Source organism: Mercenaria mercenaria, chromosome 6, assembly GCF_021730395.1.
Source record: "Mercenaria mercenaria strain notata chromosome 6, MADL_Memer_1, whole genome shotgun sequence".
In the NCBI taxonomy this organism is placed as follows: Eukaryota; Metazoa; Mollusca; class Bivalvia; order Venerida; family Veneridae; genus Mercenaria; species Mercenaria mercenaria.
In genome coordinates this window covers 27,509,557-27,581,645 of record NC_069366.1, presented here as the reverse complement: position 1 = coordinate 27,581,645, position 72,089 = coordinate 27,509,557, and the positions used below count along the sequence as shown (strand labels likewise).

Genomic DNA, 72,089 nt, shown 5'->3' with positions numbered 1-72,089 from the left:
TTTTATAAATAACCGATTGCAATCGAATATTTCCAAGGTGGTCGACTTTATCATCTGTCCGGGTTTATCATCAGTACCAGTATAGCTTTTTTTTTTTTCACACCCACGAAGTCAAGCATACATGTAATGATTAGATATTATTAAAAATAATTATAATGAGGTAGGTGTGTAGAGTGGATTGTCGTTACAAAGACAATAATAAGAGGAAAACGTAAACCTGTCGTAAGATAACTTGTTTTAGTCGTTTTCTCACGGTGCACAATCACGTGGTCTATGCTGTAGGTATCGCGCCAAGCATTTTTTGTCAACAAAGCGTCGATTCAAGAAGAAAAATCGTGGTAAGTATTTTGTTACGAATTTTTGTAAAATGTCTTTAGTATGTTGCAAGTCATTGCATATCTTTCAGAACTTGCCGCAATAGCATACTTTTTTATCTTTGGGTTTACCTGAAAATAACACTTTTAACGTGAAAAATAATCTATCAGCGGCTGTTTTGAGACAAAAAGTAACAAACAAAAACGGCCATCTGGAGAATTCCGCAAGAGAAAGCTGGTTTTAATGTGGTTCTGGAATCAGCTTGGAGCAATAGCAAGAGCGATTTTGAGATTTTGGTCAGTTTGTCCCGTTTTCCAGCCAAACTAAAGCAGACACAGACAGATGCTGTGTGATCGGAGGTACGCATTTATAAACGGACTTGCAACATACTAAAGACATTTACAAAAATTCGTAACAAAATACTTACGACGAATTTTCTTCTTGAATCGACGCTTTGTTGACAAAAATTGTTTGGCGCGATACCTATGGCGTGACATCATAGACCACGTGATTGTGCACCGTGTTTTTTGTTGGCATTATACCAGTTGCAGCAGTGTTTTCGTTATGTACTGTATCAGCTGACGTAATATAGCAAGTGTTCCTTGATTTTATATCAGTATCACTAACTGGAAAATTCCCTAGATGAATGAGATGTGGACGTATTGTCTCTAGTCAGTCATCACGGAGAACATATGTCTCGCCTGAGGAGATTCAAACATGCGATCTCATGACTGGTAGTTTTATACTCTATATTTTCCGCCAAAAGGTTTAGCTTTAAACAAGTTTTGATTTGATTTTTAAATAGGATTCAGTTTTATAAACTTGCTTGAGATCACAAGTTTTCAAATCAGACTAGATAGCGAATAAAGCTAGCACAATGCCCTTTTCTATAGGTATCTCTTTTCTGCAACATATTCATAAATTGGAACATTATGTGAAATATGTTGAAAAAAAAATCTATGGCGTTGCTACGTTAAGTGAGTAGCATATGACTTGAAAATAATGCTTTACCTTAAACTACGGTATTTATGGCGGTTTTATTATCACCATCTGGGTTCAGTTTCACTATTTATTTCTTACAGTCTCACGATCTTATTAAATTTCGCCGAGAAGATTAATAGAAGAGTGCCATAGGTCCGTAGAAGTAAAGCGAAAGGTAGGCGGAAACTAGTCTCAACACGACGATTGTGATACAAAAGACATTTATAAATAAATCGAAGAAAAACAGACTAAGATTCCACTTTATTTATCAGAGTTTGATTCAGCTGCCGGCGAAGCAGCTTAGGTCATCAAAATAATATATGTGTCATAAAGTTATTAATACAATATCCCTAAGATGAAATTTATATTTTGGAGTACAAAGAGGATTAAGTGTGGCATAAAAGTATTTTTCGCGTAACTGCAGTACTTAGATAAGGAAAGACGGACAATGAATAAAACATTGAGAAATTACTTCAGAGCACCAAAGAAGAGCCTTTCTAGAGGCCGACATATGAGTTCCAGATACACGAACGAGGTTTTGTTAAATAATGAGGTAAATAGAGTAAATGTGTTTGTTTTGACTGAATATGAAATATATTTATCTCACCGAGAACTGAGACAATTTTTACGCACCGGTGAAAATGTGACTTTCTTTTTCAATTCGAGGTGAAATATATTCCATAGTTACGAAAATCAAACAAATAATATTATATTTTATTTACAAACACGAGATAATATTCTTTCACTGGTTGTAGGTGCAGATGGGAATTTCTGGCCTCGAGGGTAACTATTTAGGCGGTAACGAGGCTCCGCCGAGTTACCGCGTAAACAGTTACCCTAGAGCCGGATATTCCTATCTGCACCTACAACCAGTGATAGAATCTTTTTCTTGCATGCCATATTCAAGATATAATAATTATTATAAAATCAATCGAACGTCTTCCTTTTAGAACTATTTCTTATAGCAGCTTTTTTAAACAAAGCGCGGGAAAACAAACGTCCGTAAACAGGAAAGACGTCATGACGTTTTAAAGACTAATAACAATGTTTACTTCCGGTTTTGTTTTATCAGTTGCAGCGTAACGTTATCAATTTTTGATAAAATAACGTTTTTTGAATCGAGAAATATAATATCAGGAACAAAGAGGAACTGTCAAGCTATTGGATTTTATTCCGTTTAATTTTTATTTTTACTACATAAATCTTCTACATGTATGTAGTTAGTGATACGTCATTTACAGCTCGAGATTTTTCCAGCACCGGTAAAAATACCGGAAATCCCCGCCTGGTTTGCAAAAAATAAAGTTCCATTTCATTTACTATTTGCAGCATAACGTTATGAACTTCTGTAACATGTAAGTTACGTTATTTGAATCGAGAAATTTCCTGTAACGAGTAAATTTCGATCGATTTACGAGTTTAATTAGAAATTGATACAGTAGATATAGCAAACTATATATGGAACATATTCCGCTGATAATTTCCAGTATTTCACAAAAGTCGTGAAATAAAGATTTCTAGATACTTTAAATATTCATATTTTGTTTTTATATTCACAAATTCAGTGTATTTTAATAACTCTTTTCCAATCACGACACAATTTGAGAACAGTTTTTTGCATGTAAATCTATTTTAAATCTAAAACATGTAACCCAAGTTCCTAACTCATCTTTATCGCCTTCTAAAACTTACGAATATCTTAATTAAATTTTACAGAGGCAACTTTTGTAAATGTGAACCGTTTTTTGGTTATTGAGGAATGATTTTTACTCTTTTAAATGTGTACAGATATAATTAATATGCTGACATAAAGTGTTTACATGTAAATTGTATTAAGCCCTAAGCAATATCTTTCGTGCGTCGTTTTACTTTTATCCTCTCCTGAAGGGGAGTTATCTATAGTATAATCAATGTCTTCACATTGTTATCGCTTAACTTTTAACGTTTGAGAGATGAGATGCGCTGTAACTGATGACCGAGTGGTTAAATATGCAAGCATCTTAACGATGAACAGTGGTAAATCAGACAATATATAACAACAGGTATTGCTTATTTTAATTTTAATATGCCCTTAAAGTTCCATAAGGCTTTTAATGTTACGTTAAAACAGATAAAGCAGCTGTTCATTTAGATGTTGTGCATAATCACGTGGTTAGAATGGCATCTCTTTCAATATTGCACTTGAACTTACACAGTTAGGACCATATAGAGAGATAATTATTAATAATGGATTCGATAATATTTTCTACGAAATTAATTGATATTCAAACCTTTGGCAAATATATGAGAAAACAAATATTGAAAATAGGATTTAATAAGAAATGGACAAGTTTGATGGTCAGAACCAAAAATATAGCAGCCACATTTTGAACAAAGCCATTATGAGCCTTTAACCATGATTTGATAATCCTGAACTTCATTTATCACAGTAGTAGTGAACCGGGTGTCAAAACGCTATGCAGAGTCATAAATTGGTGTCATTGTACTACTGACAAAGAAACAAGCCATAGTAGAACAGTCATTATTATATACCTTGCTATGAACAGTAAGAAAACCTCTTTGAAATCGGCAATATCGGCCGCCGTTTTGTGACCGATTATAAGAATCATCCGTTTTAACAGATTTCTTTATTGTTGCAGATTAATTTTCAAGTGAGATTTCATTTAAACACATTACGAAGTTCTAAGGAGAAATGTTGGATTTGCAAAAGGATATGGTTATTTTAGTAAAGCCGCACTACCTATTGGGAGGGATATACTTTGACACTTTCATTTCCATTAGTTTGTGCTTTGTTGCATTTTGGGAAGATATAAAGATATATCCAGCTGGCTTACGGAAGGTCGGTGGTTCTACCCAGGTGCCCGCTTGTGATGACATAATGCACGGAGGGGCACCTGGGGTCTTCCTCCACCATTAAAGCTGGAAAGTCGCCATATGGCCTATCATGTGTCGGTGCGACGTTTAATCCAAAAGAAAAAAATAAATAAATAGAATAGGCATAGCTGTCCAACAATTAATCTAAACATACAAGGCACATGTTTGCATGAAAACATTCTCTTTAATATGATTTGCAATAGATATGTGATATTATTAATAAGACTAGCTGTAGTGTCTTCCAACAATATTCTTGTTTAGCACGTAGGTCAAACAACATGAAATACTGTTTCCTGTATGTTTTATATAAAACGGACAATGTTCACAGAGCTGTCACATATGGCTTGACCCATTTCAGCATTCAAATCCTTACCTTACTTTGAAGAATATACTCAAAACTGACATAAAATGAGTAGCATTTACATTCTAAAAGTACGTTTTACTGTCGCATTTGTCCATTATAGAAATACATCAAGATTAAAATCATGTGACTTGGTACTGTAACAATAGGTACAGCATTCTCTTCCATTTTTTCCCCAAGCAAACTGTCAAAATAACATCAATAATGAAATTTCCTTTCCGATCATCATTTGTTTCTGTTCAGAACTGATAAAATGTTGTTTCCGAAATTTTGGATGCAGATTGCAAAATTACTAAAATGAAAACACATGCATTCGGGGCTTCATGTTAAATATGTACGTTAACGGCAGAATTTACACATGCATGAATACAGGAGGAAAATTTATTCAGTAAAACTTTAGTGCGCAGCTTTATTTGTCATTCAGTGCATTTCACTTTAATTCTTTCATTCCATTATATTCCTTTTTATTCCATTTTACCACAATGGATTATCAAAGTAAATAAAATTTCTTCATAAAGTCGTATTTTGCGACTTGAGGTATCAAAATAAATAAACTGATGTGATTTCATAACGCGATGTTCTGTAATTTTGACATTCTATAAACGACAGATTTTTTTCGGCGTAGCTATCTAAGCCAACTTTTGACCTACTTAAAGAACCAACAAGTTGTAAATTTATAATTCTTAAACTAGTAAAAACAGCGGGACTGGACAGAAATGAATACATGCTCTCTTTTTAATTGGCTGAAATTTAATAAAAGGTTTCGTTACATTTCAATACAGTGCAGATACATTAGATACTGTCTTCAATGACGTTTATCGGAGAAGCAAAAAAGATAACTGGAGACAGGAGGTATCTATACATGTAATATTGGAGCTTTACCTGAATGACGATTAGTTGTTTAGAACACGTAACTTTTTATGCATATTATACTTGATTGTCGTGGTGAGCTCGGCTATCTTCGTAAACTTTGTAATGTACTTGCGGATTGATTTCCACTGCTTGATTGAACTGATCATTATATTAAGGCGGACCATAGTTTTTGGGAATTACTAGCTTTCCGCAAAATAAATGTTACAGGGAAAGATGCTGACGTATCATGTTAATAAATAAAAAAAAATAATCATAAGACATGATGCACGTGGCAACTATATATATTTCTTTATAAATAAGATAAAGCTACTGCCTCGTATTTTAAAGATTCGTTTAATTATACTTATACCCCTTAGTTTATGTTTTAAACATAAATATGTTATAAAGAATTTATATGATGCAACATTTTGAATAAATTTTCGGAGCCTCTGAAACAGCCATATTAAAGCACTTTTCGATAGTTGCTTATTTCCAATTAACAGCTTTTTGCAAGTTTATTGCTTATCAACACATTTTTATTAGGGGATTAGGGACGATCAGGTCTTTTTATTACACAGATAATAATCTTCTCGGTGATTGCGTAAGAGCATTTTGAAAATTGTAACGTTTAATGAACGAGACTTAAATACACAATAAATATATTTATATAAGGTATAGCACGCGCTAAAAGATATGAAAAATCTGTAATCCCTTGTTCATTTAGTAAAAATATTCGTGATAGTTATTATGAATAACCTTTACACTACTTTAGTGTCATGTTATCCTAAATCTTTTCTAAAAGACCTTTTTCTATGATGAGCTTGTTTTGTTCTTAGGTTTTCCACTTTTTATTTTAAAAATCTGACATTTATTAAATATGTCAGTCAGTCCCTTTGAGAAACATTGAGAAGTCATAATTCGCACATACTTTACTACACAATGACTGGCTCGGGAGCAAATAGGTCACACTTCCAATTAAACAGGCTCTGGTGTCATAAAAAGATACCTTTTACATTGTCAAGTATGTTTGTTAGTTTGTTATTCTGTTCATTTTTCATTAGTGTGTGACAATATGTTTTTCAAATGTGCATTACATAGCAAAATTGTTTTTGACAAGTTAAATATGATTAAATGCAATCAATTGATTTATTTCTTAAATTTTCACTCCGCAATCAATTTTCACTCCATTGAATGCAATAAAAACACGCATTTCACATCTATTTATAATAACTGAAAATGAAATTGTCAAGTTTGTAAGCACTTTTAAAAATTACATTTTTTCCCTGCTTATTATTTTTAAGATAATAGTAGTTTCATGTACATGTTTGTTATGCTTGCCTAACATACATGATTTTGTGTATTTATATTTGTTTTTATGTCTCAGTTTCTTTAATGTAAAATATAAAGAAGATAATATAGGATTGATCATATTTTCATATACTATGCAAAATAAAAGAATAAATAACGTAGTTTTCCCTTTTTTTCCGTTCCGTATTTTACATTATTGAAAAACAGAATTAAACAAAGATGATGACTATATTTGCTGTTGTTGTTTTACCGGTACTTAAAATTGGTGTAAAATAAATCACCCTTCCCACTACGTTTTTACAGTAGATCTCTAATCTATAATCCTTGTTTTTTTTATGATCGGCACCTCCCGTGATACAATAAGTGGAGATAGCCGGACCAAAACGATCTGCAACACTCGCTTTTTAAAAAATATCCGATAGTGATCGATAATTAGCTAGACGGTCGAAGGGAGACAACACTGTACAGCGTTGATCTCAATAAACAAGGAAAGATAATAGAATCGATTTTGCCCAATTCTTCAGTATGTAGTACAAAATGCAAACATTTGGCTTGACTTTGAATCACAAAATGCTTGCGTAAGAGTGTCACAAGGAACAGTAATAGTGATTTTATTGAAACTTCATATGGTTAAAGAAGACATAGCGAGAATGCATGCACACTATGAAAGAATTGATTTATTATACTTTTATATGTTTACTGTAATCCAATATTTTCAATACATTAAATCCCAACCAACGCCTAATATCTTTTTAAAGATATTTCGTGTTTCTAAATGTGTATAGGTTTGAAAAGTGTTAGTTTAAACAATATTTATTTTCATTATAAATTATACACAAAGTCAAACAGTTTTATATAGCAATAAATAATAACATGAACATAGCTTTCTAGTCTAAGGATATGTAAACAAGCCTGTAGAGGCTTATATTAATACAGCTCCTTGAAAATTTGTCTTGCGATGTTTAGTGTAAGACTACTTAAGCAAACATATTTTGGAGAGTAGAGAAGAAAAAAAAATATTTATATATAAAAAATAAAATAATAGACCATCAAAGAAGAGGGGACAAAAGAATTGTAGGATCACATTAATACTTCAAAGATATTGAATGCTGAGTGCTACTCGTATTCAGAAGACAACATACTGAAAAGTGTTAATAAGTCGTTTTAAAGATACTGGCAAATAAACCGTTATATCATTTGTTAAGTGTGGAAACTGCCATGGACTTAGTTAGCTATTACTTTGTAAGCGTCATTGCTGGGTCGACAAAGTTGACAGGTAGACTGAGTTATCAGGTAGATAGTGACATGTTTACGGAGTTGACAGGATTTACAAAGTTGACATATAGACGAGGTTTTTACGAAGTACGAAGACAGGACTGACACGATTGACAGCTCGGCAGGGTAGATGGGGTAAAAAGATAGCCAGGACTACATATCAATAAAACCCATGTAACCGTAGACCTTTGTAATGAAACTGGCTATGCAGAATATAGAGCATCAAATGAAACACCATTTAGGGCACAACGAAGCAGGACATAGAACAAATATCAAACCAGACTGTCCCATAATTGAGACTGAAGAGTCAGTAACCACAGGAACAAAGCACGGAACATACATCCAGACAGCTTGAAGTGCTGTTAAAGGCGATAAACTTAACCTAGAATTTTCATAGGAATATAATAATATGTTTGCAACAAGTGGCGCTCAAAAAATCACCTGGTGCACGGTGGCTTTAAGGAAAAATTATTTTTCAATACTGTAGAAAATGATTGCCCCGTTATCATTTTTTCTTAAATTTGATAATCAAAAACACACCGTATTTTTTCTGTTTGAAATATAAATTATGTTTTCATTCATCTCACAGTGTTAGGTAAAAACTATTTTTCGTAAATTCCGTTGGCCAGATTTATAGTAAATTTATATTTGAAATAAAATTTACCGTTATACGAGTGCCAGGCACGTCACAGGATATTGGTTTATCAATTCAGATACATAATACCTAACAAGAGACGAGACATGTAAAGTTATTCTTGTAATAATTTCCATGGTGACATGCTCAGAAATTAAGTTCTTGTGAATTGCTTTCCCTTTAACATATTGTACAAGATGCCTCAAAAGAAAAAAATGGTTGTAAGTGATTCGATGTGTTCGTATTCAAACTAGCATTGAAATAGAGTGTTTAAAGCGTGTAATTCATATTTAAGTAGCTACATAATTATACAATAGATAAAATAACAATCTGGATAAGTAGATGAAAAGTAAGTAGAAGTTTAACAGACCGATTGGACAGTGCTATTCTACATTTGACCTTAAGTTATAGATATTTTTTTTATTACTTATAACAAAAACTTATTACATAGATAAATTGCCAGTCCATAGTTTGTGCTATATGAGTGGTCCATGTTCAACAAATTTACTGGGCTATTAAGAAAATAAAACCTTAAAAATATCAAAGACTGAAAATTATTTTCTTAACACTTACTGAATGGCTTGTCGGCCAACTATAAACGCTATATATTGACAAGAACAGGACCTCGGGCAATAGTCTTCGCTATTGACAGGCAAATTATTCCAAATGTGTGTACCTCTGACTTAGTGGATCTTATGAAACAAATATATGACAAACACAATTAGAGGTCAAAGGATGGGTAATAATTCCTTCTTTCACGTTTTTAAGTAATACAGATATATGGCTGTTCTCATAATACACACCCATAAGATTTATTTCAAACAAAATCCTCAACAAATAAGCCTTAAAATCATCTATGTAAGTTGATTTAAACACACTGTTTTCATTGCAAAATACTGGCTTTGTTTGCTTTTTATTATCAGCAGATCATTGTGATTTTTATACACATTTTTAAGGACGTGGACATAATTTTTATAACAAAATTTTATAAATTGCAACGCATTGATCTTCTTTATAAGTCTCCCTTTCGTCAGTAATCTTATGATTTACTTTTAATAGTATATCGCGGCTCTCTTTCAGATTGTAAGGACTGTTTTTATTTATACTGTTGCACACAAAAAACGATTGAATATTTATATATGCTAAAATTCCTTGGTCCGTTTGCTTCATGAAGGTTATTTGAAGCGAAACATAATTATTGTACAAATGGCAATATTCAACCATACGACTAGCAAGGGCGGATAATTTGTAAAAATAAATAAAACTGAATTGATATATTATTTTGTAGAAACCAGAAATTTCTTGGTATTGTTTTCTGTCAATACGGAACCCTACACCAACATAAAGAACACATCTTTTCTTCGGCGTCTAAAGTTCAATGACCAAGCATGTAAAATGTAAAATATAAAGTGAAATAGACATGTCATCAAATGTATCTGTCATGTTTTAGATATATTTCCGAGTACTTCGTTAGTTTAGAATAAATGTGTTCCAGTCTTGAGAAAATGTAATACGAAGGGGCAAGTGGAGACAATCAAAAATCAAAATCCCCTTCACTGAAAAATGACAGGGTGTTACAAAATCCCCTTCATACTTTTGCAGGGGGCATCATAATCCCCTCTGTGATTTTTACTTATTTCATCAAGTTCAAATACAGCTATATACAACTTAAAAGTCTATTGCATAAATCACGTAAATACAATGTCTTTAGCAAACATAATATAATTTCGAGCACTGATATCTATATATCTATAATGTTAATCACAGAGGAGATTATGATACCCCCTGCAAATGTGTGAAGGGGATTTTGTAACACCCATTCATTTTTCAGTGGAGGGGATTTTGATCAAGGGGATTTTGATATACACTCAGGGGCAAGGTAACTAAATCAGTATCAACACATACCTCTTCTTGAACTTGCTTTTGTTCCTTTATCAAACAGAATAAAATTTGATATATAATCAAATTAATACGTGACTGCTTACTTAGTTATCAGAATGGTTTTGTCCCGTCTGTAAAAGCATAGGTAAAAAACAGAGGAGAATATTAGACTTTTTCCGAATTGTACAATATGAACAAATGTATACATAACTGTTATAGTGAATAGTCACACTGGCGATATTAAGATATTAAAACTAATATCTACTGTTGAGCGGATGAACCGTCATTAATTATATTTAATTGAAGTTCTATGGGACATTACAAATTTGATATACCATGCTAAGAATTTTTAGTATATATTTACGGATCTGTAAATGTATTAATGCTAGGTCTAACATAACAGGTTTGATGGAATATCATAATAACTAGGGCGTATAAGGATAAGATGATATATGTCTTCTAAATCATGTGTATTATCACAAGTAAAATAACATTCATTTTATCTACCAGTATGAAAACACAGAGTGAGAACACTTTCTCATGTTACTGAATACAAACTGTCAGGTTACTAGGTTACAGATCTAAACACTTGAATACAATGCCAAACAATGCTATTCTCCATGTCGACATGCCAAGTCTGAATGGAAATATCTACAGTAATCTTAGTTTTTATTAACAACAGCTGGATCATTTCAAACATAGCTGAAGCAGTACTGACACAACAGTTTTTTAACATTAGTTAACCAGTTATTTCAAGTAAAGTTAAGTAAGTTAATTTAGTTTAAATAGTGGAATGTTTTCTGTGTTTTCTTTTTGTTCTTTTTTAACATGTATTCTTGCATAAGAAGTTCTTTATTCACTGGATCCGTCCATGTATTAACGGGAGAAAAATCGTGTGCAAACAAGGCAATTCACGTGCTGTTAATACATGCTTTTTATTTTTGAAATGCTTTCCCAGGGACGTTTATGTATTTCTGCGCAGATTGACATCAGGTATCTGCGTCTTGTTTCTTTCATAATAACCTCTTCTTGTAGCATAAAAGATGCAATCTAATCCATAGAATGGTTTGCTGTATCAGTTAAAAACGCCAAATTCACTTCCCCTAACTTAAATAGAACCCCCAATACGCAGAACTCCCAATACGCAACTAATTTATATACCTGGCAAAGTTGAATATACTTGATGAGGATTCTTTACATAGTTTGATATTGCACTATCACTAATAACTTTGAGCTTTTCTTAAGAAATGAATGTTACTACATGCTAACATAGCAGCTCTACGTGAACAAGTAGTTTTCATATTTTACATATTACATATACATTTGATGAGGAATTTCTGTATTGAATTTTAAAGTTATTATCATCTAATGGTAAACTAGTCTAGGGAAAGATGCACACACACTACATGTATCTTTAATTGTTGAAGCTTCAGTGTGTATTTTCAAGAGGTAAACTGAGTATTATGTTTAGCTGTTACTTTATTAACATTACTTGGGGTGAAATATAGTAGGGTTGTTATAATAGTAGCTCGATCTGGGATGCTTTATTTGGCGCGAGTGGATTTTGCCAGACTGAATCTCACGAGGCGCGCAAGCGTCGAGTGCGATCCTTTCTTACAAAATCCACGAGAGCCAAATACAAAATCTCAGATCTAGCTATTATTATAATGACCTATTTATTATATACATCCACCTTTTTTGTTTGTTGTTTTGTTATCGAACGAAATCTTCAATGTTTATCGACGTTAAAATAGAACTGAGTGAAGAATTTATGTGAGCTTTTTTTTAACTGTGAGGTCATGTATATTAAATGAAAGTAGTCCGGCATCATACAATACAAAACGTACAATACGGATTTTTTTGCCTGTTCATATTAGCTTGTAAAATACCAGCCGTATTTTTGACCGAATATATATAGGTATATAATAACATGAGACACCACACGCTCGAGCATAGATGGTTCGAGCCCCAAAACTGCATCACTCGATTCCTGAGGTTTCCAGCTACGTTCTATTTTTGTTTTGCTCGAAACCCTGGGTACCTTCCCTTTGCAGCTTCGAACGACTTGTACTATATACATATGATATTCAGTTTCATGATCCTATATAATGATAAATCATTATATCAGTTCATGGCCTAATTTTGCTTCATGTAACTTCGATACAGTTAGAAATCAAGAACGAATTTAAAAAATAAGAATTTTTGCAGATTTGTAAATTTTCATTGTACAGACGCCGCCTTTGATCCGCTCTTTTATGTCTTTTAAATCAGATATCGGCTAAATTAGATTTGATAAGAAAATGTCTTCACTGTGACCGCGCAAAGAATTGATCTTTTCAGAAGTTAGACGGAAGAGTTAGCTACTTGGATTTATTTCATAAGTATAGAATTTATTAGATCTAATATAACTTTTTTTCTCATCAATTTAATATTAGTTTGTGATTTAAATCATTTTCATTATTAGAAGATATTGCTATAAAGCATGCATCCCCCTCAGGTTAAGTCGAGTATCAATTACATTATCCCGTTACGTCATTGACATTCAAGTCAACCGCACCTGTGAAAAATATGTATCGGCAGTATGTGTAAAAGTTATATTCCCATGGTAATGATCAAATTGATTACTGTAATGCTGTCAGTTTCCCCATTATCACAGGTATTTTCAATACAATTGACATGAAAATACTCAACTATTATTACCATTTGACGATAGCTCGCCTTATCGGCTTCAGAAATCTTCACAGCACTTCGTCCACAATTGTACAGGAAATGTTATTATGCCGATCACGTGACAATATTCCACAACCAAAGTACACAATAAAGGATAGCAAATCATTGTTTATAATTAGTAACTTTGATTCAATATAATAGAAAGCGATAAAGTAATAAATACTAATAAATAGGTATACACCAATGGCGTCAAACAACACATTTTTTATACTATTGGATATGATGGAATATGTTTAAAAGCCCAATAAACAATATGAAAAGGGAAAACAGGAATACATTATTGATGAAATGAAGAGACAGGATTATCACAATAAAAATAATTTTTAAGAAATGTAGAGGAATTCGAAACTTTGAGAAAATTAAAGTATATAATTATATGTATCTGATCACTTAGTATTACGTACTAAATAAATTAGAAATATCTATCATTATTAAATATTAACACAGCAGGCTGAAGGTGTATTAAAACAGAATTCATCGGATGAATCTATACAGAAAGAAAAAAAAAAACTAATATCGGCTAATATTTAAACAAAAAGTGAAATCGGAATACAGAAAAAATATGCGTTTTGGAGATTCAGAGGTTTTAGTTTCAAAATGTTTGGCGTACGTTTTTATCAAAACTTGGTGAAACTCATTTAATTGAACTAATCAGGATTCAAAATATCTAATACGGCACGTGTAACTTGAATTATGAATAATCAAATGCTAACGAGGGAAATGCTCTGGATAGAATATATGCTCATTCAAAGACACGGAACAGAAATCAAAGATCACACTATTCAAGTTCAGTGTCTACATAAAAAGCAGAAAAAAATCTAGATTTGCACGATATGTGAATGCGATTATATTCTAATTACGGAAAGGGCGTGCCACAACTACTTATAAAACATGGGCTTTAGAAAGAATTCTAAGCGCGTACGAAAGAATGAAAGTGACACGAATTTAATGTCAGTTATTTCTATGATTAAATTACAGAACATGTCTGGTGGCAAGGCGAAATTTTGGCGACGAAGAGCAGGATCAAGTCGTATGAGTTTAATTTCAAACCAAAGTCAGGACTCCAAAACGGTAAGATTCTTTCTTTTAAAAATTTCTTTCATAATTAAGTCTGATTTAACGTCTAAGAAGTCTCATTTCATGTTACTTTTATTGTCTTGAATACAAGTTTTTGTTATTTAATTATCTGTAGACAGAGTATATTACCAAGAATCAGGACATTCTGTTGTGTAAGTTTATGTGCCACGTGTTGGATGTTAAAGTTAAGGTAGTTCTAAACGTTTGATTTTGTGTGACGTCATTTATTCCGGAAGTGACTGCCGAAAGGTTCTAATAATGTCTGCTAGTCCTTATATGGGTAGCAGAATAGAAAACCTGAATAAGTTATATAAGCAGAATATTATTTTTCAAACAGTCAACCTTACTTTCTTTCTGAAAGGTTGAAACAATATTATACAATTATTGACTCTTGAGCCATTGGATATGATGTGATATTCTCTGGAAGAGGTCAATATTGCCCTCTCCCGGTGTTTTATTATATGGGTTTAGGTTTATGAATAAGTAACAAATATTTGTTAATACTTGATATTTGAAAGTAACAATAAATAACTTCCATTCTATTTTTAGAAAGTCATGTTTTATGGGGAAAACCCACAAACTATTAAACATGAAATATATTTTGAAAGATGATGAGCGGATTCGGCCAATGAAATTTAGGTTATTTTTAGAACATATAATAAAAATGATATTTATTAATATAATTCATTTTGACATATTGTATATCCACAACTGTCAGAGGTTCCGTTAAACGCACGCACAAATGTCATCAAAAGTGCAGATTTTCCATAGGCGCCTATTATAAAAATTGACTGTTCAAATCAGTCTAGCAAGTAGTCAAGCACAAGATCCTTTCGATCTTATTGATTAAATTGTTTTTCGGATATACTAGTTTATAAAAGGATGGTTAAAACCTCCTGCGTTGTAGACACATTCCCAACGTGCAGAACTACCTTAATATGGATTAACAATTCATATAGGCTTCTGTTATGTTTTATGCGACACTTTAAATTGTAATTTGATATGTTTGTTTGTTATCAAAAGTATATTTTTTGTGTCATTTTCCAAGTTTAATTAATTTAAGCTTATCAATGTTAGTTCATATAGGACGTTGTAAATAGTATTAATACAAGATACAGAGAATTTTGTAATGTAAGTTTTATATAGCGCTCTTGACCACCTTGGCATTTAATTATATCGTAATGTAACATTTCCCGGTGCAATCCCCTGTAAAACTCTTCTAAAACATCCCATCCTAATAGTCAATTTCTGATAAAATTCGTATGACGTTGTTTAAGCTGGATCTTTTACGTTTGCTTCATATCATTCAATGTAATGCAATTATCTCTGATATCATTCAATGTAATGCAGTTATCTCTGATACCATTCAATGTAATGCAGATGATATCAAGTATGTTCCATAAATTCAAACGCAGTTCATAACATTACATCCGAAATCGAGGTCAGTTCAATTGTAGTTGTCTTCCTTTTTACGAAGCCAAATGGTTTTAAAACTGCATGTTACATTGTATTTTTAGTCAGGTCGTATAACTTTCCTCGCCATTAAAGCAGTTTAATAACAGATTAATAGAAGCTGTATATCAAATTACATCGACTGTGCTACTACATCAGATGTTTTTCAGACACAAATTTAGAGAAAAGAAGGGAATATTGATTTTCTTCATGAAACGATCCCTGCTGCAGTGGTACAATAATGAACGATCCCTGCTGCAGTGGTACAATAATGAAATGAAAACCTTTGTTATAAGACTATGAATTGTATATTTTATGGGTGACATAAAATCTTACAACGGACGCAACACATTCAAATGATAACAAATTTGGCTCGCACACTCCTGCTTTGTGATTTATATCATCTTATCCAAGAACTGCACATGGATGATCACTTCATTAGTTGAGCATATTTATTGCATTAAAAACTTGGATTATAATTGAAAATTGTGTCGTTTACATCTGTTTTAGTGATGGTCATAATACAGTTTGTTTATGCAGAGGAGCAGGTAAAGCATGGTTAACAAAAATTAACACACATACACAAAATATTGGTCAAACACGAAAATCACCAAAGTAATTTGAATAAATTATATAATTAATACCAGGGTACACAGGTCGAAACTTATCAATGGTATTAAGGAAAATAAGAGTCAAAAGTCATTTTATTGATAGAAACAATCATTAAAGTATTATCAGCATTGGCACGAATTTCTTACCTAATACAAATTCAAATCTAAGGCGTTCACCGTTAATTTTGAAGAAGTTTCTCAATTTCTAAAAGAAAAAAGTCCTTTTAACCGCTTGTAAAGGACAAAGAAGATCTAAAACTAACAAGTGAATGAAGTATTGCCATGCAATACAAAGTCCCCTACTGGAAGGCACCTAATTTTCTCTACTGCAGTATAGCATAATGAACTGATATCTGTCAACGATGTATAAACAATATTGTACTATATATATGCTAAAAACAAAAGACTTGGATTAAAATTTCTATATATAAAACCCTATAGTTGTTTTCATATAGCATATCTGGCCGATTATCAAAAAGGTAACGTTATTTATAGTAAAAAAATCCATGTAAGTCCACACAAAACTCTTTACCAGGTAGAGATAGGTAAAAACTGGATGTAACATGCATGTTGTACCACAGAAAACTGGTCTCGATTTTTCCCTACGGCCTGTTATAAGTAAGTTACAATATAAGCTAATTATAGTAATAACAAAGGGAAATAACTCTAAAAAACAAGAGTGCCTCATGGTGGTGAAAAATTGTGCCAAGTTACATCAAAATCCCTCCATGCATAAAGAAGAAATATTCCGGACAAAGTCATTCTTGAGTTTGGCATTTGACCTCTAAGCGTCACCTTGACCTTAGACCTAGGGACCTGGTTCTTGCGCACAACAGTTTGTCTCATGATAGTGAACATTTATGTCAAGTTACATCAAAATCCCTCCTTGCAACAAGAAGAAGTTTTCCAGACAAAGTCATTCTTGTATCTGACCTTTGGCATCTGAGTGTGACCTTGACCTTTGACCTAGGACCAGGTTCTTGTGCATGACACTCCCTCTCATAGTGGTGAACATTTGTCCCAAGTAATATTCAAATTCTGTTTTGCATGACAAAGTTATGCACAGGACAGGAAAAATGTCCCATTAACCTTTGATCTCCAAGTGTGACCTTGACCTTTAAGCTAGGGTTCTAGGTGTTGCGCATGACACGTCATTTTATCATGAGGAACATTTATGCCAAGTAATATTAAAATCCCTTGATGGATGTCAGAGGTCTGGACCGGACAGGAAAAAAAATCCTATTGACATTTGACCTCCAATTGTGACCTTGACCTTTGAGCTAGGGGTCAGGGTTTTGTGCATGACACATCATGGGAAACATTTGTGCCAAGTAATATTAAAATACCTTCATGGATGGCAGAGTTATGGACCGGACACGAAAGAGACCCTGTTCATGCCATGTTAACATCTGACAAGTGTGACTTTGACCTTTGAGCTAGGGGTCTGAAAGTTATGCATGACACATCGTCTTATTATGAGGAACATTTGTGCCAAGTAATATTAAAATCCCTTCATGGATGACAGAGTTATTGACCGGAAAGGAAAAAAACTCTGTTGACTTTTGACCCCAATTGTGACCTTGACCTTTCAGCTAGGGGTCCGGGTTTTGCACATTACACGTCGTCTCATCATGGGAAACATTTGTGTCAAGTAATATTAAAATCCCTTCATGGATGACAGAGTTATGGACCGGACAGGAAGCAGGCCCTGTTCATGCCATGTTAACATTTAACTGCCAAGTGTGACCTTAACCTTTGAGCTAGGGGTCTGAAAGTTGTGCATGACACATCGTCTTATTATGAGGTACATTTGTGCCAAGTAATATTAAAATCCCTTCATGGATGGCAGAGTTATGGACCGGACAGGGAAAAAGCCCTGTTGACTTTTGACCTCAAATTGTGACCTTGACCTTTAAGCTAGGGGTCCGGGTTATGCGCACGACACGTCGTCTCATCATGGGAAACATTTGTACCAAGTAATATTTAAATCCCTTCATGGATGACAGAGTTATGGACCGGACACGAAATTGCGGACGGACGGAAGGATGGACGGAAGGACGGACGGAATGACGGAATGACAGAATGACGGACGGAAAAGCGCATTCCTATAGTCCCCGAAACTGGTTTTCAACCAGTAGGGGACTAATAAAAGCTTACGAAGTAAACCATTGTCATTACCTGTTATTGTATAAGCGCCAAATGTCAAAGCACCGATGATAACATAATCAATATAACAACAATAAAATGAAATTTCAAAATGCCTCAAGGCAGCCAGGAAAATCACAGACCTATTTCTATACTGTCTATCATTTCAACATGTACCTCAACATTATTTGCTTATCACAACAAATATAACTTGAGTAAACAGGGAGATAATTTGTTGCATTCTTTGTTCTAGAAAAAGCCATTGACCTAATTGATTATGAAACTCTTTTTACGGTACTCATTGTAAAAAATAAGTCCAAGCTTGTATCCCGTAAAAGCCTGTATTTTCAATGTATTGAGAGGAAACGGAGTTACTGCGACCTTGACCTTTGACAAATTAACCTGAAATCAATAGAAATTATACACTATACACTGGCAATGTACCTGCTTGGTCATAGGTTCGTAATTAAAGTTCTACTCATGGTACTTGGCGGAAACCCTATGACCTTGACCTTTAACCTAATCTCAAAATAAGTAGGATTTATATACTACCCATGAGCAATATGTCTGCTGACTTTCAGGATTTTAGATAAAGGCATTTCAAAGACATTATACAGAAACGGTTTTGTACATAACAGTCACTGTCACATTGATTTGTGTCAGACTCAATTCAAAATCGATGGAACTTATGCACTAGTCACAAGCAATTCGATCGGTAAACTTAAAGCGTTCTCAAGGTATGTTGAGCGGAAATAGCTTTGTTACTAACAATTACTGTTACATTGAAATTAACCAACTAATCTTTCAAAATGAACCCAATTTATTTTTTTTATTAATGGGCAATGTTTCAGCGTTAAGATACTTTAGTTGAAACATTTTGTTGCACTGCTAATCACTGTAACCCTGATCACTGACAACATATCTCAAAATCAATAGTTATTCACAACATATGACTAATGTGCATATTAAATTTGAGATTTATAACTCAAATCATTCTTAAGTTTTTTGAGCGGAAACGATATTGCCAACAGACGGGCAGACGGACGACCATCGTCATCTCATAATACATTCATTCGGATGTTTGAAAAATAAATCCATTCATTTAAACTGAATTGAAAAAAGGAATGTTTAGGTTTCCAGCGATATTCTTCCTGAAAGTAAGGCTATATTATGGATTTTTAGTTTCAAGAGGCCATATTATTTATATCCTAGTTTGAGTCCAGACAGGTAGACTATTTATTTACTTGAGCAATGAAATATTATTGTTTTTGTCGAGCCCGCTTGCGGAAGCGGAGTTTCGGTGGCTTTCGGTGTTTGTGCGTGCGTCCGTGCGTGCGTCCGTGAGGATTTGTTTGTCCGGACCATAACTTTAACATGCATGGAGCAATCTTGGAATGTTAACCTCAGTGAGACGGAGTGTCATGCGCAAACCCCAGGTTCTTACCTTAAAGGTCAAGGTCACAGTTGGAGGTCAAAGGTCATTTGTTTCTCTGGGCCCGAGCTTTGGCATGCATGGAGCAATCTTTTTATATTTGACATGAATGTTAACTTCAGTAAGACAGAGTAACCCAGGTTCGTATCTTCAAAGGTCAAGGTCACAGTTGGAGGTCAAAGGTCATGTCAGATATTGTCCGGCCCATAACTTTGACATGCATTGAGGAATCTTGTTTATACTTAGCATGAACGTTAAACTCAATGAGACGGAGTGTCATGTGCAAACCCCAGGTTCCTATATCAAAGGTCAAGGTCACAGTTAGGGGTCAAATGTCATTTTAGACCTTGTCCAGGCCATAACTTTGATAAGTATTAAATTTTTTTTTTTATTTTACGTAAATTTTCACCTCTATAAAACGGAGTGTCGTGCGTCCCTATCTCAGAGGTCAAGGTCACACTTTGGGCCAAAGGTCATTTTAGAGCTTGTGCGGGCTGTAACTTTGCCAACCCCTGTTTTGTTTATAGGTGATGTTCCTGGTTTGACGTAGGTATAAATTTAATTGCTGCTCTGAAAGTTTTTATAGCCCATAAGTATCGTATGTTTTAACCAATTTTTTTTATTACCTATTTTTTTATATTCAAAAGGGAGTCAAAATTAAAATTCTCTAACGTATGCAAGAAGTTTCTATCTAAATTTACTAGAAGTAACACCTGTCTTCTTAAAAATGTAAAATATGCTAACCATATATTGTAAAAGGCGGTGCAACTGACTCTAAACCATATAAACATTTCAATCATTTACCAGCTACAAGCAGTTGTGTAGAATTATTTAACACCCACATAATTTCACAGTTTTCCCGACAGTGGAATATTCTCGATTAATACTGAATTAATCGATTACTCATCATATATGCGGTTACTACCTTTCATTGTTCTTAGCTTTAACATGTATAAACGCATTGTTACATCTCCCATATTTGGAGACAAATGCAAGTCCTTGTAGAGAACATACTAGAGAATGGTCTGATATGCAACCAGTTTTATTCATTGGAAATTTTCATACAGTTCCACAGCAACATAGTTTGAAAGGAATATAGCAAGCTAAACATTAAAAATGTTAGCACTTACGATAAGTGTCATCAACCCCCAAGAGAAATAAAGATATTGAACAGTATTTCGTCTGATTAAATAAATCGCGTGGTTAATATCATATGACCCTTATCATGGATATATGTCAGGTAATTCTAAAACCATTGCAAAATACCTGAAAAATTTGCATTAGAAAAATATCTTCTCAACAGGTACCATACCATTGCTGTCCAAATTAGCAATCTGACCGTAATACACCAAGTTGCCTAATAGTAAAAGCGTTATGAAATGCATGTACATAAAAATGCACAAGATATATCTTTCTCTACGAATGTTACAAAATAACCTTCACTAAAGTTATTGCATACTTTGGGTTGAAACATCTAAAGCATTTGATCATGTTAAGCGACACTTAAATGGAGATAAACTTCATACAGCAATTAATAAGTCTACACCGGAAATCATTATGAGTATACATCATCTGCGCATCTTTATGCGCATATCAGGCTACCGTTTCTACTGTTGGAGTCATGTCATTCGGAACAAAGATTTCATTACTTTCGTCTGTAGCAGTTTCTCTTGTTATTTTCATATCAGTTAGAGATCGTAAAGAACAGAACACTAAAATCATTAAAAAATCTCGTCTAGAGATTATGCTATACAGTTTTTATGTCTTGTCAACAAAACAGAAAACTTATCTTATTTTTTCACTTGAAAGAGTACTTTTTATTTTACCTATACACGATTTTGAAAGTCCTGTTCGTTTAATTTCAGCCTATCGTCTTCTTCGTTTGTCAAACAACATCAAAAGAAGTATCTAATGAGCAAAATGTTTCATGTTAATTCAGACATAAAATTAAATATAACATAAGCAGTTATATTATCTTTATATACAAAAGACACCCCGAAATAATTATCAGTGTTTTTTTTTAACGTAAAAACAACCAGATCTAGACATAATTATACATAAGGAATTTTTGAATATTTGAACATCGTTACCACAAGACTTAGATAATAACTTATATTATGAAAAATAGTGACTGAACAATAACTGCATGTTGCCATTTCCACGGCAAACAAGCACGCAGTAAATATTGATTTTGATGTTCACCTGGTGACAGTAGTCAAATATGACACTGGAAAAGGATACAGTTACTTGTAATTACATATAGACATGTATATTCTTCGCTAAATGACAGCGGCAATTTATAAATATATATAAAAGAGAACAAAACAACAGTTTTTAGGTATACATGGTGTTACACAATTAATCAAAATATTTAAAGTTCATTTCCTCAAAATGTAGTCAAGTAAATAAAGTTTGCTAAATTAACGGTCCACCTTTTGATTACACTACTCAAACAGCGCCAAAACCACAGTAAGAAAGAATTGTTTACATGTAAATTGAACACGTATATTTCTCTACAAAAACTGCATAAAGGGGCCACACTTTCGAACAGTTCAGCGCCTTTATAATTTCGCCATATTCAAGGAACTGTACATATCTTCGTTTTGATGCATTTGCGATAACGTTCCAGTGCTGAAATTTCATACGACTTGATTTAGCGTAGTTTTCTTTAATTGTTCATTTCTTTTTCTTTTTTGTTACAAGCGACATTCATTTTAAATGAGGGCAAATTTTTGAGAATATTTCACGTATCCAGCCGCTGGTTTACACATATTGGACACTATATTTCACATTATTAGTCGCATTGATGTAAATTTATTTAGTCATGCAAAAGCTAGAAGTATGTTATTATTCTTTTAGCGTTTTTGACACATTCATCAGATATTCCATAGCGTCTTTCAAGGGGTCGTCATTTTATTAGGGCAAGTCAGGGGATTTCATGATTATATACTTGTAACTTATGAGTCTATCTGTTGACAAACGACACGAACTACGAGTTATGTTAAATGAGCCTTTTAAATGTTAAGTGCTTTGTTAAAGTCCTGTATCACCGATACATATGAAAGAACAAGAACAATCATACTACCAAATAATTTTATAGTTTCTGTATCAGCAAAATTCTACAAGAACATTCTTTTGAAGGAAAGAACATAATCAAGACTAACAATAGTGGAATCGGTTTGATCGTTTCTATTTACGACAGATAATGAAGTGTGCAGTATCCCTCACACACCTCCGACTTAAGGAATTCTGTTATACTGATGTATTAAATGGATCCCATCATCCCAAAAAGCCAGAAAATATGAGCGACGATGTAATCGCATAGAATACTGAATGCTTGATTAGAAAAAGCTTTTAAAGCTTCATAACATATTTCGATAGATAAAAAGGTTATTCCAAGATACATGGACGTTATACCAAGGTACATGGACGTTATACCAAAATACATGAACGTTATTCCAAGATACATGGACGTTATTCCAAGATACATGGACGTTATACCAAGATAAATGGACGTTATACCAAGGCACATGGACGTTATTCCAAGATACATGGACGTTATTCAAAGGTACATGGACGTTATACCAAGATACATGGACGTCTTTACAACCATAATTAAGAACATTGTAGCATATAGCTGGGATAAATTCCTGTTTATGACAGTGATAATCCTTTCTTCTACATTGTTATGAAATATCTGTTAACCTGTTCTCGTTTATGAACATTTACCATATCTTAAATAAAAGGCACAAATTAAAGAGTTTTCATACAAATATTATCACATATCATATAACAGTTTAATTTTCCGTTGACATTATTTTGTTTTATTGGTTGAGGGTTTATCCCGCTACCAAAGTTAAAGTGTATTTCTGACAATCATGGCATCTTTATATGATTCCGAATCACATCCAAAGGATGTTCATGTGCTACACAAAATAGTCCCATTAATGAACAATGGGGATGAATTATCAATGAACAAGCAGTTCTTATTCAACTTGTATCCAATCGCACAGGCCATTTAGATTATATAAGATCTATCAATGATAAGGTATTCCAGCCCATGGTTACATCACAAGCTGGGTCAGGCAGAGTTCATCTTAGATATGAGGCACATTAAATTTGTATTTGTTTCTCATTCATGTATATTCATAGACTAGCATTTAAACAGAAATAAGTCTACCAAAACCCCGCAGCCATCAGACATTTCAAGGCTTTGATTGTTATTATTTGCCCCATAACTAAAGAAAAGATACTAAATAAGTGTACTTTCATTACCTAATTAATAAAACTACATAAATTTGTATTCTTACTTATCACATACCTTTACGATTCGAAGACATTCACATTAAAAATAAACAACTAAAAATTAAGAGTAAGTAGATTAATCAATCTTGAACGTTGGTATCACTGTAAACAGCGAATCTTTATATTGAACATTAGCATCACTGTAAACAGTGAATCTCTATATTTACAGTCCAAATGCGTTTCCGAGGGAATCTTTATATAGATGAGGCATAACCATTGACCACAAAGAAGAAGGGTTTCATGAGTCATAAATAAAAGCTCGATTTGTCTACGATTTTACATATATCACTTTGACATATGAAAATGTAACTTTCCCGAAGTTGCCCTCATTAGCTTTCTTTATTTGGGCTGTTAGAATCCACCATTACACACTTCAAATAGCCAAAGGTGTTTTAATTACATAACGCAAACTCATTCCTTAAATCTAAATAATCTATATTCACTTTTGTATAAATGTCTATTTTACGTCTTTCTAATCGTAAGAGGAATCGATTTTAAGATTCCATATTCAGGTTATTACTGAAATGTCAACAGATCAGATTGCAAAATTATGTGATTTCAAAATACATGTCAAATATGAAATGCTGAGTTAGAACTTATTAAGTGCAATGCTCTGTGAATAAACATAATAAATTATTAAAATAGGGCCTGTTCACAGAATGGTCTTGATAGGAATTTAAGGTTTGTAAACACGTAAGAAATTTGTAGTCTTGATCATTAAATTATAACTTACTGTAAGACATTTGCACGATCTTTTGAGATAACATTCGGCAGTCATAAGGTGATGTCACTTTTTGAATTTCCGGTGAATAACAAAAAACCAAAGAATATTCAGTTCTTTCCAAAAACTGTTATATTATGATTCAACCAAATAGTTTCCATTGTCTACCAGAAAGGAACAATTCTTATATCTTAATATTGAGATTTGATACCTTTATAACAGACAGTAAACTAAAACAATAGACATTCATATGTGACGTCGGGGAGCTCAACAAAGCAATTTCAAGCACAAATATTAATGTGGAATGTAAAGTAAGTTACACACTACAATATCCGTCCAAGATACTTTCAAAAACAATGCATTTGCAGAATAGAGAGATAAAAGTAATTTTGACAGCTCGTGAAAACTAATGACAAATTTTGACAGGTATATGATGACTCATGACCTAATTAATTTTTTTATGTTATTTCTAACTTCCAGCTTGATTTTCATAAAATGGGTATTCTTTATTGTAGCTTACAACTCGTACATTAAAACAATAAAAGAATATATAGTTACCTCACTGTCGTTTTGTCTATCCATCTCTCGTACGAATTCCTATTGTTTCAGTCATTTGTCAGTAATTAGAGCAATTCACAGTGTTGCAATCATACAAAACACATCCCTTATTTTCACATAGATATTGAGGATTTATCTAATGAGCACATGTATTGGAAACACAATTTCAATACCGACTGTGTATTGTAATAATGCTAAACTATCTCAGCCGTGACATCTCCTTAATACAAAATTGATGAAACTACAGAACTTGCCAAACGCTTGTGTGTAAGTGATTATTATAAAACCCCTCTTACCAAAGTTCAATTTAAATGAATACGTTCGTATTTGCCTCAGCGTGTATACGCGTGTGTATCAATTGGTGTTCAAAATAACTAATAAACTTTACCACACGGATGATCCTGTTACATGTATATCAGGCTTTACCTACCGGCTTCTATGTTCCGATGAGGTCTACCTTATAGACCACTTAAGAGGTCTGTAACAATATCTAGACCTGTCCCAATCTGACTTAAGTACTTGATCTTCTAAACGAAGATCTGAGAACGACCCATTCACATACGTCTTCTGTATATTTTGGATTTCCAGTACTGCTATTTTTATTTTCACAAATCTATTTTTATTTGAACCAATCAGACGACTTGTTCGAATGTCAAAGAGTAAGAAAAATGTGCAGTCATTCCAGGGCTCGAACCCGGGACCCCTCGGTTACCGAGCAAGTGGCCTATCGACTGAGCTAATCGGCTATCTGACACATTACGACATAAGAATTTTAAATATCAAAAATCAAGGCTTAAGGTAGATTTGCAAAATGTTGTAAGTTAAGCTCTGATTGGCTAGCGAAAGGGTCGTCAGAACGAGGCTATGAATAGGTCGTTCTCAGATCCTATGCGTAGCGTAATAGGAGATGTACTTTAGTCAGATTGGACCTGTCCTACCTCTACTGTTTACATGAAAATGACGAAAAATCTCAAGTGCCTTTAGCGGGAATCGAACCTGAGTCGCTCGGATGATAGTCCAATGCTCTAACCACTTAGCCAAATTGACGACACATTTACGCACTTGTCAGAGATTAAATTTAAAGTTATGCATAAGCGACCGAAACAATGCAGTAGAATCATGAGAAATCCGTGCCTGTCATTTAAGGTGAACGCGTGACTGTCTTCGTAAGCATAGTATCACTTGTTTAAAAAAAAGTACGTTTTAAGTGAGAAATTTCCGACCAGTTTTATAGTAGTCGCAACTTGACCGCGATGGTTGACCTTAAGCTGATTATTCATATCGATTATTTCATTATAGAAACCAAGGGTGCTTAGGGTAGCCGTGTATATTTATATGGAATTAGTTTGTATACAGTGCAGTATCAAAGTATATATACTTACATTTGATCAGTTAAAACCTTCCAATACAATAATTTATATTTATTCAAATTCATATATTTCCTTTTTCTCGTGCAGCTCGTGTTTTACCTACACTCCTTTTCAATAATAGGTTGTGCCTTATTATGTATTATAATGCAAAGGTCAACCATCGGGGTCAAGTTGCGTCCACTATACATATCTTGAAAATTGATCTTAACATGACTTTATTGTAAAGTTTTAACATTCAGTTCTAAAAAGGTCTTGATATTCGTCCGTCTAGGAGGAGAATGCTTCATGAAACAGAACATTTTATTTTATAATGAAACATAATGACAATGATATAATTGCAAACAAATACAAACACAAATTTCCTCAAGATTAATCATTAAGTAATAGAAAGAGCATTGAAACTCGAGGGTAAACGATTTGTACGAGGGGGCGTAGCCCCCGAGTATAAATTGTTTACCCGAGAATTTTAATGTTCTTTCTGTTTTGTATCATAGCCATCCATATATGGTAGTTGTAGGCGTTCCACACTGCCATATACAGCAGTTCAGTGAGTACTTAAAATCCTTGCTTTACAAATGTGTTAAGCCCAGGTAAAATAAACCAATGCTAGAGCAGAAAATCAATAAAATACACCTCGCTGTCTACTGTTCCAGACACGCTGGCATACTTTCCTATCCAATTAAATACCTGCACACTTTTAGTTACCGCACCCTGTACTCAGAGTATACGAATTACCTGCACCAAATTTGTTAAGAAAAAAACACTGAGCTATGATACAATCTACCATTGTAAATTGTGACGATTTTTGTACAATCAACATAGAACATAAATTTAGAAAGTAGCCCAGTTTAATGATCGTGATACATTCAAAACGTGTCTGAAATAAGATCGACAGTATAAACATATTCAAAGGCAGTTTTTAGGTAGTGGTAACTGGTGGGTAGCTGGTCAAAGTACGGTTCTTGTTTTCTGAAAAATGTTCTTATTTTGCCGAATGTCGTTAATTCATATCAAATTTACAGTTGACATTTTATGCCTTTAAATATCATAAGATATTTTGCACTGTACAAAGTTTTGTCGACCTGACAGTCTTTAATTCGTGTAAAACTGTCAGTTTCCTGGATTCTATACTTGTATTTACATCCACAAGTATCTGACAACTTCTTCGCGTGAATCAGATGTGGAGGACTAGAACGACTTTAAACTATATAATATTTATTCAAATCGTTACCATGTAAATTAAAACAGAGGCCTCGAACTACAAGCCTCTTAATTAGTTGTACTCATTACTTTCATTGTCAAGAAGACTGAAGGTCTTAATATCTTCTCGATGGTGTGCGCGCAGTTTTTTTAGCACATTTCGTTGTGTCTTCTTGGCGTGTGCCTGATCACGGTATATTAAGATAGGATTTCTTGTGATGATGTAATGATAAATCTATATCAATACTTTTGTATACGGCAATGTATATTTAGGTAGAACTAAATAAACTCCAAGTTTCTTATAATGATTATGAAAAACAAGAGCTGTCACTACTGGTGACAAATGCCCCTGAAGTAGGCCCCAGAATGCCAACAAAATCACATGTCATTTTGTGACCTTGACCGTGGAGCTAGGGGTCTGGGTCTTGTGCATGACACGTTGTCTCATTATTGTAAGCATTTATGCCAAGTTATTTCAAAATCCCTTTATGGATGCGGGCATAAAAAACTTATAAAATACCATTCGTGTCAAAGTCTGACTAATTGACTAGACACACATTGTTCATGATCTCAGAAAGAGACTATAATCTTCCGAATATTTCCCAAATGTGCACGGATTTTTCATGCAAAAGAAATGTCATGTCCTAGTTGCTGACAAATATATTTACAGGTGCGTATCAAGTTGGGCCTTTTGTTATATTAATAGTATCCGATAAATTGTAGCACATATTGTTTTGTTCTTTCTTCTAACTATTTGTTTGTAATCATACATACACGTTACAAACGTTCTTCAAATCCGAAACAAATCTGGACTAAGTAAAACAAAGAAGCATGTAGGTAAGTCAGTTATCATTCTCGGAATAGGTCTGCATAGTGTTTATAGACCTGTGAGGTGATTTGAAAACCTCGCTCGCTACGCTCGCTCGGTTCAGAAATCCCTCATAGGTCTATTACTTATTACACGGATGACCATTTTACATTTATTTTATGTCTACATTATGCAGTCATATAGTCAATTACAATTACCTATCACAAAACCTGATGTTCCCTACCTTTGTCAATATTTGTAGAAAATTAGCATGTAAACAGCTTTCATCACAGAAGAAAAATATGATCTATCTTTTTTATTAATCTATTTTCTGGAAAATCGAAGAGCAACCAATTACTTGATAATCATTTTTCCTAGTTATTAGCGCTGATGACATAAATGTGCGTACACCTTTTGAAGTGTAAGGTAACATGGTTAATAACAGGTGAACTGCGTGACGGTGAGGAGATCCATCTAGAACTGAAAGATTTTCTGATTGAAATCAAACTTTTGCCGGATTTTAAAGAATAAGCTTTTTTTTATAGTTTTGATTAACAATTCCATCGCTAATTAGCATGAAAAACATCTAGGAAAATATGAATGATTTAGTTACCTTAAAGTTTCCTTCCAAGTCGTAAATAATCATTGTTTGGCATCGTAATTAGGGAGACAAAAATATCGTGTAATTACAGAGAATCTGTATCGGGAATGTAAATATTCTATTTTCTCATGGAGCTTTATGACTACAGTGGTCTAAATGTGCGGATTAAAATATAACATCTCAAAGATATGGCATATATGTGTAAATTGATTTGATAAACTTTTAAAGCATGCGCTGTGGAACATACTGATGCAGTTGAGAAAAAAGTTGTATTTGATTTACTATTGAAAATGTCGATAAAAAATAATAATTTTATCAGACCCCCAGGGAGCATTTTTAGAAAGTCAAAATTTGGTGCTAAGATCGATGCTATAGGAAAAACTTTTTCATTGTATAAAAATGTACATATTAAACAGCTTATTGATGTGGAAGAAGAGTTCCTTCACGCTGCCGAATTTGGAGATATCCCCACTGTTAGAAGACTCTTGAATGAGAATAGTGAGCTAAATGTCGACTGCATAGATGCTCTTGGAAGGACTGCTTTGAGGTTGGCAGTGAAAAATGAACATCTCGAGGTAAGAAAAAAAGTCTTTCGCATTATAATTTTTGTTTATTTATTGTTTGAGTAATTTGTTTTGTGGTTTCTTTGTGGTAATATACTCATCAGAAAAGCTTACCTCAGTGATAATTTCATTACATCTATTAATTGTTAAGTTTTGAAAATTTGTGTTAGCAATAGTCCAAATTTCACAATAATATGTCAACTAGTTTTGAATGAATTATGGAAAATAACATGTTCCGATTTTGGCGAAAATAACGCAGACGCTAGATTGTTCAATTTATATGTATGTAAGTAAGCGAGTTTATATTACTTTAAGGTTATTAACTAAATAACTATAAAATGCTATTTTCTACTTTACGTTACATATATGGAGAAATAATCTGGTTCAAAGCGTTAACAGTTTCAGTTTATACAACCATAATAATATTAATTTCATTTTGTAACGAATATTACATATATCATTTATCAAGATCGTTTCAAGTAGATTCTTCATGCTTATATTTGAAAGTTAAATTATGTTGATATCATTAATGTTACAGCGATATTCTACAAATTCTATTTTCTGTAATTTGTGGGCGTCCCGGTTAGCTCTGCAGGGCGATCTCAAACTATTCAACCTAGGTTTAACACGTTTGGCAAACATTCTATATAACACACGACAATATAACTTAAATCATCTCCTCTCGTTCTATCCACCAGCACCTCTGTGGGATTTTTTTATTTGCTTAAATAAAGATTTAATTGGTTATATAGTTTATATACTGCCAAGTAATGGCGTTTAAGTTAGTGGTCCTCTTCGGACACTCGACAATTTCCGTGTGATTACGTATTTTTGCATTCTCCGGACGTAAATGCGCATATAGCTTTCCGTTAAGACCGGAGAATACCGACAACGCATACGAAAATTACGTAACTTGCCGATTGTTATTGCGGGTCCACTACCTTAACCCATATCAAACTAAGAATCACACATACAAACGATAACAAAGAAACGTAGAGTCATTTGGGCTTTGCTTGGCCAAGTGGTTTAAATCAATGCTTTCTCACCACTGATATCTATGTTCGCCGGGAATGAACAATTTAAAGCGTGAATTTTATACAGGCTGAAAATATCACTGAGCGTATTAGGTATTCTTCAACCATTAAAATTGAATTAAGTATCAGTACGGTTTTAAACACATAAAATGCAGAACTAATTACTGAAAGTGGTGTTTGCAATAATTACTGTTGCTGGGTAAAAAAATGCCACTGTTGAAACAAAAAGTCTAAAATCGATAGAAAACCGCAAACAGACAATAGCTGTTTGTTCTTATAATAGTACAATGTACATATTTTACATGATGGTTACAAACTATTGATTTTATTCCAGATAATGTTTCATACATTGAAAGCAACTTTTAAATTAATTACATGTATATACATTTTGTGGAAAAGCAGTTGCCTGCAATATATAAGGGTTCACCTAGTTCGATTTCGAAACCTATTATTTTACCTTATTTGGAAATATAATTTGTTTGCATTTTGTTCGTCTTTGCTTTGCCACATGTAGAAGGAGGGATTACACACATATATATATATATAGTATTATAAAGATATTTTTGCCGAAATGCTCACTTCTTTAAGATATTTTATGTATGATCTACATAATCTTTTAATTGTCAAGCAGAGGTCATGTAAAGTTACATAGTATGAATTTCTTATGCACGTGGTGTTTAATGCAGCGGACTCGGAACGGAAGGACAGTCGCCATTTTCCGTTCAACCACGTATTCTTCGTATGCAGTTTAGACATTCTCTAGTTATGAAAAAAAAAACACAACAATTTTCTGCTAAATCCCCTGAGATACAAACCTGGGAAGCAATTAATTTACATCTAACTATTGATCAATCAATTTTTCACTGAGATTTCATATCGTTATATTTGATTTGTTCCACAGAACAATTAGGTAAATTGATAGATTTGATTTTTGGAGAGATTTGTTTTAGTCATTGACCTTTACAGTGGGAGGTATGAACTCGTGTAGTTTTTATTTTCATTTTTCATATAGAAGTGTTGAAAAACTGTTCAATTGTTATAAAACTGAAGTATAAATGGTCATTTCCTATTTCATAATACAAAACTATACTCAAATCAAGACAACAATTCTAAGGGAGCAAAATACTATGCGAGGAAATTGATATATTATACTTTATTTATGACGGTTAAGCTCACACAAAAATGTTAGAAGACATCCATTTTATGTTAACTTAATTAAAAAGCACTTTGCGACAGTGCGGATTTCATCTTTAGTTACTTTTTTTGTAAAACTAAAAGTAAAAAGTTAAATCAGTAGTCAGCTGTTTATTAGATGTGCTCATTTCCGTCACGACCTCTCTATAAAATAGACCATGGACATACAGCTTCCAGAATATAATAGTGACCTAAATCCCTGGAGGGGAGGGGGAGTAGGGTGCTGACCTATAATCTCTCGCCCATCACCTCTTTAGGTTGGAAACGCTGCTTTTGATGAAGTGTACTTTCATGCGAGAGAGAGAGCTAGTCAGCAATCGTACGGAATTTCGGTGGTTCTCCACAGATGTCCGTCCTGGCTGAGGGATGTTTCGGGTCTTTCCCCAGAAATAAATGTTAAAAAATCGCAAAACATCAAGTTATACTGGTGTTAGAAATAAGAAGAACAAACATATCAATAGAATCAATTGTTTAATAAAGTCAAATCACGTTTGTATTGAAAAAATGGGAAAACATATGAATCTGAGATACTGAACAAAAATCTTTGGGTCACTGTAAATCCACGGCCCAAGTTTTCTTTAATTTCTTTCTTATTACTAGTATGTGAAACCGAAATGTAATTTCATGAATATGTACTCATGATTTTATCAAATGCACCTTGTAAGTCACAATTCTTGTCAGAAAGGTTTGCATGATATTATTGCTATTCATGCCAAGTAAGACTTTAAGAAACATATCTTATCTTATCTTATCTTATTTGGTCTACGTTGCTTGAGCGTTTTCATTGAAAATTAAAGCTAGTATATTTTAGATACTGAATGAGTAATTATTTACAATATCAACCATTTATTTCAAAACACTTAGCTCAGTAGGTAGAGCGTTGGTCTGCGGATCGCGGGGTCGTGAATTCGATCCTCGGGCGGGGCGTATGTTCTCCGTGACTATTTGATAAACGCCACTGTGTCTGAAATCATTAGTCCTCCATCTCTCTGATTCATGAGGGGAAGTTGGCAGGTTTGTACTGGTACAGAATCCAGGAACACTGGTTAGGTTAACTGCCCGCCGTTACATGAATGAAATACCGTTGAAAAACGGCGTTAAACCCAAAACAAACAAACAAACAAACAAATTTCAAAACACAAAAAGGGAGAAATACGGAGTACAATAATGACTCTAATCAGCAGTATACAACCGGTATTTAGACAATGTGATGTGAGCGAATATGATATTTTGTAATACTAAATTGCCACAGAAACTGGCCCAAAAATCAATATTCGCTACCGTTTCATATAAAGCTAGCAGAAAACGTTTTTCTGAAGATAAATCTAGAAAATGATTGTCATCAATAATTTCATTCTGTTACCAGGTAACCAGTTATTATTGTACGACTTCGTCAGCATTTGAGTTCCTGGTTTCAATACTCGTATTTCATAGAGTGAACTTTTCCCCGCAGCACTTCGTCTTAAATTTCTCATTGATACTCTTCAATTAGAAACTTTATAGCATTCTAATAAATACTGCGCATTAATTGATTTGTCTCACATAAATTAGGACATGTTTTATTTTGATCTCTTCGTACTGTATATTTCATTTATTATAAAATAATAATTCAAGTATAAACTAACATATTACATTTTCATTTTATGTTTAGCAAATTCCGACAAGGAAGTGCTATTTTATCTACCATGTCAGTAACATGTTTTTTTCCGTATATTGCGGTTCTGTTTTCAAAGATCTGGATAGAGAATCCATAGAGAATGGATGTTTTGCTCTTAGCAGGTTTAATTGGTTGCAGGATAAATAGAATATTAGGTAACTGTCTCTCTGAACTTAAGTTTACACAGCAAGTCGGAGAACGATTGATCCACAGTCACGGGATGGATGAACTTTTTGAAGACGAGCGGGATAAACTTAAGTTCAGAAAGATAGTAACCTAATATTCTATTTATCCTGCAACCAATTAAACCTCCGAAGAGCAAAACATTTTATAAACATTGCTTTTTGGTACAAATAAATTCCATTTGAGCCGCACCATGCGTAAACCAGCATAGTGCATTTGCGACTAGCATGGATCCAGACCAGCCTGCGCATACGCGCAGTCTGGTCAGGATCCATGCTGTTCGCTAACGGTTTCTCTAATTTCAATAGGCTTTGAAAGCGAACAGCATGGATCCTGACCAGACTGCGCGGATGCGCAGGCTTGTCTGGATCCATGCTGGTCGCAAATGCACTATGTTGGTTTTCTCACGGTGCGGCTAATTTGCATTTTACTGTCCGTCCATGTATCATCAGAATTGTAAATTCCTCCGCCCATTGCTCGTTTCAGTTAAGCATGATTTCTTTCATATTACAATCAAAACACTTATCTTTGCCTTATAGTCTGACTTCTGTGTAATATAAATTGTACGTGCAAACCGGGCATTTATAATACAAAACAAGAAATGGCGTTTCGACTTAAACAAAGCACAGCCGAAAACGACTCTTAAATTGAAAACAAATTCTCGCAATCTCTACTTTAATCTTCTACATTTCCGGCAAGAAAATGAGAATTCAGTGAAAACACTTCCACAACAAATGCTTTAGGTCCAATGATTTTAGCGAAATAAAGAGGTAGTGGTAGAATAACAAAAACTTATATATAATTCAAAAGTCACCAAGAATGGTAGTCTAGTCTCCTTTGGAATGTTAAGACATATTCAAAAACTTGATGCCTACATTATTTTTTTCCTATGTAAAATTCTGACCCGTGTTTTCTTTTAAAAATCTTTAGTATTGAAGGAAGAGCAAAAGCATTATTTTAGTCCGGCTTGGGCAGACACCTGGGTAGAAATACTGGCCTATTGGAGTTGACTTCCTCGCATGAAAGAATGCTTCATCCATAGAGGAGTTTTGATCCTACAGTGTTGAATCAAGAAATTTCTCAGGAAATGTAAAAGCCCTAAATAGCCTATAAAACCCATTGATAGGAACCGTACTTTTGGAAAAAGGGTCACAAATAACAGTTTGAAAGTACTTAACGTACTTGCAGACATCATTATATCAGTAACATGTTTTATTATATCTGATATTTTGTCTTACGTCACTACCAGTTAAAGCAAACTCTTTAACATGGGAGCGTTTATAACGTACATCCAATTCTAATAAGCCTTTCTCTGTTAAAACACTCTTACGCTAGAATGACGTCACGTTAACGTGCGGTGACGTCAATGATTTTTTTTTGCGACCAAGAAAGAGCGCGTCTATATTTTATCTGCTGTTTTAGATAAAGGGCATATTAGAATCGACATGATTTATACCAAAACCGTATTTTAATAGTATTTATACACTCGGGCGGTAATACGCTGCGCCCTCGTGAAAATATTACGCCCGACGTATAACCGCCAATCGTGCATAAGTAAGTGTTAATACACTCTTTTGCTATAAAGTATTTCTTAAATAAATGCACTTTTACTTTGAGCAAAAGTGAAGCAACATTTTCATTTTTGTCGTGTTCGGCGACCTGTGAAGTTTCCACTTTTTCAAAATATTTTAATGTAAGTTAAAATACATATACATAACACATAAGCGTGAAGGAATTATTTTTGATACTGTCTGTTTGGTTATACTGTTTTCGTTGGTTTTTGGACTGATTCTGAATTGGTATGAAACAGAAAGCTGGGCCACACTTTGACTCGTCTCTTTTTCGTTAAAATACAAAGTTTCACTGCTTTTGTGTTGTTCATTTGTACTAGGATTTTTAATAGGGCCGATTTATTTCTAGTATCGACAAAACACTGTAAAATAATTGCAGTTGTTAATAGCTTACTGCTGATAAATTTAATATCAATAATATAGCCGGAAATTCCACGTTTTCGCTGCATAACCTACAGTTTTGATAAAAGTCGAATGCATACTGTAGTCATTAATCTTAAAGGTGGTTGATCAGATTTCGATCAAGTAATGTATTTTGTCGGAAACTTTTATTAACATATCATATACACATGTTTTGTGTTTACAAAGTGCTTAAAACGTGTTAGATTTTTATTGGTTGCGGGTTTATCCCGCTACCAAAATTAAGTGTATTTCTGGCAATCATGTAGCATTTTTATTTGATTCCAAATCACATCCAAAGAATGTTCATGTGCTACATAAAGTAGTCCCATTCATGAAGAATGCGGATGAATTATCAATGATTAAGCAGTTCTTATTCATCCTCTATCCATTCACACTGGCCATTTAGATTGGCCATTTAGATTATATAAGACCTGTCAATGATTAGGTATTCCAGCCCATGGTTACATCACTGACTTCCAGCTGTTCATGTAAGGTCAGGCAGAGTTTATCTTTGATATGAGGCACATTAGTATTTGTTTCTTATACATGTATATTTAGAGATTGGCATTTAAAATGAAAATAAATCTAGCAAAACCCCGCAACCACCAGACATCTCAAGGCTTTGATTAAAAATATCTTTAACATTTGATTATTCGTGGGGCCGAACCAAGGTAGAGTTATTTCAGCATAAGTATTAAATTCAATAAGCATACCTTTTCTAGGGAATAATATGAATATCAGAACTTCTGTATTTGCTTCTTAGTAACATCCTTAACTTTTTGCTGGATATATTTCTTTGCCATTCCTCACCACAAATCCATTCGGCGGGGGATACCAATTTATCGAATTTGCTTGTTCTTATATTGAAATGAGCTTGTTCTAAAAAAGACGAAAAATAAACGTCTTTATCACGTGTTTGACGTCACGGGAGTGTAATAAAGCCATTAAATAAAAATGGTAATACACTAGTGTAATAAAAATTTGATGTCGACGTCGTTTATAGTATAGGAAACGTTGGTCAAATTGACTTGTTTATATAGTAAAAGAAAGTAGAATGTTCGATGTTTCTACAGGAAAGGCTTACATGTGATAAAAGAAATATTACATTTGTGACTTTCCACTTTGAATTTATTAAACTCGTTGAATAAAATTAATAAAATGCTCGACAGAGCCTCGCATTTTATTATTTTATTCAACTCGTTTAATAAATTCAATATGAAAAGACACTCGTGTAATACCGTCTATTTAAACGAAATAAGTGAATACAATAAATTTCATCGATTCTTAACCTGAAACGATCTGTCCAGAAGACGTATACAAATAAATTCAAACAAGGCAAGAGATTTCCCTCATTTAGCAATCAAAACATGCGCTCAATTCTATGAAATGTTATGTTATGTAATATATGTTTTCTCCGTAGGTTGTAGAAGTACTGTTGGAGAAATCTAGCAGTCGGCATATTTACGAGGCAGTCCTGCAAGCCATCAGCGCTGGACATGTTCAAATTGCAGAAAATATACTCAAACATAAACGTTACCTTGAGATCTGGAAAGAACGAAAGAAGTTCGGCGATGACGACCACTTCTTCAAAACACAATATGAGGAATCTCAGTTCTCCCCAGATATCACTCCGCTTATATTGGCGTCACAAAAGAATCAGTACGAGATTGTTCAGCTACTACTTCTACGAGGAGATCGGATTCAGAAACCGCATAAATTTGGCTGTTTGTGTCAAGAATGCGTTAATAAAATGAAATTTGACCAGTTAAGATCGGCAAAGTACCGTCTGAATGCATACCGGGGTATGTCAAGTGAAGCGTATATATCCTTGTCTAGCAAAGACCCGGTACTGACGTCATTCCAGCTGTCACATGAACTGAAGAATCTCTCCAGAAATGAGAAATACTTTAAGGTACATGTTTTTCACATTGTTTTGTCTGACAAAGATATTATTTCAATTTTCTGTATTAATACACCAGTTTAGCGCATTGTTTTGAAAGATGCATTTAGCGCACGGGGTTTTATTAAATAAATTTAACGTATAGGGCTTTATGCAATGTGTGCGTTGGGTTTACTAAAATGGCATAAAGGTGACCAGTGATTTTAATCTCTTTTGTTTTGCAGATAACATCGCATGACCAAAAAAGAAAAAAACAACACACACAAAAAAAAAAAAAAAAAAAAAAAAAAAAAAACCCCCCCCCATACCCCACAAAAAAAACCCATGAAAACATTGACTGAAAATGATCAAGTCGACCGTGTCCAAAAAACACCTCTTGAAAGTGATGTACGATTTCTTTTGTACAGTTGTAACTACTCAAGTGCAGAAGAGTATCAGTGCCAGGTGGTTATAAATATTGATATACAACCATATATATATGGACGTTTATGTACAGGGCCTGGTCAAGATCAGATACCTTGTATAGCCTGAAGAGGGTCGTAGTTGGTAACGATAAGTTTTTACATTGACAGAATATCACTATTTCTAACATGATTAAATCTGGAAGGTTTTCAACCAGGTTCAAACCCTGACATAGCCATGCTGTGCATGGACGTGTGTTCATAGGACTTTGCGACCGTTTGAGTCCAAGATCGGGTACTTTGTGGTTCCCTTAAGGTGTTGAAAGCTACTAAGTAATAGAAGGTGAACTTAAAATGTTTGACCAAATCTTGAATTTGAGCACCTACGACCAGAAGATGATAGGGTTATTATAATAGTAACTTGATCTGGGATGCTGTATTCAACTCGAGTGGATTTTGCCAGTTCAGATCACACGAGGAGCAGAAGCGATGAGTATGACTCGACCTTGCAAAATCCACTCGAGCCGAATAAAATCCCAGAACAGAAGCTACTAATGACACTTTTATTATATAACTCCATCTTTTTGTTTGTTATTTTCTTATCGAACGAAATCTTCAATGATTATCGATGTTAAGATAGAAAATAGAAGTTTTATGTGCGCTCCTGTGTCAGGTTATGCATATTAAAAGAAAGTAGTCCGGCAACATACAATACTTACATTAAATATTGTTTTTGCCTGTCTTAAATACAAGCTGTATTTTTGACAGAATTTTATATAGGTATAAATTATGATAAATACCCATACTATAAACGGGGATATAGGTGTATGTCCTGGCTTAAGTTTAAAACAAAGATTATCAATTACCTGGAGAAACTCTGGATGGCAAGGTTGCTCATACAGGGATGTATGATAGAGTAATTTTAAGTATATATAGACTCTTCGTTACGTTTTGATCCTTGTTCGAGTACCTCCTTGATGGATACATACAAGAACCATATATGAACGTAAAGGCAGATTTACCCACTTTGTATCTTTGCTATTTAAGAATCAGTAAAGTATCTTTAAATGTCAGAAGGAGAATTAGTAACTAAAGCTCTTAAATTTATGTTTTTGACATTTGAAAGACAGACGGACGTTCAAATATTGAGGATACGGAGACAATTTCGAGTTACTAAGTCGAAATTGCAAGTCAGTGAGTCGAAATTTCAAGATAGTATTGCAAAATTTCGAGTTAATAAAAACATCCAGTTGGCACTAACATCCTTCTGTTCAGAAATAAAGGCATGAATTTGTTTTGTTTAAAAGTTAGGTTTTTTTTGTTTAAATCTTTTGTCTTCATGTTAATTAAATGTTTGAATAGGTGTTCAAAACGCACGTATAGTTCCGAAACTGCTACAGTGAAAAATAAACACTATCAATACAAAACCCTTCGGAGCAAAATTTATAAAATGTACAGTTAATGTTTTATGCCTTGGCGTCGTAACATTTGAGGAGAAAATAGAGGTTTTTTTTATCTGTGAAAATATTTCTGCATTTTTTTTAACGAAAATATTAAAATACTTTCGAAATATAAGATATATACTTTCACCAATATAGAACATGTGAACATGCTGAAATGCATTACTTTGATATTACTATTGGTTAGGAACAGTAACAATTCATTACTTCAGTTCATTATTTTTTCTGTTTTATTGAGATTTCAAGAAAAAAAACATGTCTCAAAATTCACTTTAATCGTGTTTTGTTTATTCTTACTTTCGGTCGAAAGCAATTTCGCATATCAGAGGTCTGTCATGGTTTCCTAGTTGAACTCAGGATTTTGACGAACCTCTGATGGATGAGAATGGATCAAAAGATACTTTGTTAGAAAATATATTGTTCCGCCAATTCTGAAATACCCAGTGCTTAGTTTTTTCAGTTATGCAACAAGTATCACAGAAATGTTACAGCATAATTCAAGTACTGTCATTATAACATGACCTATCACTGCAGACGGCAACGTTTAGAATCAATTAATACAAAGTCACTTAATGGCGTGACAGTTTCCTATACATATTGTGTCATGAATTGTCTGACAATGCCTCATAAACTTTTAATTACGCGGCTACAGAGTTTGCCTGGCGATTTTCCGCGTGAGTTATACTTTAAACAGAGTGATAGTCCGCTAGAGATTATGAAATTTACGATAGGAAAACAAACTGATTTTAATCAGTTAAAGTGTAATCATAATGCCAACATATTATTTACTTATTGACTGCCAAGCATTCAATTATGGTTTTATTACATGACAACAGAAATAAAGTTTTGATTTCAGACCCTCATGTGTTGAATAAAGAGAGGACATCAGTACAAATTATTGACAAGCGAGTTATGTAAGGAGTCATGTAATAAAATAAAACGTCATTGACTGTGCCACTTGAACTTTATGTTTTGTATAGATACAGAAATATTGTTATAAATTTGCATCCATTCAGTATTGCTTTTATTTTAGCAAGAGTATAGAGAATTGTCAAATCAGTTGAGTGCATACGTGGTCAAGTTACTAGATCGTGTTAGAACGCAGGATGAGCTCGAACTTGTTCTGAACAAAGCTGGTAAACCAAACGAAGAAAAGTACTGTTCCCTAGCCAGACTTCGTCTTGCCTTGCAGTACGGAGAAAAGAAGGTAAACTATCTCTAATTTTCATTCTGTACAGTAGTCACTGTAAGTAATACAACTTCTGTACTTGCCTGTATTGAGATACAATATTTGATTGCATTTTTTATATTGATACCAGATTGCTTTATAATTGACAAATCAATGACCTTTTCATTAATAATCTATCAAGCAAACTTAATCACATATGTATAATGCCTCGATGTTGGTTAATACGTATGTAATCGATTCACTTCTTTAAAGCACACACATTCAATCAATTTGTTACTAATGAATTGACAAAAATATCTAACGTTTTTCGAATACACGAATAAACTTTTAAATAAATATACACTTGAAACTAGGTATTTCGAATTCTAAGGGATCGAGTGTTTTAGTCCGAGATAGCCGAAATTCGACTTAAAATAATATTGTGTGCGCATGTTTTCGGGACGGTATTGGAAAATGTGTTCGAGGTAGCCGGAGTTTTTAGATAAGCGAATTTGAGATGTCGAGTTTCAACTCTATATGTTCAGATAAGAAATATCAGGAATTCTGACACTAAGTAAGGAAATGGCGCGTAAAAATGATAACTTCCCGTAAAAGTGGATTTAAATAGTTCTCCAACTTTTTGTTCTGCATTTCAAACTTAAGTCGTGGTTCACCACTACAATTAAAGGGCTCTAGTTTAGATGACTTTACATTATACTTCTTTGACTGGAAATATTTTTCTTGTATCAAACATAATCCAAACTTTATCTTGATTTTTATTCAGTACCGACAATATTCTTTAAGAAAATTGAAGTTACATACATTAAAAGTGGACCCTGATGAGCACTGCAGGCATTGGAAGTTTCTCAATTTTATATGAAATAAAGAGACCAGCTATTTAGTATTTTCATACCTGTTAACTACTAATATGTTAATGCTTAATATTACAGTTTGTGTCACATCCTAGTTGTCAACAGAGACTGGACAAGAGCTGGTACGAAGGAATTGGCCCTTTTCTAAAAGCTAATATCGTAAAAAGGGTTTTGATTGTGTGTCTTTTCATACTGGCATACCCGTTCCTCAACATTATCTACATTATCACACCGAAAACTAAAATAAAGGTAAGAACTTTTTTTCACATAAAAACTGGTTGTCAATACCGTTGTCTACAATGTATTCTTACTTTCTTTCCATTAGTGTAGAAAATATTCTTAAATCAGTGTTCATGTTTAGTATATTTTGAATAATAAGCTTCTGTCTAATCCATAGAAGTGACGATATGTTCATTCTCTTCATTTGAAATAAGTCAAAACTCCAACGTTGCTAAATCAGTACAAATAGTCGATTTATCATAATAAAAAAAATCATATTAATCAATGTGAAACAATGGCCCAAACAGCTAGTTATAAATTGTGAAATATCATAAAAGGAAAACTTTTCGGCTTGTCAATATTTCATACTCGGGTCGGGTTTAATATCATTTTACAAGTACGTTAATGAATAAAGTGTGAGGTGTGTAAAAAAAATGAGTGAATATACTTAGTTTGCTTTATTTTGTGACATTTTTACAATATGAGACTGTCAGTATAGTCGACGATGAAACAGTCTGTCGACGAGCAAATCAGGGACGATTTATTCATGATCCATGGCCCGTCCACGATCATGTGATGAGCAATAAATTTATGATTCGTGGCTGTACCACTAGTTCGTCAACAACAATTTATTTTTGATACATAGCCCGTCGACGATCATTTTAGGAACGTGTTATTCATGATTCGTGGACGTCGTGATTAATGTTAGTAAGGCAGATAATTTCACATGGCAAGACGTTTCATTCAATCTGCCATGCAGCATAATAAATGTCTTATAAACATGCCTTACTATTGCCTTTTTTGTTTGTTCACCATTGAGCGTTACTGTAGGAATAACGCATGTTTTTTTTCATGTTATAACATCTGTAGAATGCCAAGGTGATTAACAGCACTCTGTCAGTTAACTCACGTTTACTCTCCTGTTAAAACATCCCCACAAAGCGACACGAACGGCAGTTTTATGTAAGAATGTATTACTTTATTTGGCCTGTCACTACAAAAACATGCAATATTTTCCTACTTAAGCATTACCTAAATGGAAACCCATAAAGGGAACACGATAAAGGATATTGAAAAGATTAAGTTGACCGGGAGTGTCGCTAGTGTAGCAATTTGATTCATTTATCCCCCGCCAAAGGCGAAGCGGATATTAGAAATGCTCTCCGTCAGTGCGTGCGTCCGTCCGTGCGTCCGCAACGATCTTTGTCCGGAGCATAACTCCAAAAGTACTGGAGGGATTTTCTTCAAACTTCATACACTGATAGAACACATTTGGAGGAAGTGCAGTGTGCAAGAACAATAACTCTACCTTGCCTATTTTTTTGAGTTATTCCCCTTTATCATATTTTCTTAAAAATTTTTGTCTGGAGCATAACTCCAAAAGTACTGGAGGGATTTTCTTCAAACTTCATACACTGATAGACCACATTAGGAGGAAGTGCAGTGTGCAAGAACAATAACTCTACTTTGCCTATTTTTTGAGTTATTCCCCCTTATTATATTTTCTTAAAACATTTTGTCCGGAGCATAACCCCAAAAGTACTGGAGGGATTTTCTTCAAACTTCATACACTGATAGAACACATTGGGAGGAATTGCAGTGTGCAAGAACAATGACTCTACCTTGCCTATTTTTTGAGTTATTCCCCTTTATAATATTTTCTTTAAAAAATTTTGTCCGGAGCACATCTTCTTCATGCATGGAGGGATTTTGATATATCTTGGCACAAATGTTTACCACCACGAGGCGGAGTGTCATGCGTAAGAACCAGGCCCCTAGGTCTAAGGTCAAGGTCACACTTAGAGGTCAAAGGATACAAGAATTAAAACCTTGTCCGGAGCATTTCTTCTTCATGCATAGAGGGATTTTGATATAACTTGGCACAAATGTTCACCACCACGAGACGGAGTGTCATGCGCAAGATCCAGGTCACTAGGCCTAAGGTCAAGGTCACACTTAGAAGCCAAAGGTCAGATACAAGAATGACTTTGTCCGAAGCATTTCTTCTTCATGCTTGGAGGGATTTTGATGTAACTTGGCACAATTATACACCATCATCAGACGAAGTGTCATGCGCAGTTCCCTTCTTTAGAATTACTTCCCTTTGTTGTTACTTTAAATAGCTTTTATTGTAACTTTTTCATTACTAGTCGTAGAGAAAAATCGAGACCACTTTTCTGTAGTACAACAAGCATGCTAAATCCAATTTTGAGGTGTATTTTGACCAATCTCTACCTGATAAAGATTTTTGTGTGGACTTGCATTTTTTTTTTAAAGATTACCTTCCCTTAGTTGTTACTATAAATAACTTATATTGTAACATTTTTATAATTGACCCTAGGGAAAAAACAAGACCACTTTTCTGTGGTACAACATAGATGTTACTTTCCAATTTTAATACTTTCAGACACTAACTTGCCAGGAACTTTAGCCTTCAATTATAATATGTCCGGCGGGGGCATTAGCCATGTGTAACATGGCTCTTGTTTAGAAATTAATACTATACACACCGTGTGCATTGTATGGTGTATCACTGTGGTCAAGTCGAAGAAAGAGTCGAGGACCTTCATTTGGAGCTTATATTCGAGGGATGGTCATTAGTTTCGAGGAAAATATATGGATATAGGCTATAATATGGAAACAAACTGAACGATTTTCACATGTGTTATAAAGCAAAATTAATCAACATTTTCAAATATAGAATTTAAGTGTAATTTGTGTAATTACACATCGGATTCAGCTTTATACGTACGGCTGTGACTAAATACAGAGTTGGTGCGCCCGTGACATATTACAGACTCCGGTATATACCGGATTAACTAAATTTTAACAAAAATACCTTAAATGTATATATTTTGTAACCATGGTGATTTTAACCCTAACCTTCAGTCAGTATATTATGCACATTATACACTAAATGCGTGCGGACATGCAAAAAATGAGTATTTTTGCCGTGCGTTCCATTTGATAATAATTCCGCGCATGCGCAGAACGGCTGCACCAACTCTGCAATGAGAAACATTCTATGCGTACACATTCCACCATCTTGATCTAGAGGGCTTTGCCCATCCCTCGTGCTTAAGTTGCTTTAACATTTTATTTCCCGTTCTTTGCTTATCCACTATTTCTAATTAAGGCGAAGTGTTATCATCAAAAGAGACCAAGAATGTCAGGAAAAAGTTCAAATGGTGTAAACTGCACAGTGTGCATCTAAACTTATATTTGTACAGGTTTTAAAAGTGCTACAGTTTCCATGGATAAAGTTCACAGTACACTCAGCGTCTTTCGTTGCCTTCCTTCTGATGATCGTGATATCAACAAGCGAAGACACCTATATTCTTAGAAAAAACAGCACGCTTAGTAAGTACTATTTATTTAACATGCCTTTATTATCAATGTTTCACGGACACGAAAGGAGGTTATGTAGCATTTTACGGTATTTTGGGCTAGTATAAGAAACTTTACAAGTTTTAAAGCTTCTTTCAACCATTATGTGTTTTAGATTCTACTAAACAAAACACTTACATGCTATTTTCAAGCGAACGAGATTGTCCTTTACGTCCATTAACCCTGGTCTTCGAAATGATTTGAAGCCATTATAAAAAAAAGAATGACAAATTCTAAAACAAACAGTCATTTTGAAACATTAAAGGTTTTTAATAACACTTTGTAAAATCTGTAAGCAATGTTGTGTATTAACTTACTATATGATTCATTTTAGATATTTTGATAAAGTATATGAACATTCTGGGAAAAGAATCTGGCAATACCTAGCCTTATGTTTAACAAAACAGTTTCAACCTCAGATGAGTTTGATAGATATACTTGATTCATTACTTATATTTAAGTTGCATGTTTAAAATTTAATATCAAAATAGTGACTGTTTTCAAATGGCTGTTAAGTATTGATGGTAAGTCTCAGCTTGAATTTAATCTTAAAGTTCTAGTAAATTACTGTCAAACTTTCAGTCTCAGCTAAGACCGAAAAATGTTGTGTGAACTTGGAGCCTGGATAGATTAAAAAGAGGAATGGTTACAATGTTCCTACAGTCAGCACATTATATCTTTTTCTGCTTTATATACCACTTTGCTGTTGTGGTCACTTGACGTTAATTTTCCGTCCGTCTGTCCGTCATTCCGTCGTTAGTTCGTTCGTCCGTTTCAATTGTTATCAGAAGACATTACGTCTGAAACCATTTGTTGGAAACTATAGAAATTACACCCGGATCTTCGTCCGAATGTGCTCAGATAGTTCCGCTTCGTTGAACGCATAGGCAGCAAGAGCTTAATATTCTTCTAACGAAAACCTTTGGTTAGATTTTTAAATAGTTTCAAAGAAATGTTTCTTTGCTGGCCCACTACTAATGTTTCTTTTTTTTTCAGTTTATTACGATGAGACCAGAGGACTTTTTTAACCGTTTCTGTATATATACATAGTGGGTACTTTAAAAATCTTGTTGTCAGAAACTGCTGGCCCGATTTTTAAACTATTTCGCACAAATGCTCAGAGGTTGACCCTCTATCTATCCAGATTGTTCAAATTATTCATGGACGGCCGATCTCAGATAGGAAAAAGATACATTGTGTGACCGTATACCAATACATGTAGTATTTATAATAGTTTACTATCAATTTCCTTTTGGATTAATTTCTACAAAAGTTGTTAAAAGCCATCTTGCTTTGAAAAGCATGGCTATCAGGATTTGAAACATGATCCTATGTGGCCATGTGAAGTTTTTGAAGTTATCTCCTTATTATTAAACAACATTTATGTTTGATTTGGGAATGTAATTTGAATTTCCATAGGAAGTTATGTGCCCTGCTAGTCGCAGATTTGTTTTTATATTGCTGAGGAAGAGATTTTATGTTGAGCTTTCTCAATATATACAGACATATGTAATTATTATTAAATCTATATTTATAGTCCTTTCCATTGGTCTAGATGTAGTCACATGATCAATGATGAAAAGTCGTACTGACTCAAAGGCGGAGCCAAAATCACGTATTGACCCAGCTGTGACGTCATCATGGTTTGACGTCAAAATAATGCGACGTCGTACACAATTTAGTTACTAAGAAAAATGACCAAAGGCTGCAGATATTTGTATCTAATTTTTACACTTATAGGTAGGCTGGATTAAATAATAAAACAATTGTTGCCTTTTAGGTTCGGTCGATATGTGCTTTTAGCGACCTCACTTAAAGGCAAACATTTTTATATTACTGCATTTAACATTTTGCTTTTCTTTCATATTAACTTCTGTTTTCTAGGTGAAGAAGAAAATGAACTTTTATGAGCTATTCCTGTAGAATCTCTTTCCTTGATTTCAAATTCAAGAATAAAGAGTGCATGTATTTACTGCTTCCTTTCAGGTTCCGATTATCCAAGGCTGTTTGAAAAGTATCAACAATTAAAAAACTCATCTCCGGAAAAATACTCGTATGGAAATGACTTGCCTATTAGACAGATGGTACCCACCACGACTCAGTTATTGATTTCAATCTGGGTTATTGGTAAGTGAACGCCACCATGGTAACCGTCATAGAATATAAAATCTGACTGTAATATTGTAATATCAAGAAGTATACACGCGGGGGTTGGCAAACAAGCATCTCCAAATGCATCATTTGTGAAAGCTGCATGATTCCTGGCATGCATTGAAGTTATCAAACTTTGTATTACCAATATCAAATTTTTAAAGTTGACATTTTCAGTAGTTAAATAATATTGCATTCAGCTCACCAGAACATAATTTGCTCAAGGTGATCTATTGTGATCGTTCAAAGGCCGTCGTCCTTCCGTCAGTTGGACCGTCCGGCAGTCAACATTTTCTTGATCGACCTCTGCTATAAAATCATTAGTTGGAAATGATGAAATTTGTCAAGGGTATTTCATAAGTGGTCCAACTGTAAACTTAATCAAAGGGTTACGCTTGGTTGCATATATGGATCAGGTAGCAAGAGCTAAAATTAATAAATATCTTTCAACGACATCTTAACAGCTGGACTGATTTACCTCTGCCAACATTGTTTAGTTTATTCCACTTTTTCACATGGCTGCCATAGGGGCGTGGTCGTTTTCCCCGATATATATAACGCCAACTTTATAAAATTCACCTTGTCAGAAAATGCTGGATTGATTTTACAATAATTTTGCACAAATGATCCTTGGGTGACCTTCTACCAAGATTGTTCGAATTATTCTGATTCGTCAAGAAATATTGTCGCATAATAGCGTGATCACTTTTCTGTGTATGCATATAGCGGAAACTTTAAGAACATTCTTGCCGGCCCAATTTTAAAATAATTTTGTTTCTTGGGTGAATGACTATCATGTGTGTTCAAACAGTGTCTGTTCGTCAGAAAACATGGCCGCCAGAGAACACAGTTTTCCCTACATGAATATTGTGGATACTTTAAAAATCTTCATACCTAGAACTGAATTCCTGATTTTAGAATAATTTTACCGAAATGTTTCTTTAGTAACCCTTTATAAATATAATTCAGATTATATTGATTTATCAAAAACATGGCCATCACAGCCAAAATTGATCAATCTCTTCTAAACTGCAGGTTTGATTTCAAAATAATTTACACAGTTTCTTGGGTGAAACACTTCCAAGAACGTTTAAATTATTTCGATTCGTGAAAAGCAAGGCCACAATGGGGCGTGGTCCCCTATAGGTTTAACGAGAAGAGTTAGATTACACTAATGCTAAACTCGAATATTAACAGTGGAGGTCAAAGATTTGTTTATGCCTCATAAACAGGGACCCGTTTCACGAAGAGTTATAACTTAGGAGCAAGGTGTTTTAGGTAGATTCATTTTAACTATTCAGCTATTTTATAGAATCTTGAGGCGAAGTAAATCAGGTAGATCTTTCATAAAATTGAATCAATGACAACTTTTTAAAATGACAGAAATTATATCCTATGAAATATATTTGCTTTAATAGTCCATACTTAAGAGAGACCTTTGGACTAAACTGATGAATGTTTGTGAAACAGGCCCTGAGTGTTACAACAATTGAAAAACACCTATATAAATATTTGTCAATAGCTAGAGATGGTACCTAAAAATTCAAATTCATCTTTACAGTTTTTCTTAGTGGGAAATGATGGCTACGTGGACCAACTGACTAAATATATTTATGTTTCCCTCCTCTTCATGTAAAAATAGAAATGTTTGATATTTAAGAAATGACCTTCTAAAAATATCTGAAGCAAATTATAGTTTGTTTTTAAGTACCATATTTACACTTTTGACCAATGTTTTATGTTAGCTTTAGTTTATTGGTCAATTCAGTGTCGTTTCCCTTAGATTTTCTTGGGTAGGTACCATCTCTACAATAGCATTTCTGGCCTTAAAATTGCGCTACAGTATGCTTATTATAGAATGGCATAAAATTACTGTTGCATGTGCAAATGTCAGACACAATGCCAATTCTTGAGGTAAATATTGTTTTTCTCGAGGAAAATTATTTCCCCTGGGCGTTGTTACATTGTGTAAAGACCATAAAACATTTTATCGTTTCCTTGTTTATTCATCGCTGTATGGGAGATAGTTTTAACAAAATAAAACAAAGTTCAATAAAAGATATCAATATATAGAAAAAAGAAAACAAATTTGCATTCAAGAAACATATATCTATATGATTGTATAAATCAAACATATTCATCATAAAAACCTTATAAAAATTACAGTCAAAATATTTTAAGCGAACACAAATTCACAGACCAGGCGTACAGGCAAGAGTCTTTAAACACCATTATACGTGTAACAAGTGCACTAACCATTCACAGGAGCAGTCCAATATATCACAACGTGAAAACATGCTTACCAAATAATACAAGTTATATTAGAAGGGAAGCAACCGATGGTGAACTGTAACAATGATGTAAATGTTTGTTTGTTTGTTTTTGGTTTAACGCCGTTTTTCAACAGTATTTCAGTCATGTAACGGCGGGCAGTTAACCTAACCAGTATTCCTGGATTCTGTACCAGTACAAACCTGTCCTCCGCAAGTAACTGCCAACTTCCCCACATGAATCAGAGGTGGAGGACTAATGATTTCAAACACAATGTCGTTTATCAAATAGTCACGGAGAACATACGCCCCGCCCGAGGATTGAACTCGCGACCCCGAGATCCGTAGACTAACACTCTTACCTACTGAGCTAAGCGGGTAAATGAAGATGTAATTTTGTTTTGTTTGTTTTGGGTTTGACGCCGTTTTTCAACAGTATTTCAGTTATGGAACGTGTGTATGTGTGGTGTGTGTGTGTGTGGGGGGGGGGGGGGGGGGGGGCGCAGTTAACCTAATTAGTGTTCCTGGATTCTGTACCAGTACAAACCTGTTCCCCGCAAGCAACTTCCAACTTCCCTATCTGATTCAGATGTGGAGGACGAATGATTTCAGACACAATGTCTTTTATCAATCGTCACGGAGAACATACGCCCCGCCCGGGGATTGAACTCACGACCTCGCAATCCGTAGATCAACGCTCTCCCTACTGAGCTAAGCGGGCGGGCTATTGTAGATCTAATACAGGTATTTTAACATAATGTGATTTCAGTTTAAAAGCTAAAGCCTAGCTACTATTGCCATTTTACCTCGTGTTGAATTCTAGATATGGGAGTGGTTAAGATCACTGATTTTGAATCACTCGCCCTTTGCTTCGGGTGTGGTATTTTTCATGTGCCATCCAGCTGCCTTGCGGAAAGTCGAAGGTTCAACAAGGTGCCTAGTCGTGGCCGAAATGATGCTTGAAGGGGCACCTAGGGTTTTCTTGAAAAGTTTTAAAGGCTACGTATAACTTATAATTGTGTTAAGATGACATTAAAATAGAAAAAGTGGGAAACCACAAGTCGCCCAACATGACATAAACGAAAATGTTGCAGATTCGGTTTCATTGAGCCTGTTCATGGATGGTAGTCGAAATGCAAGCTAACGTTCACTGCCTCTAGCCCCGGGTTGAGCAGAACTCAACATTAAAACATGTTATAAATACCAGAGTATAATTTAGAGGCACCTGCAGATGTATTCTTATGGCGGTGCACATGGAACCTTCAATGATACACAAAATGCAATTCCATGAAAAGCGGCGTATGGTCCCCATTTCAAATAATGGTGTTGCCCTAAGCGAGAAAACAATGGGCAAAACTAAAACTGGAATTTAGAGAGGGGATCTGATATTATGGAGTCTGTATATCACAGAAACTGCCAAAAGACAACATTAAAAAGCGGGCACCATATCCAGGTGAGATTAAAGAATACGCACAGCTGTTAAAGCAGGAGTATTGGCACCACCTAAGCTGAAATGTTCAAGTTGAAAAACTAAACCTAACAAAACTAAAAACAATAAGAAATTAATTAAGGTTTAATGGATGTACATTTTTCATCTTTTCAGGTTTCTTGTACCACGAATGTACACAGATCTACCACGAAGGAGTGAAATCTTACTGTTTGTCGTTATATAATGTAGTAGACTTCCTGATGTTAATAACATACACGTGTTCATTTGGTTTGAAATACCTCGTTATGATTAAGGTACCCTGAATTTGTTACTTCTCTTACCTAGTAATAATCATGTTAAAGTAATAGGATATACAGTTGAAATTCAGTATCTCGAATTCCAAAGGATCGAGCGTTTTGTTTACTTCGAGATATCCGAAATTCGACTTAAACTGATATTTTATGCATGTGTTCTTTTGGACTGGACTTGAAAATGTCTTCGATATATCCGGACTTTTGAGATAGCGAGTTCGAGATATTGAGTTTCAACTGTAGTTACAAATACTAAATCTGTTAGAGATTTTACAAGAAAAATTAAAATTGTAATGTACTTGCATATATCTCGGTTTGAGCTTTACGCTTAGGTGAGGTTATATGACAGAAAAAAATCTTGAATTGGTTTTAGGACCTGGACAAAATAAGCAGCTTTGATTTTATCCTCACTTTAAATTGACAAACAATTTAAATAAAATCCACCATTGGCAAACAATACTTTAGTGCTGCACCAGTTGTATCCTCAGTATATATGCGCAGTGGTTATTCTTACAATGTAGATCAAACACCAAATAATGTTGGAGAAGTTTGGGAATCGTGATAAGAACAAGCCACAAGATAACCATATCGAACATTTAGCTCCGTCTGAGATGGTCAGGCCTTTGTTTTTTTTTACTTTTTTGGCTAGAGCCATTGTAGAATGAATTAGTTACAAAATATCTTCCATTGTCATGTGTTTTCTTTAAAAGTTTCCATTATTATAGTACATTAAAACATTCTTTTTACAGGTTCATCTGTCTCTTGAATATCTACAGTCGACGGATATAAATGATATATTAAAGGACGAAGACCGCACGAACTATATGCTGTACTGGATTGTTGCAGGTAAATTACTGGGCTGTAATACCTAGATGTTAAACCGCTTTTATAAAAATATACACTGCTTAGAACTCAATGAATCACTCCTACTCAGCAAATTAAAATACTTAATAAAGTTTAAGAAAAATTAAATCAAATCTAGATACGGTGCGTCTTTTCAGAATCATCATTGTACAATAGTGATGCTAAAATTACATTAAAACATCACAAATAACTGATGTGGACAAGTAGATTCGTACAAAATATCAATAAAGATGGATGTATTTATAGAAGTCTCGCTTTCTTCGAATTTTCCTACGGGATCATATATGCGATCTTGTTTCGCTCAGTCGGCTAGCATAGTATACCCACGGGTGGTAAATGTGCAATCCAATTCCCGCCGGGAATACGCTTAAAATAGGTTGCGCAATGTCTGGTGCTGGTGTTGCGCGTAAAAAAAGACGAAATTGAGGTATGTGAAGTTATGATTTTGCTTAGTATGAGACAAGAATAAATTTTCTCGAAAAAAACCCAACAAAATGCTATTCGACACAAATATGGTAATACATCATATGTGTAAAATATCTGGTTTGTAATTTATGATTCGGCTCCATTATCACATAAACTCAGGCGACACGAAGCGTGAAAAAAGTATGAAATCAACAAAAATGGAAGTTTCTGACCTCATATGCCTAATCTGAGGACATCTGATGCTTTTTGTGATAACTCAACTGTTATAAAGTAACGAATATCAAAATTATTGGTTTCAAATCCTGCTTACGGGGACATTATTGACAAAAAAATCATCGGGAATGGGGTTGCGCATCGGGAATGGAGTTGCTCGTATACATCATAATGTATATACTAGTAATGTATACGCGCAACTCCATTCCCGGGGCGCAACCCCATTCCGATTATTTTTTTGATATCTTTCCCACAAAAGCAACATTTCATTCAAGTGTACACTTGTAATATTCATGACTGTTCTACACGTGTTTTATCATTAGAAGCGTCACATTTCCAGCAAGAAGGCACAAGAGTTAGAAAATTTGCATTTTTCATGATTCCATGTTTTTTTTTGACAGCTTGAGCCAGCAGAGTTTTCGTGATAACAGAGTTGATTCTTAAATTAATAAGTTGGTATTTCACACATAGGATCTTTATTCACTTTTGTGTCGAATAGCATTTTGCTTTTTTTTCGAAAGCACTCGTATATGTGTCATTATTTACAAAAACAAAGACCCACCTACCTCGATTTTGTATATACTGATGCGCAACACCAGCACCGGAAGTCGCGCAACCCATTTTAGCGTATTCCCAGTGGGAACTGGATTGCGCGTTTACCACCCGTGATACCGCTTTATATGTGCCACTTTAAAGACTCTCAGTAGAATAACTGTATTCTTTAGCGGTTACATTATAATATATACAAAAAAGTGTCTAGTGATAAAGTGACAGTAATATATATTAGGCCAAGACAATATTTGTACTGTCTCAACAGATTATTGAATTAAGATAGCAGTATGCACAGAACTTGATATATTTAGTTTTAAATTACTAGTAGTTTATAGACCATATTTTGTTTTAACAGTATAAGGTGTTTCTAAAACTATTTTTAAAAGAGACTGAGTGATTAATCTTGCTGATGAAGTTGTGAAAACATAGTCAGTCAGAGAGGCCTAAACTGTTAGCCTGTATAACTGTATTATACCGGAGTTATTAGACTGATTTTTCTTTTTGGTATGCACCTCTTTTAACAGTTAACGGTACTGTCCAAATTGAAAGATAGTCTAGTTCATTATAGAAATATAGCAGGGTAAGGCTTAAAGACATCTGTTCACCCTGTTCAAATTAAATCCCTGCTGATTATAAATGATTTTCTTATAATGCTAATGGATTTACTGATTGACAAGGGTAAAAATAGTGAACAGTTTTGAGTTCCTGCATGATAATTTAACATGCAAATCATTTTTTTTGTTACAATTTGATGCAGATTTCATGAAAACGGTGATGCACAGGATATCTGATTTCTTGTGTCTAAGTTTTATTAAGTTATATCACCTTGGTTGAATATTTTTTTTAAACTGATAGCGAAACAAAGTGCTCTAAGTCACATATAGTTATAGCGAGAAACGGTAATTTCAAAGATTTACTTGTCACTTATGTCATTTTCAGTTAAATACTGTGTCTTGCTGTACGTTTTGTGAATTGCCATGTTTTTCTAGTTGCCTAGCATGATTACTCAAGCGTGTAGTTTAGATGCCTTTAAAGAAATCTTTTCATCTGATCAAATGTAAAAATTGAGCCTCCGAATCTATATTGCTTGACAGTAACCAACCGCTTAGTTAAACAGGGAAAACGAAGATCTACGGTTCGCAGGACCGTCAGGTCCATTCCCATGCGAGGCGTATGTTCTCCGGGACGATTTGATAAAAGACAAATGTCTTGAGTAATTTCGTTCTCCACCTCTGATTCATGTGGAGAAGTTGGCAGTTACTTGCGGAGAATAGAACTGCAACAAAATCCAGAATTGCTGGTTAGGTGGACTGCCCGCCGTAACATAAGTGAAATACTGTTGAAAATGGCGCTAAACATAAAACAAATAAGCAAACAAGTCTTTCGAAAAGATTTTTCGTAGCTCAGAAAAAATGTGATTTTTTTCCAAAAACTTGTTATGTTTCAGAAAGTAATTGCTATATTTCTGACACGAAACGTCTTATCTGAGACGACTTGTTTTGTTCCTTTTTTGTAGTTTAAAATAGCAATAGCCAGTTGATAAAAAGGGCATATACTAGTACCTTCTTGTACAGGAATGATTTGCTCGTTTACTTATTTCTTGCTTCAGAAGTAGACATGTACTTAACTATTTCAAACGTTTATTTATTGATTTCAGACCGTTTTTTCTGGAGCAAGTTTGATCCTATCAATCTGTCAGAAGGTTTATTTGCGATAGCAAATATCATCAGCTTTTCACGAATATCATATCTACTACCGGCTAACGAAGCCCTTGGTCCTCTTCAAATATCGCTCGGAAGAATGCTTGTTGTAAGTTTACATGTGAATAAATTATCTTTTTATCCTTAATATTTGTGCACTGTGGCTGCTCGTGAAGTCTACCGGACTCTCGCAAACCGTTATCGGTAAATAGTATGTTTAAAGTATCATTTCAGGTTGTTGGGATTTCCCTGTTTGATATTTATCTTTGTTTTTAAGATGGAGTTGTAAGGCTCTGTTGACGTCTGGAGTTTGATTCTTTGCTAAAGCTTATTTCGTTATCAAAGGGCGACCATTTGATATTCTGGGTGGGACACGGAGTTGAGGATGGGATTTTTATGAAAAAAATCTTACTTTGGGTTTGCTTGAAAACAAGTTCTGGCTTCAACATCTTGAAAAAAGGTTCCCAAATTACGGGAAAGATCTTGCTCTGGGTCAGAGTTTTGATAAGATATATACATTCATGTGGTCATTTTCTTTTCTTTTAGACTGCTTTTGCATTTGATATTTTATCGATACATATTTACTGTTTGTTTATAATTAAGGACGGGCAGTCTGCTGAAGAATTTGAAAGTGTTTAAGCTGTATGGTGTAAATTTAACTTCATTACATTATATCAATAATTCTAATATATGAACTATTACCTACACATTATACATTGTCAGGGACACTGCCGTTTAGGGACAATTGTTTATGTATGTATATCTGTTTCATATACTTGTTACTATAAACGCTCAAGAATATAGCATTTGGCTTTTGAAATATTCAGAATCTTTTATGGTACCACTCCCTTCTAGACTCTGACACCTTAGTAAATTCCTACTCATATAACGGCACAACTAGTTTTGAAACTCCAGTTTATGATAGAAATTTCTGTCTCTCAAAAGTCACCAGAATGGTCGATTAAGCATTTAGAATATCAAAATTGTCATGTGAAGGACCCCTGTATATCTCCTTCCATACTCTCTTCTACCCAAGCCCACACACGTTTGAAAACTTACACCAATGGTATACACACATACATGTATTATACTACAGATATTCTGCTGATTCAGGGGACCAACCCAACGCGCTTCCCTGAAAAACATACAATTTTGATAGCCTTAAAGTTAAACCTCGAATCATTTCTGAAGATTTTTGTGCTTGCTTCGATCGCAAATCATACATACATCAGTAGTATTTATAAAAAGCTGAAGACCAGGATAAACTGGCCCTGATGATGTACATGCCTACATGCCTTAATTACATGAGATTTGAAATTAGAATAAATTAACAAGAACAGCTGAATAGATAAAACTGTATCAGTCCTACTAAAATAGTTTGCTTCTTCTCTCCCCTCTTTGAGATTACATGTACTTATCTTAGAAAACACTGCCTGTATCTTGAAGTAGGTCTTGATAGATTAATGTGTTTTATCGGATGTTTGTTTTTCCTAAAGGCAATTATTTTTGAAAAATATAAGTTAACTTACACCAACTCTTTTGCTTGAAATAGCGTAGAACTAGCCATACAGGTGTGTACATGATAGTCATTAGCATGGCTACCCAAAGGCACGGGCCTGCACATGATTTTCACAAGGATAATTATTGTATAAATAAATCCGAAAGCGGGGAGATTATATCTAAAATGGTAACAGAGCTTTTCAAAATTCAGCCCCACTAATTTGTCCTTGCTCATCCTTTTGTTTCTGGCTAAGGCTCTTTAGTGTTAGTATCAATCATATGTATTAATAGCAAACCTGAAGCATTTTGCCTTTTGTGTTTGGCAGTTTTCATAATTAGAAGTCATAAGTTTGATCAATCTGATTCTTGTTTTCGCTATTTCATGTGCTTAAACAGACTGTTCAGTACAAAATGTATAACTTTTATGAATAATAAAAGTAGATCTGTAACAAAAATATTTTGGAAAAGAAAAGACTTCGACTGTAGCTTTCCCTGAAAAAAAATTCTGCCATTTAAGATTATAGCTTTTATGCAAAGGAAAAGTGGATGCAAGATCTCCGCCACCATAGAATGATCCCGATGAAGCAGATATTAAATATTGTCAGCCTGAGTTGAATCATCCGATAAAAACTCTACGCATTGGCAATCTGATATAAATTATCGCCGAAAACGCCATTGTCTTGCTTTGGTAAGATCGTGTAGGTACCTTTTTTTGAATGTGTTAAAATTATCATATTGTAGATATACCATAATTCCTTTTGTTGTTCAGGATATTATGAAATGCCTCTGTCTCCTGAGTATAGTGGTAGTGGCATTCCTGATAGGGCTTCAAAACTTGTACTGGTACTACAACGTCCGCGAAAGCATTGAAGTCGAGAAGCGAACATTTGTTGTAAAGGCCCAGGATGCATTTGGAGAGTATGTGCTTTATAATTAATTATTATAAACCTTATTATATCTTACTATGAACTGCAACAAAACTGCACAAGACAAACTACCAAACACTAAGCGAATAAGAAACGTGCACAATAACTGGTTATTGGACCGTCATGGATGTGTGTCATATTTGACGTCATTTCACTCTGTGTCGTCTCGGTGAAACGCTTGTTAACGTCGATGTTTTATATGACTAAATGATTTGCACGATCGAGTACTCGTTTTTATGTTTATGCATATTTAAAACAACTCATTAAGCGGAAGAGACGTTTCTTGTATGGTTAATGACACTCCTAACCCTGTATTTGCACTTGGTCTGCTTCCTCGTGCAGATATAGGGTTAGTCCTGTTAATTACCACACCAAACCCACAATCATCATTTAATAAGTGTATATTTAAACACTCTTATCGTAAATATTATCCGAAATAAAATACCACTTTTTAGTAATGTTATCTGTCGGTGCTTTCTCCTGTCAATGTAGATTAAACCGTGCTCATAATATTCTTATAACCTTGTTAATAAATGAATATACATGTATTATATTAGTGTGACTTCTCGAGTCCTAGATTTTATTTAATATCTTTATCTGAATATAGGTAATGGTAAACTTACATTTTTTATCTTTAATACACCAATACGTTAGCTAATTCGTTATTCGAAATTCGATATGTTTCATTTATAGTACGGTAAAAACATTCCGCACCATATTTTGGTCAGTGTTTGGCCGCGGAGAATCGGACGTGGTGACTCTCGCAGATTACAACAACAGCGTAACAGAAGACATAGGGTACTGTCTGTATGGTCTGTACAATTTTCTGATGGTTACCGTGCTCCTTAACATGTTGATAGCTATGATGGCAAGATCATTTCAGGCTATCGCAGTAAGTTATTATTTTTCATCATATTGATTTAGTGTTCACATCACACCTTATATCAGTGTCATGTGATGGCTTTTAAATTTATTCATAGCGGGTGACAAATGATATTCCATTATTTTTAGACACGGACTGGCACGGGATAATTCATTGACTTCCATAAAACGCCAGTTAAAAGTTTTGCTCATCTAACCCAGGAAACAGCAGTGCTGAGGCATCTATTGAAAATATTACACCTTTTTTCCGCAGGCTGAACAAATAACTGATATTAATATTGTAGATTTTAAATATGATTTGCTTTGGTTGAATAAATACTTTGCAGAGCATTTTAAAGTTGTGGAATTGATTTATTCAATAACATTTGTGCTGTTTAAATAAACCGTCTGTATTAAGTAATGATCATTTACAGGTATAAAGAGAAATAACGTTCGAAATGTTCTTGGCAACTGCTACGCAGGATGTATTTATTAAACGAGAATACTTCTGAATCTTTTTAAGGAATCATCGGATGTAGAATGGAAGTTTGCTCGCAGCCAACTATACATGGAGTACATGACAGAGGAAGACGTATTACCCGTGCCTTTGAACGTTATGCGACTACCGCGAGCTGTATTTGAGTGGGTATTTGATTGCTGGGATAAGGAAGAAGAAAATTTATTAAAACCACCTGATGAAAATGGGACTGCTCTTGGAGACATACCAGTAACAAGAAATGGTGCTGAGGTGATTGGCCAGATTTTCAACTTTATTATTATTGAGCCTAGTTGTACATTTTGTCGGCAGGCCCCGCTGGAATTATTTCATTTGGAATTTTGTCCCCTTAAATGTCATTTTCTGATATTCTTCTCATATACTATTGGTGGAATTTGATTGAAACTTCATAGGATTGATCGGTAGCAAGCCTTGCTGCACATGTTTTATGACTATAATTGCTATAATAAAAATAATAATTTGAAGTATGTAGCAATATTACATGCAATGGGAGACATATGTTCTTTAATTGTCCATAATTGGTTCCAGGGCCATTATCAATAATGGACCTGACGTAAAAGCGGGAAATATTCGTCCGTAAACAGAAATGACGTCATGACCTTTCATAGAGGAAAACAGCTTATATTTTTGTTATAGTTTTAAATTGATTATCTGAAGCGTACCGCCGTGGAAATAACTTAATTTCAGTTAAAAATACAACAAAGTACAAGTGTAAAGGCATTGGATTGTTATACAGTTTCATGTAGGTCTAGAAGTATACTATAAAAACTAGAAAACTCGAACCAACAAGCCTATAAAGGCTGAAAAGTTTTATGTCAGTAGATGCCAGTACCAAATAAAAATAGAATACTAAACTATTCTTTTTAGAGTATAGGTTAACATGTAATTAACAGGTAAATATATGGGAGAGTGGTGCTTTTGAGTGATATGGGCCCTGGATAAAGATAATGGACCTCGGGCTAATGCCCAGGGGCTATTGTCACCTTGCTAGGGCCATTATCACTAAAAGGTAGCGTTCTCCCATTTATTTACCAATACTCATTACATACGTCATTTCCCTTTCATTACAACAGGACAGAAGTCGTGAATATTTTTCCATATTGACGTGCACATTTCATATCGGGTTTGTCACGTCATTTCTTATTCCTTTTTAATTGGTGACGTCAGGTAAGAAAGTTCATTCACGGCGGACTTTTCTACCGTACTCTGGCGTAGGAACAAATTTACAAAAATATTTGTCATTCACATGATTATGATACATGAAAATATATATGTATTAATATATAATTAGCTTTGCGTCACGAAATATGTACTCGTTCTTTTCGCAATAATATTGCGCTCCTAAAGACGCGAGATATCGCTACTGCAGAACTCGTGAAGATTTTTCAATACAAATTTATAACCTGTTATTACATTAGCATTATAATATTTTTTAAGGGAAGCAAGACGTTGGTCGAATTGACTTTACCTGTTTTAGGAAAAGAAAGGAGTAATTTCAGCAGAAGAAAGATAAAAAGAACCTTACATATATGTCTTTCCAAATTGAATGAATTACTTGTCTTTTGTTTTGATTTTATTACATCCGATATGCTCTGCAAAAATTCACATCTTATCATTTTACTCAACTCAAGAATTATAAATTCAGTATGAAAAAAAGAAAAATAGTCATATAAGATACTGCATGAAGTTTTATGTTTAACTTTTATTTAATATCATTTCAGCCATTGCAAAGTGTTACAGAAATCGCCAATCATCTTTTGAATCGGAACGACTCGGCAAACAGTTCAGTAGACCTGTCAGCTGTCGACATCTACGAAGCCAATGCAACAGCAAATGACCTAGGACTTGCGGAAAAACCTAAAGTACCCAGGAGGCGTCATTTACAGAGAAACAGTATTCCTGGGTTTTTAGACGGAAGCAAAAGTTATCAGGTAGAGAACAATTTTCATAATTGATAGTAATTGTTTCTGACATTGTGAGTATTATATTGATATAATGAAAAAATAGTCAGCTAAACAATCCAAATGATTCTATTATGTGTCTGGTGAATAGTACGCGTCGGCATTAATGTAATGGGTTCCGTCTATCTTGACATTGATTATATCGCTGTAAGAGAACAAATGTTTGTCAGTTTCTGATTACTATGAATTAAGGTCGATTTTAACTACATCTGCATAATTATACCGGACCATAAAATTACTTGCGGGCAGACATATCAGTAAAATAGTTAACTGAAAGGCTTGCTTGTATTGTCATTTTACTGGAGTTAAACCTTATGATTTTCCTGGTAAATTTTGTTTTGCCGGGCATTTTACTTTTATGCCTTTATCTTAAATATACTAGAATTAATTCAACTTCATTGATTATATAAATCTTAAAGCGACTCTCCTACACATTTTCTAAAAGCCGATGAAATAGGAGTGCATACTATGAAAGTGACTTGTGGTACAGATCAGCCCACGCGGAAAACCCATTCTACTCGATCCTCGGAGGATGGCCAAAACGAGTACCAAGACTCCGACTCGAAGTTTCTTCGAGTCAGCCATTTTCCGTCAAGGAATTTCGCTATCTGACTCCGATGATTTATGCGAAGTCACTCGAAGGAAATCCTCGAAGTGACTCGAGATGAAATCCAATTAGCGGAATACACACCTGTATTTTTTCTTTTGTTTCCGAGTCACTTGACGGAATTCCCTCAAGTGACTCCGAGACGAATAATTAATTACCTGTACAAACTTAAATGGGCCTTCGAGTAACTTCGATGACAGAGTTTAGATTACTCGGAGCAGGGTGATTATATTTTACATAATGATAAGCGAAATAACAAAGAATTTGTAAATAAAAATAATACTGTAGTATTTTTATCTTATTTTAAGATAACCCATTTTTTTCTGTTAACTTATGATATTTTATCACTTTTTGAGTGGATACGGTAGTAGTATTTTTATCCTATTTATAATTCCTTCCAAATGAATGAATTAAAGAAAGACCATTTCCATTATGTAAATTAATCATTTCTTCCATAATTTTCACTAATTAATAAAAGTCACTTTTCTTTCACGGCCATTATCTTATCGTTTATCTAGTCTTATACAGTTTCTAATTAAGTCCATTTTACATCAATTTATTTCTAAATCTAATTTGCACTGTCAGAATTTATTTCAATGTAATATTTAACAAATCACTATTTTTTAACGGCATTTATTTTAATTTTGTTTTAGTTTTATATAATTCTTAATACTTAACAATTTACTTTTCTAGCGGGCGTATTCTTAAAATTTATCTAGTTATAATTATTGATAATTTAGTTCATTTTCATGACTTTATTTCTAACTAAAATACGCAAAGTCAGTAATTATTTCTATATCAAAATTTAACAAAGCAGTTTCCTTTAACAGCGCTCATTTGGAAATTTGTTTAATTGTATATGATTAATAATTTAGTCCGTTCTACAAAAATTTACTTCTAAATCTAATTCGCATGTATTTCAATATCATACAAAACAATTTACTTTTAGCGGGTGTTATTTTAAAGTTTATCTATTTATAAGTTATTCTTAATTTAGTGCATAAATTATTACACGACTTTTTCCTAAATTTAATTCGCAAAGTCAGAAATTATTTAAATATCAAATTTTAACAAATCACTTGCCTTTAACAGCGGTGATTTGAAAATTTGTTTAATTTCGTATGATTAATTGTTTAGTTTATTATACATACATGTAAATATACTTCTTAATCTAATTCGCATGGTCAGAAACTATTTCAATATCAAAATTCACAAAAGTTTCATACATTCAATTAAAAGAACAAGCTAATTATATGAAAACAATCCGTCCAAGTACGGAAATACTGCCTCGAAGTTTCGTCAAATCATCTCGCGGCACTCGAAATGACCGATTTATTGTTTATTACAGACTCGGAGTCGCGCGGAGTGGCCATAAAATACCGGAAGTCATTATAGTGTTACCTGTTTAATTTCGACTCGGAGTTCCGTCAAGTAATTTCTCGGAGTGACTCGACGAAATTCCGCTAAAGTAATAAAACTATAACAGTCGGTACTCCGAGTCAGAATTAGGCAGTACTCGGAGGAATTCCTCGCTATGTAAGATTTTTCCTTCGAGGAAAAACGGAAAGTGGGTTTTCCGCGTGAGCTGATCTGTACATATGGTTTTGCAAGATATCCAATAAGTTGTGCAGAAAGGACTAAAGCTTTGGAATGTTTTTGAAATAATGGAGAAAATTAACATTCTCCTTGCCTTTTTACAAATATCAAATACTTATTTTCGCTAATTTTAATATTCTTTTTTTTCAGTGTCATATATACATTCTCTGTCAAACATGGTGAATATTAAGCTATTGATAATTTTCAACCCATCCGTTGGCGAGTAGGTTAAAGTTTGCTCTAGCATAAAACTGTTGTAATTACAGTTTTCAAAGGCGAAACATAAAGGAATAATCGGCCCTACAACAAATAACTGAAACAAAGGAAAACGTTTATTGACATAATATTTATTTGTTTAGATTTTTGTACGTTTTAGGTTAGAATAGCTTTCATGCATATGTGTTTCTTGATATGTGACCTGCAGTATTCCTCGCCCGAACGGAAGCGGGCACCAGCCAATCCCTTGGAATTCAGCAGATGTAATAACACGAAAAAAACCCATGCCAAATCCTTACTTTGCAATAGGTGTGATATTAGCATATTTTGTTTTTCTACAGCGTGTCATGCAGAGAATCATACAGCGATATATCTTTGACATTCAAAGAGAAGCAGAGGTTACAGAAGGTAAAATTTTGATATGTAGTTGTTAAATTGTTTACCTTTGTAGAATTGTCTTGTTTTATAATAAGTTTCTTTTAAATCAGAGCATAACCTATGTCACCCATATAACACATTACCGTATTATACCATTTTAACACAAATGTATTCTTTTTTTATGACCGTATGCAGTTCCGTAACGTTTCAAATATTGTTCACATATGGCGACTATTTAAAATATATAACGTAAAAATTTATATATATGAAGACTGCTCACATTCTGACAACTTTCCATTATTGACGGATGAAGAAGATAGAAGCTGTTCTCAAGAACGGGTGGTAGAATTAACGCCCCACTTGCAAGCTAGCAGGAGAGCTTCCTTACTCGAATTCACACTAGGTCTGGGTTTCCAACTCATTGCAATGAACTGCAAAAATTACTGGTATTAAGTGCTCTTTGAATATTATGACCCCTGTATTTACGCTTTTGGTTTATGGTTATACGTTTTATAATCTAGATGACTTCGAAGAGATCAAGCAGGATCTGTCTAGCTTCCGTTATGAAATGCTTAACGTGATGAGAAGCAGGGAATTGCAGTTTGGAGAATTACATAAGCAACTTTCAAGAATTTCATCAAGTAAGTCTCCGAGCCAATCTACGCCTTTAATATGAATCTAGTTTTTAACGTCTACGACGATAAAAATTGGGCAATTTGGTGAACTCCTTTTCTGTAATAGCCTTTTAACACAATACATACGAATTAAGTGGTGAGTTGCAATAATTGTAGTTATGGTTTCCTAGTCTTACATGGACAACTTAGGGGCAAATTAAGTAAACAGCTAATATCTCAAACAACATTAGTAATGGCAAAACAAAACAAAGTCCATTTTTTCTGGTTTTCCTTAAATAAATGTATTCATTGGCTTTAGTCGGATTAAAATGAGCTCACTACCAATTTGTGAATACATCACCAAAATCTCGGAAAAATCCAAGAGATGTTTTTTTCCATTAATTCTCGCAAAACCAACAGAAAATTTGAATATTCCTAATTTTCTTTAGGTATAAGTGGTGATAACAATGACAACAATGCACATGAAAAGAAGGTACTGAGTAATGCCCGTGACAGACTTATGTCACAGACAAAATGGAGGTCGGATTCATTTCGTAGTTCTCAGGCGCCATCAGAAGAAGCTCTTGATGAAGACTCCATTATTGGCGATATAGAAGATAAAGAAGAAGATTATATTGATAAAAGTGAGAACGAAATTTACAAAGAAGAGCATACTGAAAACAACGGCATCGTTGGTATAGATAATGTGGCATTTGAGTAGCCTAAAATTGGAACATTTTGACTGTTTTGTTATTATTTTAGTTTGTTGTTACACATAAAATATTTGTTTTGTTATATTTTATAAGAACTTTTCTTGTTGTTAAAATAATGACATATCATCTTCTAATCAAATGTACATTCCTCATATGTGTTGAGAATCAAAGTTTTCTAGTTTGTGTTTTTATTTGTTGAAATATTCTAGATACACACACGTACTCATTAATGTAGTAGATCATAAAATGCAATCAAGTAAAAGAAATAGCAGATCCAGTTTTTAGTCATTAATCAACTGATTGGACCTCATGATCCAAAAGCACTACTGGTTCCAAAGTACTGCACCTTTCATCTGGCATTAACAGATGTTCAAATGCATAATGGTAACATTTTAATTACTTTGGTAACTGTTCATATATTCTGTGAAAGATTTACTTTAGGAAAAGAACAATGTATATTCATTTGTCTTTTATAAAATCTTGTAATTACTTAGGTTTGTATATTGCAAACAAAAAATGTGTATATTCTTTGATTTTAACATTATTTTCAATTTTTAATTTATATTTAACATTCAATAATCTTAAAGAAAATATCAGTTTTACAACATCTTGAATACCTATTATTATAGAGTTTACTTATTTTCAATCCATTGCAACTCAGATAAACAAAAAGGGAGGTAACAATGATTCAACAAAATTGAAGCTTTATTAAATTAATGCTAAACATATAAATCGATGTATTTCTTTGACAGATATTATAAAATTTCTCTTATTATCATATCGCTTCTTATACACATTATGACTATCAAATTTATTACAATAATATTGTCTTGTTTTTTCCACGAGGTTAGAAAAATGAAACTTCGAAAATATCTAACAGTATGTACTTAATGCATATTGAACAGAAAAAAGTCGAATGAACAACATGAAAAATTCATTACTTGACAAAATTTCGATTGGCTACCTTTAAAGTTCCATAATGCTTTCAAGTTTATTTTAAAAACAGATGAAACAGCTGTCCAAATAGATATTGTGCATAATTACATGGTTAAAGAAGCGGTACTTTTGATACTGCACAAGAGCCATAAATGGGGTCATTAAAATAGATTAAGAAAACCATTCTACCTTGTTCATCAGTATTGAGACCTTTGACAAGTAGTTTAGAAATTAATATATTTAGTATTCATAAACCACTTTTTCAACAAGGGCATTATGAGTCTTTAAAAACTTTAGTTATGAAGAATAACCTTAAATTTCATTTAGTACCGTCAAGACAAAGAAGTACATTTGTAGACCAGATTTTGGATGAAGAAAATAGAAATTGTTACTCATAAAGTAAATGACTTTGTTTTGTTATCAATAGATATGTAGAGTTTCATGCATTGTCATTGTATAGAATTACTAACATCAATTCTATCATTGTATGATTTAGTTTTCAAATTGCTTAGAATTTGTATTGTATTTTCAGTTTTTTGTTAAAGAACACATTACTTTGTAGTAATAATTTCAATTTGTTTTGTAGTTTTACTTTGCTAAATGGCTTTAGCTTTCTTTTTGATAAGTGGTGATTAGACATTAGTGTGTTCTAAATAAAGTATAAATAAAATATTGAAATATCATAACATGGTAAATTTCGTAACCATGACAGAATTATAGATGGCATGTGTTTTTAAATGAAAGCATGATGATTACATTTTATTCAAAAGTGCGTTAAAAAGAAAGAAAAACCAAAACCAAACCATTTAGTTCCAAGGTTTGGCGTACACTTCTAAATATGATAAATTCTTTAAATTGTGATCGAAACCAAAAGCTATATAATGTACTTTTTCAGGAAGTTATGTATTGCTTATGACCGTTTTACAATTTTCTTTTATTTTTCAGTATATTATATTAACCATTCATATCATCTAGTCTTTCAGTCTTTGTGATATTTCTGGTCGTGTATATTAATTTTGACATCTGTGACCTGAAGAGACAAATTGTAGCTATAGTCATATTATATAAGTATATATTTTTTACAAAATTTGTCAAACGTTCGTCTCCGTCTAGTTTCAATTTTGTCTGTGTGGAAGTGTAAGAGTCCTTTGGGAAATTTTGTATAAAGAATGCATGCGCGACGTCGGATAGAGTATGACTTTCATTAAGGTCTGGCGTTTTTACAGGGAAATGAATTGTCACAGGGAATTTACACCGAGAGTGTCGTTGGTGTGAGATATCATTAGAGGAATATTGTTGAAGCACACTTGATAATCACATTCTTACGATAAAAAAACTACATTCCTTCTATATTTCTTCTTTGTAAGATTTTCAGTTGCTGATAGCTGTTATCTTAGACACTCAAAATATTTCGATCCGATTTTATTTTTCCGTTTTACGATGCAAAATAACTAGTATTCTTGAAACACTTTTATCTGCTTTGTCAAAATAAATAAGTTTACTATATTTTTATAATTGAAAATTTGAAATGAAAATACTTTTATTCACTTTCGTTTTTAACTGTTTCGAGTATGTATATTTCCCAATGAAGCAGAGAAAGTAGATCGAAGATATGAACACAAATATCATAATTGTAATCGATCCGTACCTTTTAGAAATTTAACTCGGTACAGACATTGCAATATTTGAAGTTACAAGCGTGACGAGTAAAACTTTGATATCTTATCATATATCTTAAAACACATCATGCAGCTAGATATATCATACCAACATTAACTAATGTGTAGTAGACAACAGTGATATAAATCTGCCAACAAATATCTTTAGATTTGCTTGATAGGTACAAACAAGACAAAACTTCTTGTCAAAATGACGTGTGTCACATTTTCTCATAATTAAGCTAATTTGACACTCGCTGCGTAGGTTGGAATATTACCATGTTATTATAATACATTATTATGTTATTAAATATGATGTTCAACTTTAAGTTTTAGATTTTCAATTATTTTCTCGACAAGCAAAGTTAAATAGTTACATTTTGATGGTCAAAGATTAGATTATATGTGACACAGACTTTCAGATGCTGCTAAACTTGTAGATGAACAAGGATTTCCTTCGTGAAAAAGTGTTTTGGAAATATTTTGATAATACTCGACTGTCGTATGTGTTGCGTGGAAAAGTGCCGCATAGCGTTTTGTTTTTGAAATATGGTTGTATATATTTGAATATCTATTTACATATTTATTGCTTTTCTCATTTAAAACCCCTCTTTCTGTGTTATCCAGTTACCATATACAATTGAAACTCGATATCTCGAAATCGCTCATCTCAAAATTCCGGCTATCCCGAACATATTATCAAATTTCGTTAAGAAAACACACGTACAAAATGTTATTTTAAGCTGATTTTAGGTAAAATGTTCGTCCCTTGGAATTCGAGTTACCGGGTTTCAGCTGTATTTGATGACACTATGTTCATTGGTGCATTATTTTCTATTATTCAGAGCGGGTAGTGAATCATGTCATACATGGGTCTCTCATGTATGTCCAATGTTCCAAAGTGCCTTTGGGTGAATTTGAAGTTTATCTTGCATACATAAGTACTTAGTCTATCTACATTGTAATAGTATGATAACTGGTACATGTGAATTGGAAATACATATCATAAACATACATATATGTGACTTGGAAATAAAAAATGTTTTAAAATGTTTAGTTTATTTTACCAGCTATATCGTTTTCCAGAAAAATTTCTAGCTTGATCGATCCTTTAATTTTTATCTCTGAAGACAGTTAATGTTTAGGTTCTTCTGTAGCTTTACGTTATTATGTCGCAATAAACTTTTGTTCATTTAAAGAAAAATCAGGATTGGGGAAGAGAAATAAAAGAGACTGTCTGGCATTTAAATTGTAAAATGTGCTATTGTCTAAGAATTATAAAGTCTAGTTCTTTTTCATATTTTCATTCCGCTCAAAATCATAAAACGCATTAAGGTAAGAAGCATTTTATTTTTGGAGATTATACTGGTATTATGTCTGTTTCTTTACAATTACAAAAATACTAATCGTCATAAAGTGGTACAATTTTATTTTTCAGGAAGTATGTTTACATATATTTATATTGTCATTCTTTATAATTAATGTGAACAGTATTGTGTAGTAGTGTTTTATTGATTCTGTTACAGTGCCCCTGAGTTATTCCATTTTATTGTAACGTTGCTCCATTCAAGGAATGGTTGAGTTTTTCCATTTTCCTATTTTCATTACTTTCTGATAAAAGTTTTAATGCTGTTTAAAATTGCTATTCAATGTTTTTGGTGATGCATATACTGTTGATGTTTGAATAGTAAGACCATGTTACAATGATATTTCTTGTACCTGCCGAACTGCCATTGAAATATGGCTACTGTAACGTACGGGGTCAAGGTGATGGCATTCTAGGATTTGTATTATTACATAGCTTCTTTAAAGAGCCACATATCAAATTTATAGATAAATGGTTGTATAACGCTGCACTGGTTACTTTTCGTGGAATGCATTTCAACCACAATTGAAATAGATTATTCAGCATATCATATTTAAAGTACATATCATAACGTGAATCAAATGAGCGTATTGAGCAAAACCCCACATGAGATTAAAAGAAATCGAAAAGATTCCTCCCAAATATGGTTCTTATTATTGAATTAAAATGTCTTAACATGTAGATCTATGTGATGAAGGGTAAAATTTCTTTGGAAAGCAAAAACGGAAACATTTCTATGGAAAAACTTGGAAACCTACCTTACAAGGAGGATTTCGTTTCGACAATTGTTCTGTTATCTTCTAACTTTTGTTCATTTCGACAATTGTTCTGTTATTTCTTAATACAAAACTAACCTTTTTGTCATTTCCACAATTGTTCTGTTATTTGCTTAGGCACAAACTATCTTTTTAGTTCATTTCAACAATTGCCCTGTTATTTCCTAATACACAGCCATGTTCATTTCGACAATTGCTGTGTTATTTCCTAATACACAACTTATTTTTTGTTAATTTGAATGATAATGAATCAGGATAATTGTGCAACAATTCCACTCCTTTCAAATTATAACTGTTTGGTAATGCTGACCATTTACCCCGCAAATCAAATTTATATCACATAGTTAAGAGCTTTGTTTATTTTTTAAAACAGTTGATGCTAATATTCGAATTACAATTTTAGAAACATTCGAGTAATTCAAATATGTTCTTTCAATCGTATGTATTCAACTATAATTGTTGAAAGTGCAGTTTTTGTTTCAGCTGTTGTTTCAATTTCAAAATATTGCTTAAAACTGTGGCAGTAGATTTCAAAGCGAATACTAAACTGTTTTTATAATGCTTTTTATTAAAAGAATAGAAAAGGTCACATGACTTCCATTTCAAATGTTAAAATCTGATGTTTTATCATTAAACTATTTTATTGATCTGTTTGTTGTTATCAGTACTGTCAGTAATACTTGCAGTTTTCTTTGCCGACAATGCTTAATTAAGAAATAATAAGTTCCCAATCGTGGTTTTCGTGATATATTCTTACGCATAAGAACTCAAAACACGGGTTATTCTACGATAAATCACACTTGGGAACTTGTTATTTCGATTCTCACACAACATACTAGTATCAACAGTGTTAGAAAAAATGGTAACTATTTTTACGACCGTGCTACGCACCTGGATCGGATGACGTCATTGCACGCGCGTGGGTTATTGCAGAAAAACCCGAGATAGATTTTGCTCTGCATGTATGTAGGTTATTTGCTGGCCGTGTTAGAATGGTGGAAAGGGTGCATATTTGTATCATAAGTCTGTTTTGGCGCACAGGCGAACACTGGTTTAGTGGTTGGACGCATTCTTTAGTTCAGCTGTTGACAAAGTGTTTATGATGAACTGTAACAATCGCTGTATGTCCGTTGTCAGAAAGTGGTTTGTTTACGTTCTAGCAGCTATAGTGCATTTATTTCTGTAATAATGTAATCATACTTTGATACAATATGTAAGATCTCGGTCTAGTTTGACTATTCATCAAACTGGCAAATAGCTCAAAAGTTACAGTCCTGATGTATCAAAATTTCCCGTATATTCTATCTAATATGTTGACACACTCATGATAAATTACAGGCCTAATATGTATGATATCTATGCGGACGCAAGCTGACCCTTTTGTGACGCCACGATGATTTGAAACGCTACCATAACAATTAAAGAGTTAAAAATAGTATTTGACGGATATTAGTAACTTCATTACTTTCTTTAGATAATTTTTCAAATGTTGTGAATGGGAAACCTTTGCTTGCAGGGCTAGAAAGTAATGATGTAATAATAAGCCGTGCTTTATAACCCGCAAAATTTGTTTTTGGCAAAGGCTCGATTCATCAAATAAACGAATGATGCCTGTTTGACAGGTGTACATGTAACAGAAGAAGATGAGCTACACACATCTCTGTCAGAAGGCTGTGATGAAACTTAATAGCAATAGAACCATATAAATGATACAATACCTGCAGCATCAAATATTTGTTTTGATTGTTTACAGAAACATTCTACATGCACGCAGTGCTTACAATGCTCATTTTCGAATTATATGAGCCGCTGAAATATAAAACAAAAATTAGACAAAACCATGGCACTTTAAACAACTTTGTGTAAAAACTTGAATAAGTGCGGAATCAAAACCAAAATTTATTTGAAGACGGTCTCCTTATTTGAGTGTGTCAGTGCCTATTTAGATACCTTACATTACCACTGACTGATCTTCATTCCTCAAAGATACCGGAACGGCGAGAAAATGGATATGACCTCACCAAATCAAAAGGAACGTATTGCTGC

General features: G+C 33.7%; 1 protein-coding gene across 1 annotated transcript; it reads left to right on the top strand.

Annotated features, from left to right (window-relative positions):
- The first annotated feature begins 29,399 nt into the window (after positions 1–29,399).
- Positions 29,400–70,683, top strand: LOC123549335 (short transient receptor potential channel 7-like). The gene is made up of 16 exons (XM_045337347.2): positions 29,400–30,066; positions 37,516–38,007; positions 40,890–41,063; positions 41,975–42,145; positions 45,346–45,475; positions 47,489–47,629; positions 51,527–51,666; positions 52,413–52,509; positions 55,376–55,527; positions 57,688–57,836; positions 58,538–58,736; positions 59,229–59,453; positions 60,944–61,153; positions 63,944–64,010; positions 64,502–64,621; positions 65,044–70,683. Exons 1-16 carry the CDS (start codon positions 29,782–29,784, stop codon positions 65,313–65,315), a joined length of 3,024 nt encoding a protein of 1,007 aa, XP_045193282.2. The 5' UTR covers positions 29,400–29,781; the 3' UTR covers positions 65,316–70,683.
- The last annotated feature ends 1,406 nt before the right edge of the window (positions 70,684–72,089 follow it).

Coding starts and splice junctions, on each gene's coding strand:
- LOC123549335 (XM_045337347.2), top strand. CDS start 29,782: ATGTCGATAAAAAATAATAATTTTATCAGACCCCCAGGGAGCATTTTT. Junction 47,630..51,526: donor GATTTCAATCTGGGTTATTG/GTAAGTGAACGC, acceptor TCATCTTTTCAG/GTTTCTTGTACCACGAATGT. Junction 57,837..58,537: donor GCCCAGGATGCATTTGGAGA/GTATGTGCTTTA, acceptor TTTCATTTATAG/TACGGTAAAAACATTCCGCA.